The sequence below is a fragment of the Acartia tonsa genome, chromosome 13, assembly GCF_053477335.1.
Source record: "Acartia tonsa isolate MP-2025a chromosome 13, ASM5347733v1, whole genome shotgun sequence".
Taxonomy (NCBI): domain Eukaryota; kingdom Metazoa; phylum Arthropoda; class Copepoda; order Calanoida; family Acartiidae; genus Acartia; species Acartia tonsa.
The window spans coordinates 17,467,031-17,539,119 of NC_137272.1; the positions used below are offsets into that span (position 1 = coordinate 17,467,031).

Genomic DNA, 72,089 nt, shown 5'->3' on the forward strand with positions numbered 1-72,089 from the left:
TAAAAATTGTGTTAAAAAGATTAAAAATCAAGATATTTCAAATGGACGTACGGACTTTCTGATAGCGATTATAGAGTTGCTACGCTTATAAATCGAACATAACTGTTATAGGAATCAACATGCAAAGTTTGAAATTTCATGGACTATTCAAACATGTCTAAATTAACAAAAAGAGCTAACTATTTCGGACGGACGGACCGACCGATCCTATTTGTAGAAAACCTTTGCATTTAAAATTTGCTATCTGGATATTCTGATTATAGTGGTTATATTTAACCTTAATTTTTTTGTGTGAGGGATATGTGACACCAATTGTGAGAGAGAGGGGACAATGGGCTGTTTATTACACTAGTCCCCAAAGTTTTAAAATAAGATTTTCTTATTCGTTGGCTTAACAATTTTGGGGACTTGGTGAATGTAATTGGTTGATTCATTAAGTTGAGTGTACAAACGTTTCAACCCCTAATTTCAATATACTTAACAACTTCGGGGACTTGGTGAATTTAATTGATTCGTTCATTGAGTTGATTGTTTAAACGTTTCAACCAATAATTTAATCTAAATCATAACTTATCACTATAGATTTTTTTAGCATAACCAACATTCTGACGGACAAAGTAAGTTGTATACTTGACACTCTTTTCTAGGGGGTATCTGCACAGAAATGAAATCAGTATTCTAAATTAAATAGCGACTAATGGACGAACATACGGGCAGACAAAGCGAATTATATAGAAGCTTTGAATTGATATTAGAATGTCCACTTCAGGACATTGAAATCAACTCAAATTCAATAAAAATCAATTGTTATCTGACTGAATGTCTTCATATATTTTATGGGAAAAAAATAAAAATATTATTTGATAAGCAACGCCTTTCTACAATTATCTAACTAATTTTAAACCGTTTCACTTCCTCCCCTTAAACCCTCTATAAGCTTTGCCTGTCACTTTAACTGAGTAAATATTACGAGGAGGGAGGTTGTAGGAAAACGTCTAAAGCCTCCCCCCCACCCCAATTTTCAATATTTGTTGTAATTCCCCGTCATGGATGTTGCCATACTTGTTTATTACATAATCTATATGGAATAAGTTCACATAACGTCTACATTCTTCAAAATTTGAAATACAGTTTTAGGAGGCGAAGCTTTTTTAATTAAAATTATTTACTTCGTTCTGTTGGTTTGAATTTAATTATCATTAAATAGCTAGTTGCAAATTTAGGTTAAACAATGAATTTAAACTTAAATGCAGGAAATATTGAAAATTGTCCTATTATATAAAGTAGTATTTTTTTTGTCTGAAGCGAAAGATCTGAGAAAAGGCTGATTTGAATGGGTTGTTATGAGAAGCTTAATAACTGTGTTACGGTTTTAGGCCTTTTTTCTGAACATTCCAACCCTCCACTAAAACTAGTGGCAAAGCAACGAGTATTGCATAAAATCGTACTTTTGTAGGTCTGCTATTTCACTAGGTCACGACATGGTTTTAGGCTGTTTTGCCTCCGCTAAATGCTAAAGGCACAACCAATAATTTGAAAAAAGAAACAATAAATGAAAAAAAACTTTATTTTTATAAACCATATTAATCAAAAATATCCCTCCCCCTAAAACTTTTTTTCAACAAAATTTTTAAAACGTGCTCCTAGAGGCCTCCAGAGACGCTATTAAACAGATATGATATTTACCCGACAGACCACTCCTTGGTTATAAAGCTAATGGATCTCGCGTGGTACGACGTCCAACAAGTTCTAAAAATGTAGCACACAAACACACATACACACACGCACACAGAATACGGAGTATCGCAATTCACAGAGCAGGTCCGTGCGAGAGTAAAAAGTGTTTTAACAATTTAACAGATTTTTACAGTTTTTATTAAAATAAAATAGAATTCATAGAATTATGGGTTATTCAAGATTTTTTACAACTCAAAGAACCAACATTATTAACCCTATGGGACATCTTACTACCCTACAAAACATAATCCTTGTTATAAAATAAGTACGTTTGCTTTGGGTTAGAATAGTTTTAAATCGCATCTCATTGTAGACAGCTTTCCGCGGATAATAAAAAGAAAAATTTTAAGAGCCACTCGAGAATAAAAAAAAACTGGTAATACAATTTTTATTTGATTATAAATAGAAATATTCTTTAAAACGATACGATACATAGTTTTTCAATGCGTCTTAGTACTTAGTACCGGTTCTAATCCAGTGGATTTTAATCGGTTCGATGCCATACTCATAATGCTTTTAGCCCTGTTATTGTGGGTATACTTCATATCCATTCTATACAATATATACTTTTGTTAATTTGGCGGATTTATGTTTTCAAATTTTGGCGGTTTTTTGTAAACACTGACCCGGAATATATTCTTAGACCCTTACTTCTCCTCTGTATAGCGATATCCTTGCAATTTTAAATCAGTCGCTTCACAACCATCAAGCCGTCCACACGTCCAATGAACTAATATAGAAATATAGTTAATGTGAAATAGTATATTTGGTAACGCAGCTACTCTATAATTCTTATGGAATATATGTCTCGTATTAATATTAAAATAAACTCGTATTAGAGTAACAGGAAGAAGGTCTGTCTATAACCGATATACCCATATGGTTCTCATTTACGGTAGGTCGAGGGAAGGTTTGTAACTATTTTGTAGTAGGAGAAAAATGACCCCTTGAAAAAAGATATAGAGATATCCTTGCAATTTTAAATCAGTCAATACACAACCATCAACCTGTTAACAAAGCCGATTATTTACCCTTACAGATCGGGGGGGGGGGGGGGGGGGGGATGCTCCAAGAGCCCCCCCCCCCTCTAGTTTTTTCAATCTCATTTTTTTTGTAGGTAAGATGGAGTGCTTTAACTTCGTGACTTTTTAAGTTTAGTAATTATACGTCGGCAAGAGTTGATTTTATTAGGATATCTGGTCTGTGTCGGTCGTGGTGTCCGGTCAAAGTCGGTTGGGTAGCACCAAATTTAGAAAAAAATTCCAAGTAAATCTTAATTTCTACATTATGACTTTTGTGTATAAGGTAGAAACCTAAAATTTTTTTGGTGAATACTTAGATATCAATGACCTTCTGAGAAAAGTGGTGTTATGACCGTTTGACCACTCCCTGGCCGACTTTGTGACCAATTTTTGTCCGGCTTTTACTACAGACATATATCATGAATATCGTGGCTTCTATTACAGCTAGAGACCTATAATTTTTTTTTGGTAAATCCTTGAGCAACAACAAACAGCTAAAAATATTAATTAGCGCCGCCAACCGCCGTTTTACCGCCGTAACCGCCGAAAATGGCGGTTTCCGTTTTTTGCCGTTTTTCGGCGATGACCAGAAAAAGTAATTTTTTGTTATGAAAAATAAAAGTTCGTCCTAAAATTTGGTCATCCTAGCTGCAAAATTGGCCGCTCTACAGCTGTTTTAAAATTTAGCGGCTGGCCGCTAAAAAGCGGCTAAGGAGCGGCCTGGCCGCTATGACTAGAAAAAGTAATTTTCTCTAAAAATACACATGAACCACCAGAAAAAAATTTTACGTCTTTATCTGTAACAGGAGCCGAGATAGAGGGGGGGCTCTTGGAGCCCTCCCCCCCCCCCCCCCCCCCCCCCCCGATCTATTAAGGTGAGAATTGGGGCCCGAGCTGTAAGGGTTAAGGAAGAAATATAGTTAATGTGAAAAAGTATCGTAGATACTCTATACCTTGAGAATTTGTCCATTCGTACGTTACTATCTTATACTTATAAAATAGTAACAGTATGTCTGTTTATAGTTTAGGATCTGGTTAACCGCTGAACCGTTATGGTTCTCCTTTACAAGGTAGCCTCTCATAGGTACCTGAAAGGTTTATTTTTCTTTTGGAGAAGGGTACCAACACGCTTCAAAGAAAAATCCCCTTCCAAAAAAAAAATTTCTTTCCATACCATTGGTCAAATAAATGTATACAGGGCTGTACAATATATTGGTCATTTGTATTGTATTACGTCATTTTTATAGGCACTATAAAGAACTTCATTTTTAATTGATTATTGTATTAGAAAACTCGAATTAGCTATTATTTTGTTACATTATAATTTACGCCTCTAGGGGCCCTTGAGTCAGGCGGGAATTCGATCCCATATTTTCAATTGTAGTAAATAAAAGAAAAGATAAAATATTTTTTCCTAGAGGTTAATTCTCTTGTGAGGGTGGTAGTACCCTCTCCCAAAATAGTAATAAACCTTTCTAGGACATATGAAAAGCTACTCTGTAAAGGAGAATCATATTGGTTCTGTGATTAGCAATTACATGCAATCCTGATATATTAGCAGAAATTGTGTTTTACTGATTTATATATCATCAGTTATGATGTGGTTTTTTTATAGAGTAAATGTTAATAAAATACAGGGATCTAAATGGATAAGACAATTGACGATTAATTAATAATGAAAGTATCCAATGTTTTTTAAGGAAATGCGATTATTTAACTTTGGGTACTAAAAAAGAAAAAGATGTAATATTTTGAGCCAGTGACCGTAAAATTCTAGGATTTAAAATTGTTAAGCTGTCCTTCGGTATTTCATCAAAGATCAAGCATGTCTTTAGGTATAATATGTTTTTTTTTTGCAGCGAAGCTAGTATAAAGTTTACTAACAGCTTCAACCTGTACATTCTTTTTTTCTTGGGACGATTTTTCTTAGGATAATGTTAGTACCCTTCAACAAAATATTTCTAAAAAACCTTTCCAAGACCTAGGATAAGCTAAACTGCAGTGTAAATGAGAACCATATCCTTCGATACAAATCCTGTGACTGTTATTATTATTGCAGCGCTAATTATTTGCATAATTTTTATTTTTTCAGTAATTAATATTTTTATTTCAGAATAAAACTATAGATAAAACAAAATGTACATGAGACTTGCAGTCGCTTTGGTTATGCTCAACAGGAATATTTTGATGTTTTTAAACTTTGCCATTCAAAAATGATCATTTTTATAACAAATTTAATAAATAGTCAATCTTGAGTGCATAAATTACTTTAAGCATGGTTGAATGTTTTTTAAGGATCTTAAGAGGGATAAGATATTGAACGAAAAAGCTATGCAAACCCCCAATTATTTTAAAATAATTACCGCTTCGTAGTTGTAGAAAATTCGGCTTCTCAATTAAAATCTAAAAAAAAGTTACCAAAGTTCTTGAGCCAACGAATAAGATAAAACTTTGGGAACCAGTATGATTTACAGTCCAATGTCCCCTCCCTCCCTGGTTTGTCTGATTTTATTGAAGTAGAGACCAACTTTGACTTACAAAACGTCCGTTTGACCGACTGACAGACAACAAGCATACAGTTACAGAGTAGTTACGCTCCTGGCAATATAATAAATCCACTAAAAACAAGGCTATTTGGTTTTTACTACTTCCCTCACGGCTAGTCAACTTTTTCGTTTTAAACGTTTTCTTGAAAGATGTAAAAATTAAATGCTCTTTTTATTCAGTAGCGCAGCTACTCTAAAATAATATTGTTTGTCTGTCCGTACGTACGTATTTAAATTAATAAAATATGAATTATAATTTCTTGTTTATTGACGATTTGAAAACTTTTAAAAACAAATTGAGAACTTTCGAAAAGTCTGGTGAAAAAGTGAATGTTTTATTGATAAAAAAGAACATTTAAAACTAACTTTTTATGAACCCTTGTATTACATTTTGATGAGTTTAAACCACGGATAAATTTATTAACGATATAAAACAAATTACCCTTCCTTTAGATTAAAATTATTAGTTGAAAAATTTTCGACACTAGTAGTCTGAAGCCAACCAATCACAGTTCAATATAAGTACATGTTGTATTATTTCCTGGTGGTGTTGTGTTTACTCTCCGCACGCCCCTAGTAAAAGCTTTTTCCTAATAGACAATAAATCCTAATATAATACAGTGTGTTTTTTTATGAGAACTTTTTTGAAAGCAATTTTACCCCACTTATGGTTATCAGAATTTAATGATTAATGGCTTATTTTCTTCGTTTTTTAAGGCAATTAATAGAACACCAAAAAAATGTTTCAGTTTTTATTTAAAAAGTACAGTAAAATCTAAAATTCAAAACTTAGGTGTCAACATCTAAAAATGGTTTAGCACATTTTTCTTATGCTCAAATATTCTACCTTTTGTAAGAATTGCTGCTTAACGCTTCAAAGTTGAGATATAGAGCTAAAAATGTATACAGATACTATTGGGGACATGTACTAGAACATATCAAAGTTTGAAGGTCATATCTCAACCAGGGTGGAAGTACTGGCCCCCCAAAGTCGACTACAGAAAATCCAATTTTTTTCTTGCAAAGGGTAGAATTTTTGAGCATAAGAAAAATGCGCTTAAACCATTTTTAGATGTTGAAACCTAAGTTTTGAATTTTAGATTTTACTGTACTTTTTAAATAAAAACTGAAACATTTTTTTGGTGTTCTATTAATTGCCTTAAAAAACGAAGAAAATAAGCCATTAATCATTTAATTCTGATAACTATAAGTGGGGTAAAATTGCTTTCAAAACAGTTCTCATAAAAAAAACACACTGTATTTACATAATTTAAGCACGCGAGGAATTTATTTTACAAAAAAAATACTTCATTTTTAAGAAAACTTTTATGAACCCAATAAAGACATGTTAAAGTAAGAATGTGCTTAAGAACAGTATTAAGCGACCAAACTATGAAACCAATAATTTTAATCTACAGTAGGGATGATTTTGTTTATCATCATTTGCAATTTATCGCCCATTGTCTTACTCATTAAGGTCCTTGTCTTTATATATCCGTAAAAAAGGGAGGTGGGTTAATGATGTTTTAATTGCAGAAAAGGGATAGTATCAAATTTGAGGTGTGTGTTCATATTCGTAAATTTATCACATTACCAGAATTACAACAACAGCACAATAACTGTCTCTTAGTCTCTTTACCTTTACGTAACTTTACAAAGCGTTTAAAAAAATCAGTCATGTAACGTCATAAAAATAAGGGATTATCCATCTCTTTTTTAGGGGTTTTCTTTCCCACTTCTCCTCTCATTGCCCTCATTTTTAATACGTCACATGGCTGATTTTTTAGACACTTTGTAAAGTTATTAAATCTATCATTACTCGCATTAAAAAATGATTTATAAGGGGCATTTTTCTAAGGGAGAGAACCTTATAAATTTAGCCTTTAGCTAGATTCTTCGGTACAAACACACAAACATCCTGTTACTTTATTATAAGGATTACTACGTAAAAATATGCGGAAGTAAATGCACACTCAATTTTACACCTCTAAGCGCAAGTCTCAATAAAAAGTATTTTTGCTTCGAGCTTTTGAAATGTACATTAATGACAGGCAAATTGGGGGCTCTACAGGGAGGCAGGGAGAGGATAATGACGGGGAAATAAATTTACAAACCTCCCCCCCCCCCCCTCCACCATCTTTATCAGCTATAAAAGGCAGAAAAGTACCACATAGAAACGATTTAAAAAAAGTCAAACCCATTTGATGAATTTACACATAAAATCAGACTTCTATCTTTAACAACAACGGAAACATCCGTTTAATATCTGTTGGTTTAAAATCGGTAATGCTGAATTATACTAAAATTAAAGTATAGTATCGTAATATAGACAATTTTCCACGAAGAATAAAGAAAAATTATAGAATAATAATTTTTTTTGGTATGACCAAAAACTTACATTTATCTTTTAATATTTTTTTTACTATTCCCGGAAAGCTGTCTATAATACGATGAGGTAAATAACTAATAATAACAGACATATGAACCTACATAAAAACAAACAAACAACGAATAGACAGACGGACATCCTACATAATTTGAAATTGGTTTACATAACTAATATGTCTATCTATGTGGTCTTAAAAAAGGTTTCATTTCACAAAAAAAATCATGCAATTTAAATTTCAAGGCTTTTTGGCAGTGCCTTCATAAACCAAGGAGCATATACTTAAAAGGATGACAGCTATATAAATGACGCCATACGGATGACGGATCATAGACATAGACTAAGTTACCAATGGCAGTTCAGAGATGGGTTTTTAATAAATGCCGCGTTTTTTCGACAATTTTTTAGACATTGACTGATTGAACGAAGACGATGGGAGAGTATACAACATAAGAATTTAAAATTTTAAAATTATTATTTTAGCCATACAACTTAAATCCATTTTCGCTGCATATTTATTAATGCGTCTTTTTAGAGCTGTGTTAGACATTATACAAATGGCTAAAATAACAATTTAAAATTTTGAATTCTAAAGTTGTATACTCTATTAAAATCGTACGGGGCATTGATCTTCAAGATGGAATAAGGTTTTTAGCAGAGTATACAACTTAAGTATTCAAAATTTTAAATTGTTATTTTAGCCATTTGTATTACAGATCTAAAAAGATGCATTGATAAATGTGCAGCGAAAATGGATTTAAGTTGTATGGCTAAAATAATAATTTTAAAATTTTAAATTCTTATGTTGTATACTCTCCCATCGTCTTCGTTCAATCAATCAATGTCTAAAAAATTGTCGAAAAAACGCGGCATTTATTAAAAACCCATCTCAGAATACATTTTAATTGACCAATGATGGTAGTCCAACACGACGTTATTTTTATAGGCACTGTAAAAGCTTCAAGCCCAAATAAAAACGAACAAATATAGACTGTCAGCGCATTTGATATTGAAGAAAGAGAATTATTTAGAAATTTATATAATAATTGCCAGATGATGTCTTATATTATAAACCTTGCAGTACAAAAACCTTGTTTGAAATTTTAAATAAAAATTTTTGACACTCTGTAATATGATGGAATGCAATTTTGATATTTGTAGATTTTTGGTATCTCATCCATGTTTTGATACTGCTCGTTAATTCGTAATGTCCATCCGTCTGTCTGTAAGAAATTGTAATCGTCGTGTAATAATAACATCAAAATAAAAATGATGACATTTTAGCATCAACTGCTTCCAAATTCAAAATCAGGTAAAAACTTTAATAATTTCATTCAAAACTTTACATTATAATAAAAACTTTAAAAGGGTTCGGGTTGGATAAAACAAACCCTAAAACTCTTGGGGGACAATTTTTTTATGTGGAAGATGGTGGGGTGGTAAATCCAGGGATCTAAAGGGATAAGAAAAGGGCCGATAAATTGATGTTTATCCCCAATGATAATACATAAATTACCTCTTCGTAGATTACAATTATTGGTTGAAACGTTAGGACACTCAACTTAATAAACCATCCAATGAAAATTCGATAAAAATCCCCAAAGTCTAGCAAACAATAAAGTAAACCACGATTTTTTTTGTATTTTGTCATATGTGACAAAATACAAAATATAAAAATTATTGCAATAATGTGGTCTGATTGTTCCTACGCTGTATTCCTATTGGTTCAATTCAGTGATAGGGCATCTAGGATTTCTATATTTATTCTCAAAATAATCAATATTTCCATTTTTATTAATTGAAATACAATAAAAAGATATTGAAAACAAGATTTAGTCAAAGAGCATCGTAATTGTTCAATTTGAAAGACGAGAAGGGAGAGGGTGGTTGTCGAATACCCCCGCCCAATAGCCTAAAATCTTTCTTTGACAAATGTTACATTCATTTAGACATCCTGTTACTTTAGTACATATAATACCATTAGAACGCCTAATAAACACTTAAATGTTTTTCTACTGTTTGTTTTTTCAAAATACTTTCTTCTGTTCTTAATAATTTAAATATCATGACATAGGTCGATAAAAACTTTAAAAGTGGGACTATTCAACAAATTGAGTCTGCTTGTCCGATGATCTTTAATAGAACCAAGGTAGAATGATAGTATCGAATGCAGCTCATGTAGAATGATTCATAAGGAGTTCAGGAATTCACAAATAACATTTAATCGTAGTATCTATATATTGGGGACTAAAAAGAATGTACGCCTTAATTAAATGAAAGTAACTTTATTATTATTGAATTTTTAGTATTTTTTCGCGCTATTTTTATGAATGTTGTCATCTTTGTTATATTCAGATTAATGTACATGATAAAAAGATATTAAATCTTGGTGGGATGCCAATTTTGAGATATTTCTTACTTTCGCTCTTATTCAAAGATAAGAGGTTTTATATCAAGGAAGGGATGGAACATTTGACTGTAAATTACACTGGTACACAAAGTCTTATCTTATTTGCTGGCTTAATAACCTTGGGAAGTTTTGTTGAATTTTAATTGGATGGTTTAAAACTTTTATTAAAAAGACATTCTGTTTCTTTTATAAGGATTTAAGAAGCAGGGCTCTAAAGGAATAAGACAATAGACGATAAATTTATGTAAATCCCCAATGATGATACACAAAATCAACCCTTCTGTAGATTAATATTAATGGTTGAAACTGTCGAACACTCAAGTTAAAAAACAAACCAACCAAGTCCCCAAAGTTGTTAAGCCAACGAAAAAGAAAATGATATTATAAAACTTTGGGGACTATTGTAATTTCCCATTGTCCCCTCTCTCTCTGTTTTAGTAGATATTTAACCATAAATATTGCGAAACAGTATATATCTGGGAGGAAGGGACTTAGAAAATTAAATTATTCTGGCATCCAAAGTCTCGTGTATTTGTTCTCTCATTCATTGGGTTAAAAACTTTGATTACTTTTAACGTATTTTGTAGGGTTGGGCCGGATACTTTTTTGGCCGGATACCGGATATCCGGCTGATTTCTAATGCCGGATACCCGGTTCCGGCCGGATATCTGGCCAATGTTCGATATCCGGCAAATTACCGGATATCCGGCCGGATAACCGGATATCCGGTGTCAAAAATCAGCCAGATATCCTGTAACCGGATAGTTTTAATATCCGGTATCAGGCCGGATATTGAAAATGGCCGGATAACCGGCCAAACCGGATATCCGGCCCAACCCTAATATTTTGATTGTGATGTACAAACTACCGGGTTTCCAAAATAATAATCAACAGAATGGGTTTCTCATAATCTATTGTGCACATTAATTTATCGTCCATTGTCTTATCCCTTAAGATCCCTGGAATAAACATAATTATTGTCATTGTATTATAGTCTGCTCTATAGTATTGTATAATTTTGCTAAATTATAACAAGAATGACAACATCCATAAAAAGGATACTCAACAAGTGGAAGAAATAAACACAATAAAGCTAAAATCCGCTGTTTTACTATTGCTTGAAATATAAGATCTTCTATATGGCCGCTTTTAAATAGCAATAGTTACTTTGTTGCTTTGTATCTTTGTATTTGTATTATACTTGATTGTATCAGTAATCATTAGGGCAATATTGGAAATATATATGCCTATTCTAAGATGTCTCAACTAACAATCAGAGCTATAACAATGGATTTAGAATATTGTGGATATTGTGAAAGATTTTCGCATACCCTGATAAAATGTTTCTTCTAGCTGACAAATACCCAACCCCAACCCTCCTTAAAATGTATTGACTAATATCTGAGAACTATATTTGCACCTCAAATTGACAACAAAATTCCTCTGACACAATATCTAATCCACGTATTCTATATTCATTGCTATACATATACATATGTTACGGGCGGATATAAACGAAATGAAGAATAGCTTTGCTAGATATTATATAGGTCTAGTTCTAGACATCTGAAGAAATTAAAACATAATTACCGGATACCCTAAACAAGAGACATTCAGTAGAACGAAATTATATGCAATTTTTAAAAGTACAAGTCCAAATAACGTCTGATTGTACTTTACATTCAAGTTTAGGAATGTCTTTACCAGCCAGTATGCAGCTGTAGATAGACATGATAGCAGAGTTGTTTATATATATTATTATTACAGGGATATGCTCCCAGCCAGTATGCAGCTGTGGCCAGACATGATAGCACAGCTGTTCATAGATATTATTATTATAGGGATATGCACCCAGCCAGTATGCAGCTGTAGCCAGACATGGTAGCACAGCTGTTCATAGATATTATTATTATAGGGATATGCTCCCAGCCAGTATGCAGCTGTGGCCAGACATGATAGCACAGCTGTTCATAGATATTATTATTATAGGGATATGCTCCCAGCCAGTATGCAGCTGTAGCCAGACATGGTAGCACAGCTGTTCATAGATATTATTATTATAGGGATATGCTCCCAGCCAGTATGCAGCTGTAGCCAGACAGGATAGCACATCTGTTCAAAGATATTATTATTATTATAGGGATATGCTCCCAGCCAGTAAGCAGCTGTGGATAGACATGATAGCACAGCTGTTCATAGATATTATTATTATAGGGATATGCTCCTAGCCAGTATGCAGCTGTGGCCAGACATGACAGCACAGCTGTTCATAGATATTATTATTATTATAGGGATATGCTCCCAGCAGCCAGTATGAAGCTGTGGCCAGACATGATAGCACAGCTGTTCATAGATATTATTATTATAGGGATATGCACCTAGCCAGTATGCAGCTGTAACCAGACATGATAGCACAGCTGTTCATAGATTTTTTTATCATAGGGATATGCTCCCAGCCAGTATGCAGCTGTAGCCAGACAGGATAGCGTAGCCGCTCCTCAATTCAACTTTCCCATCAACGAACAGCCAGCTAAGGTAAGAGACAATTTTATTTTTGTAAGACGGATTAAAACCTTCCTTGCTTGTTTGTGTTTGTGATTTAGGAAGGTGTTTGAGCCTCAGGGGATGTATTCACCCTCTAATTTTTACATAATAGGGGGTGGGGGTAGAGTATAAACAACCCGTTGCATAATTTATAAGTTTATATATATATATAATTTTTGCCCTTGGTTAATCATAATTTTTTCTATACTTCTTTATTTTGAACTAAGAAGTAATTTTACTAATAATCACCTATGTCCTATCTCTTTTAAAACAAATTAGAAAAAGTCACCAAAAAAAATTACAATTTGTGCTTTTTTACAGACCAAAGATTATTTCATGACTGAATTTTTTTCCAATAGTTCTTTTTATAACCATACTGGCGGCTGCGCCCCTAGCAACTAGGAGCTATATATATTCGTAGGAAAATGGAAGGGCAGAAAAACGTCCCTAAACCATTCCTTTTTTATTGACCTTTTTTATTTTGATCAATTATTTGTTGTCTTTGGAAGATTTTTAAAACCACATAATAAGTCATATGGTTGCATTTCTATTCAGTGGAGATAATCTTTAACTCAATAATATTTTGAATAGAACTGGAATTAATTCTATAATTTTCATTTTACCATCCGCAGAAATCTGTCTATAATACGATGCACTTATAAACTATTCTCCGTATCTTTTATAAATTTGCTCTATTTTCAATGTCTGTCCGTCAGTCAGTGTGTAATACTATAAGGGAAATGTGATTTTTCTCGGCAGTTAATGAAGATAGTGGGCTGAAATTTTCAGTGACATTTGCGCATCTAATTTTGTTCGTTTGTCGGTCGGTAATGCTTCAAAACACCATTGTAAAGGTTTCTTTAGTTTTAGCATATTATCCATTTGTCCATTCCATGATTTTTTATCCTTGTTTTTTAATGTTTATCCTTATTTTATGTTATTGGCAAACTATTATAATAATTACAAGACAATTGCTAATTACAAAACAAACATATACTAATAAGCAGTTTAAATATTTAATCTACTACTTCCTTTAATTTAAACAAGAACAATTATGTCCATTATAAGTAGGGCACCAATAACAGACTAACAACAAATTGGTAAATCTTATATAGATGTCAGTAAATCGCAAAGTGTCACTTCTGTTAATTGCTTCAAAATAGATTAATATCTTATTTTAACATCCGCTATTAAAAAAGAAGTGTACAGTACATACCATAAAGCTCTACAACTTACAGACATAAATGTTCTAGTTATAGAGTAGCTGCGCTACAAAAAAAAAGCAAAACTATAATAATATCATTAAAGATCTTAATCAATAATTGATTGTTGGCAAATAAGCTTTTTTTCTCACAATTTTATATTGAATTTAATATTTTTTCTGTAAAGTAACAGCTGGGTGTATGTCTGTTTGTTTGTTTGTGTAAATTTATAATCTTTCAAAACCATGGAAGGTTTATTCTCTTTATTTTTAAAGTCGTTTAAGATAATCGAAATAATATTAAAGTATTATCTACTTAATCTATTAACTTTTAATTTTAGTTTTAAAAATAAAAAAAAATAATGGGATTGTGGTCGTAACCTTATCCCAAATAATTTTAAAAATTTCTAGGACATATAAGAAGCTTCGCTGTAAAGGAGAACCATATCGGTCCAGCGAAAAGTAAAATAATTCTTTATAAAATTGATAACAGATAAACTTTTAGATATCCTGTTAGTTTTATATGTTAAGAAAATAGATTTATTGTATAGATGTATATACAGACAACTACCTCCCTTCATTTTTCAAAAACCTCTTTCGTCTGCTTCTAAATTATTTTCTGCTACTTGTCTGTGTTAAAATAACCGACAACATTGGTAGATTTTTGATGACCCAATAGAAGGGTTGCACAAGGTGGTTCGATGGGGAGATACAGTTATTTAACCCTTTCTCCCTCTAGTGTTTTAAAATAAGAATAAACTTACAGTTTTTATAACATACTTAGCCTTAATCCAATTTCTAAAATAAACATTAATATTTAATTTGTCGGAAAATTGGCCAAATTTTCTCATGACATTACATTTGTGGAAAAATTAGTTTGTTATTACACACACACACATACACACACACACACACACACACACACACACATACACAGACACACATACACACACATAATAGATTATGTCAGTTTCAAAGGACTCTATAGACTTTTTTCTAAATCTCTGTTTGATGATTAAAGTTATCCTATTATATAAAGAATTAAATTTTTTTTGTCTGTAGCTTAAGATATCAGTAATTATAAAACTAATTGATTTCACCTTTTCAGGAAAGCTTTACCGGTCTGGAATTGTTTTAGGCTGTTTTATTTTAGATTTAAAGATTTAAACCTTTGGATGGTTTTGGGCTTTTTATTTGCCTCCTTCTTTCCCCTTGATACTTGTTTTTAAGTACGAATATTTTGAGTTGGTTTTAGGCTATTTCAAGTTGAATTTACGCCGCTAGATAAACAAAAAACGACGAATTTCTCTTTATTTTCATAGTGAGAATTTTTTTGTAAAACTGTATAATTTCAATGTAGGTTTATGAATATAATTATGCAATAATGTGGACACTTAGGTTAGACAAGGATACAGGGATAGAACATTGGACATTAAATTAATTTTACACCCTTAATATCCTTCTTTCTTTTAATTATTAATCAGGCAGGGAGTGAGGGGATATTGTGCTGTTTATTTCATTACTTTACACTAGTCCCCAAAGTTTTGTAATCAGGTTTTCTTTTCCGATGACTTAACAATTTCGGGACTCTTATTGTACTTTGATTGGTTGGTTCATTAAGTTGAGTGTCCAAACGTTTTAACAACTATTTGTAATTTACAAAAGGGGTAATTTTGAGTATCATCATTTGGGATGTTCATCAATTTATTGGCAATTGTCTTATACCTTTACACCCATGAAGAAAAGGTATTTTTGAATAGTTATATTCAAATTAATACTATCCCATTACACCTTGAAAGATAATATATTCTTATATATTAATTATTTTAACACTTTTTTAATGGATTTTTTGTAGTTAAACTATTCTACAGCTACGTATGTTTGTCTGTTTATTTGTATTTTTAACAATTTAATGGGCAATAAGCAATTAAGCTATCTAAAGAAATCTCATATTTTGGGATTTATTAACAAATTAATAAAAAAATAGGATTTTCCATCTTATGATAATAAAATCTTAACAAATAGCCGTATTGTATTATGATTTTTTACTGTCTAACTCTTACCTATTTCCTTTTTAACTTTAAGATTTTCAACATAAATATCCTTCTTTTCAGTTTTTATTGTCATTTTTATCTCCTATTTTTTTTCTATATCTAAATTATCTTTGATAGTAAACAATAAATATTTTTTCTTCCTTATAATGATTAAAAAGGCCTTTTATCTCATCTTAATTATCTTATTTTTATTGTTTTGTAATCTATTTATTGTTTAAAATTGCGTTGCTTTTCTACAATAGGAACATACATTGTTTTAGCTTTATGTTAGATTTTAATTTTATATTTATTATTGTATTTTTATACTTTTCTTATTATCACTATATATAGTTCATTTTTCTTTTTAATATAACTAGCGGCTTCGCCTCTAGCATCTAGGGGCTTTGCCCCATGAGGTAGTTACAATTTTTTTTTTTAAATTTCAAAAAATTAAGCACCAGATTTTTTTTGCAGGGGGTTGGGGGAGTCCCACCACCCAAGAAAATAGCTTAAAACCACCACAGGACCAATAGGTATATACCCTGAAGAGTAGAATCCGATCGGTTCAGTGGTTACCGAGACTTTAAGGGACGGACGGACGGATAGACAGACAGACGAACAGACAGACGAACAGACAGACAGACATCAATCTACTTTGTATTATTAGATGATTTTCTAAATAATGCTATATTAGACTACACAGGTTTCATTTAGTTATATTGATATTGCTGCGCTACTTATGATCATAGTAAACTTTGTTAAACTATTCTTATTACAGGGAGGGAGGGGACATTGGACTGTTTATTGCGCTGGCACCCAAAGTTTTATAACTACGTTATCTTATTCATTAATTTAGAAATCTTGAATTTTTCTGAAACAGTTGTGTCCAAATTTTAAACAAATAATTTTAATGATCTGAAGGGACAATTTTGTTCTGTATCATTGGGGATGTTTATTAATATATCTTTCATTGTCTTATCCCTTCAGATCTTTATTGGCAAACAATAACAATATTTTTTCAACTGGTTACTGGCTTGTTTTCACACAGCCTTGGATTTTATTTTAATTTATATTGTGCGTGCTAATTACACTATTTAGTAGCGAAGCTACTTAATATAATTATTGTCTGTACGTTAATTAAATGTTGGCTTCTAACTTGTTATTGACACTTAGAAATAAAATGCATTGTTCGGCTCTTTATTGACTAACGGCTAACTGCGTAATGCGTGATTTCATAAAGAAATTTATGATTTAACTTTGAAGATTGGGTTCGATCCACGTACCTTTAATTTTAGTTTGAAAAAGAAAAAGTATAAAATAATTTTGGTAGGCGACTTCTCTTGGTTGTTTGGTGGTACCCTCCTCAAAAATAGCATGATTATTTAGCACACACAGACTGACAAAGATCCTATTACTTTTGCATAATGATCATTATCTGTCTTTATGTCCTAACTGAAAGGAAAAAAGTTGTCTTCGACATTTTGTATGCCTTTTTTTTGATTTTACGATGTTGCTCTAGTGGTAGTTAAAGTCACCTACATATCACCCTAGACTAAAGGGATATGACAATACATGATAATTCAATTTAAATCCCCAAAAAATGTGAACAGCGACTTAAAGTTTATATCCAACAAATGAGAAAACGTTGTGATAAAACTTTGGGTACCTGTTATATTCCCTTACCTGCCTTATTGCCAAAGGGTAGAGGGACATGACAATGACACATAAAATATTTCACCCCTTTTTTATAAGCTATTGTTCCATTGTCCACCCAATTTTGTTTATATTTACTGAGTGAAAAGTTTATTTAAAGATTAATTTGTTATCATAGAATTGATAAAACATCTTTAATGATTATAGAGTTGCTACGCTTTCCAAATCTTGAACCTTTTTGTTACAAAAAAAAAGATCTGCAAATTTTAAAATCGATTAGATAATTATAACATGCCAAAGATGCAGATATATCTTTTACAGACGGACGGACGAATTCACCCCAATCATAGAAAAATTTGCTTTAAAATACTAATGTTTTGCTATCACGATTTGGAGCTGTTAAAATAATTTGGTTAATTTGCAATATTATTTTTGCAGAAGAAATTGAACACCACAAAATAGCCTTGATGTCTAATCTATTTCAATTAAGTTTCTAGAATAATACCCAACTTTTTATTGTTTCAAATTTAATAAGAACTCGTTTGATCGATCTTATTCTAATTTTAACAATTGAAGTTCAATTTCAAATAAACTACATAAATCATTATGGAAAAGGGGTGTTTAAAAGAGTAAAGCTTTTCAACAGTCAAGGTCCGCAATTGATCGTCAGTCTAGGAATTATAGAATTGTCCTATCAATTTCAATTATTTATTTTTACAAGGAATTTTATACTTAACCGGGTCAATTGTTCGTTCATATCAAAGTCATTGAATAATCAGTCATTTATAAACGTAAGAAAATTGGGCTGTTTATTAAACTAGTCCCCAAATTAATACATAAATATTCTTATTCCTCCAACGTGTTCAAACGTTTCAACCACTAATTGTAATCTACAGAATAGGTAATATTGTGTATCATTATTGGGGATATACATCAATTTATCGGCCATTGTCTTATCCCTTTAGATCCCTGAGGAAAGTATTAATTTTGTTTGACATACTAATTTATATAATTGCTACGCGCTGCAAAGTTCAAGTAGTAAGATTTAAATCTTTTTGCATAAACTTTCTCTGTAATTTTTTTTATACATATTGATAGATGTAGAGAAAATCGTGTATTTTAAAGTTAGTATGTTTTTCAACCTATTTTAAAAAAATTACACTATTCTAAGACATGAAGATATATTTCGATTTTAGCAATCATTTTCAATTCATTTTGTCTAAAAAAATATAGGCATGAGACATTAGATAACAGCAAATATGATCAAAGATATTAAACATACATTTATATAGAACAATGTAACAAATTATTTTGAATCTTAGGTATCACCATAGAATACAGATGACTACTGAAAAAGTTTGAAATACAAGATTAAAACATTAGTTTTTTAAAAAGGAGGAGTAGGGAATAATTCTTGGCCTTGTTTGAGTTATGGGGAGGGGCATAGTTTTAATTAAAGGAATTTTTTTGATGGTTAGGAAATAGGCGGAGTTTTGGATGGTGAGTTTGGTTGAAGGCGGAGACAGAAAAAAAAAAACTGGGAGGAGACAAAAAAGTGGGAGGAGTGGGGGGGTTATGAAAAGGTTATGAATTTATCTTTGTCCTTGGTTGTTTATGGGCGGAGATTTGGATTTTGAAATCTGTTAAAAAAATGGGTGGAGTTGTTCCTGAGATGGGAAAAATTTTTAATCTTTATGATATCCTGCTTTGTTTAGGTTTTAGGATGGAGGAAGAATTGGTGTTCTTTTGAATTAACCAAAAAAGTGAAAAAATGTGTACATTTTTTTGATGAAACATGAAATGAAAACTACATGGTATAAAATGTTGACTTATTTGAGAATTTTGGAAGTATAATTTGATGATGCAAACAATTGATTTGAGTTAAAAGATAACCTGAATATCAAAGAAGCTTAATCCTTTGAAATGTTAACTGTGTTTTAAAAGTTTTTTTTAAAAATTTGCAAATGCACACAGTTAATTTGAGTTTAAAGAAATGTTCAGAAATAAAATATTTTTACAAACTAAATGATGAGGGTTTTTTTAGTAGATCTCTGAAAATGCAAACAAATGTTATGTGTTGAAAAAGAAATTTGTTGGAAAGATGGGTCTTGTTTGAGAAAGGATTTTTTTGTTTAATTGATGATTAAATGTTTGTTGGGTGAAGCAAATTACACAATTTTATTGAGAGCAGAATCAAAAGACCTAATCAAAAGTTTTTCCCTAGCTAGGCGTATCCAGGGGTCTGTGCTTCGTATTTTCTCTATTGGGACAATTTCCAAGTCCTGTAGATTGTGTCCTTGGGCCTTGAAATGACTTCCAACTGTAGTTGATCCAGTGCTGATTGAGTGGCTGTGCTCGTTAAAACGGCTGGAGATCATTCTACTTGTTTGGCCCACATACTGAGGTCTCCTAACTGCACAGGATCCACTGTTTTTCCTACAAGTAATAAGATATATAACGTTTTTACTAGTACAGTCTAGAGTGCTTAAAATAGGGAAGATTTCATTGGTTTTAGTGTTTATGACACTTTTACAAAACCGGGGGGAATTGTGACACATTTTACAATTTCTACCACAGTGGGAAAATCCATTTTTAACCCTGCTTGACCTTCTCTCTGTAATTACTGGTGGGAGTTGTGCCTTAATTAAAAAATCCCGTAGATTTTTTGGTCTGGACCAGCAAATCATTGGAGGATCTGGAAAGGTTCTTTTGAGGTGTGGATTCTGTATCATGACTTTCCAAAACCTAAACAAGATATTAGAAATATTGGGTAGTCTGGGATCAAATTGAAGTGAGAGTACAACTCTCTTTACTGGATTTTTTTCGGTTTTTATCAATGCTGTTGCTCTGGGTAGATTACTGACCTTTTCAAAAGCTTTAACTATGAAGTTTTGTTTGTAACCTCTTCCTAACAGTTTTTCTTGTAATATGTCCAGGTGTGCTAAAAAGTCTAAATTGTCAGAGCAGATTCGTTTGAGTCTTAGAGCTAAAGAGTAGGGAATGTTTTGGGTGATGTGACCAGGGTGACAGCTTGATGGCAAGAGATATGTACATTTCTTGCCAGGTTTTGTAAAAAGGGATGTCCTAATAAATCCTTGTTCAGTTATGGAAATTACAGTATCCAAAAATTCAACTTTTTTACTCTGAAAATCATAAGAGGCTTTAAATTTAATCAGGGGATGTATGTTGTTTATATGTTCTAAAAAATTTAAAAGTTCTACTTCAGATCCAGTCCACAGCATAATGCAGTCATCTATGAACCGTCTGTACCATGCTGGGGCTTGGCCTCTCCAAGTTCTAAGCATTCTACCTTCTATAACAGACATAAAAATATTAGCAAATGTGGGGGCAACCCTGGTTCCCATTGCCACTCCTACTTCCTGCCAATAAAATTTGTTGTCAAAAGTTAGGATATTACAACTGAGCACCATACCTAAGAGAGTTATTAAAAATGCAGTTGGAACTGTTTTATCTTCTCTCTTATCTAAAAACTCCTGAAAATAATGCATTCCCTCATCTATGGGTATGTTTGTGTATAGAGCTGTAACATCCAGAGTGACTGGCACACAACCTGCAGGTTGTGGACCTTTCTGGTTTTCAGATTCTATGAATCTGAGAAGATCTGGTGTGTCTTCAATGAAGCTGGGTATATCCTTAACTAAATGGTTACTATGATAATCAACAAAATGACTTGAATTTTCAAAGGTTGTACCTGATGCTGATTCAACAGGGCGTAGGGGGGGGATTTTTCCTCCAGCTGGCCATTTAGCTGGGTCCACGTGGTCTTTTACAAGTCCATATAGCCTCCCTGGGCTGAAATGGTCGGGGACTAGCCACTTTGCTTCGTCCTCTCCTATCCAGCCTCTTTGCCTACCTTTCCTGACAATGTCCTTAAGCTCCTCTAAATGGTTGAATTGCAGCTGATCTGCTTCAACGGCCTCTAAAGTCCTAAAGTAAAGATGATTAGTACCATTTTCGTCCTTGAATTCTGCTTTTAAAAGCTGTTCCATTCCTGAAATGTATTCTGGGGTGTTAAGAATTGCTACCCCACCCATTTTGTCCATCGGTTTGATGGTAATTACTCTGGATTTTTGTAGACTAACCAGCTTGTCCATGGCTGCTCTTTCATTTACAGGTAGATTCCTGTGTGTTTTTTTCAAGTCTGAGCCTAAAACGCAAGATAAACTACCATTTAAAAAGGTTGTCAGGTCAGCTGTTGGGGTACCTTGCGGTTGTCTAATGTTGGTTGGTTTCCATGGAACCTTAATAAAATTGTCAGTCAAAGATAGGTCAAGTTCCCTCTTTTCATTTGACTCTTTTTCTTTATTGATTTTGTCCATCCAGTTCATTGTGCGTCCCATTCTCTCAAAACCTGCAATAATCTGAGTTGTATTAATGGTTTTAGGGACAATGGCATAATTTAAACCTTTGTTTAATAAACTTTCCATGTCTTTGGTTACCTCAATATCACTAAAATTGGTTACTAAAGGTAGTTGCATTTTGCGATCAATTTTCTTTTTAAGCTTCCTATAACGATTTCTTTTGATGAATTTCCTATTTTTCTTTTTTTGTTTTGTTTCTTCATTTGTTGAGCTGGTTTTTAAATGCGGAGGGAGGGGCCTATTTTCTTTTTTAAAAAGGAAAATCAATTTTTGTTTGTGCTTGTTTACAGCCTGTTTACTTAGAACAAGTTTGTCCTGTGCTAACCTGGTATTAAAAAAAACGTGCAAATTTGGTTCTAAGATAAGGCTGTGTAAATGTATTTTTGATTTTTTAAGTTCAAGTTTACATTTTTTTAAATACAGTCTTTCTTCCCTTAAACCAATCTTTAAATTTTCAAAGCTGATAAATTCAAGATTTTCTGTGAATATTTTTGAAGCTTCTTGTGAGAATCGTGGATTGTGGTTACATTTTATTTTGGAATTGGGAGGGAGGATCTTGAAATTTATACAGCTTTGAAGAAAGTTTATTCTGGACGAACTATTGATTAAATTGGCCAGCTTTTTGTGAACCTTAAAGTATTCTGACTTGTAAGACCTATTTTTAAAAAAAGATACCTCATCTATATTTTCTTGTTGAATAGTGTCACCTGATGGTTGTGGTATGGGTATCTGAGAACCTGGAGGGGGAGATCCTGCTGGTGGTGGGTCCCCATCCTCTCTGTTCTGCCCTGGAATACCTGCTAACATCATACTTACAAAAGGTTGTACATAGGTATTCAAAGATAACCCTTATTTGAGTTTAAAAAATAGGGATTCTGTGGAGAATGCATGGGAAAAACATGGAGGATAGAATATTTTAAAGTTAGTATGTTTTTCAACCTATTTTAAAAAAATTACACTATTCTAAGACATGAAGATATATTTCGATTTTAGCAATCATTTTCAATTCATTTTGTCTAAAAAAATATAGGCATGAGACATTAGATAACAGCAAATATGATCAAAGATATTAAACATACATTTATATAGAACAATGTCACAAATTATTTTGAATCTTAGGTATCACCATAGAATACAGATGACTACTGAAAAAGTTTGAAATACAAGATTAAAACATTAGTTTTTTAAAAAGGAGGAGTAGGGAATAATTCTTGGCCTTGTTTGAGTTATGGGGCGGGGCATAGTTTTAATTAAAGGAATTTTTTTGATGGTTAGGAAATAGGCGGAGTTTTGGATGGTGAGTTTGGTTGAAGGCGGAGACAGAAAAAAAAAAACTGGGAGGAGACAAAAAAGTGGGAGGAGTGGGGGGGTTATGAAAAGGTTATGAATTTATCTTTGTCCTTGGTTGTTTATGGGCGGAGATTTGGATTTTGAAATCTGTTAAAAAAATGGGTGGAGTTGTTCCTGAGATGGGAAAAATTTTTAATCTTTATGATATCCTGCTTTGTTTAGGTTTTAGGATGGAGGAAGAATTGGTGTTCTTTTGAATTAACCAAAAAAGTGAAAAAATGTGTACATTTTTTTGATGAAACATGAAATGAAAACTACATGGTATAAAATGTTGACTTATTTGAGAATTTTGGAAGTATAATTTGATGATGCAAACAATTGATTTGAGTTAAAAGATAACCTGAATATCAAAGAAGCTTAATCCTTTGAAATATTAACTGTGTTTTAAAAATTTTAATTTTAAAAATTATTCCATGGTAGCTAGGGCGCCCAGGGGAGGGGGAGGGGTTATGGTGGTGTATAACACCCCTACCCCCATAGTTGTTTTTTTCACTAGTTAGGTTCTCCTAGACGTTTTGGGAAGGCTATTACCATTATACCCCATTCATTCCTACTCTCCCTCATTTTATTGACGTCACGTGGCTGATTTTTGAGTCACAAAGTAGGGGAACAAAATGACTCAAAAATCACCCACGTGACGTCAATACAACGTGGGATTATCTAACTCTTTTTTAGGGCTTTTCTTTTCTACTTCTCCTCCATTATCCCTAATTTTATGACGTCCCGTGGCTGTTTTTTGAGTCATTTTGTTCCCCTACCTAAAACAAACACCGTAATATTAAGATTTTGCCATACTTGTTTTAAATTTAACTTTGCATGCATTGATTAATCTGACATAAACCAGTCTTCTATGCATTTAAACAATGCAGTCATATTTACTAAAGCAGGAACATGTATGTGTCTGTGAGTCCTTTAAGATCTCGGTAACCTCTATTGATTGATCTTGACGTGAACCAGTCTTCTATGCATTTAAACAATGCAGTCATAGTAAATTTTAAATGTGGGTTCTTTCCCTCAAATTACCATTAGAGCACTGGAACTCCCCTCTGTGTTTTTACAAATTGAAAATTAGAGGGCCCTAAACCTGGCATTAATCCTTATGGGCTACAACCAGTACCCAATATAACCTAACCTAACTTAACCTAAAGTAATAAACAAACAAACAAACAAAATCCACACACCTTATTTTTATCAAAATATGGGGAGGGGGGGTGCTCGACTTGACACTTTGATGGAAACTGCCATAATTATTATGTGTGTCCTTTAATATCTTGGTAACCTCTATTGATTGATTGATCTTGACATAAACAAGTCTTGCATGTGCATTTAAACAATAAAATAGTAGAACCATGTATAAAGATTTTTGCATTTATATGTAGTACAGAAATTTTTAGTAAATTAATTACAGGCTAGCAGCTACGGCCCTAGAGGCCTAAGTTGTTTTTATTAGGAAGTGGTTTTTCCTTTGGGAGGGTGGAGGTACTCTCCCCTCAATAGTTATAAACCTATCCTGGGTCAAGTGGTTAGAGAGATATTATGCTACAGAGAGACTTACATACGGACAGACATCCTGTTACTTCTATATAAGGATATATCATGATTATAAAGTAGCTGCGCTGCTTAAAAAAATTGCAAATATATTCACTTTGTCCCATGAAATAGTATTTAATCCAGCATAAGGAAAACAATTAATTAAAAATGATTCTGCATTAAGATAAGGGGTTAGTGCTTCCTTGTCCTTTAGAGCAACGTAGCTCCCACCCCCGTTTTTTTTTAAAGATTTATAAGAGAGGATAAGTGTGCTCACAAAAGGTACTTTGAATAAAATGGAATTAAGTGTATGAATCTAAAATAATATATTGGGCGGGGGGGGGGGGGGGCAGATGTCGAGTTCGTCAATTCTACTATGTGTGGACTCCCAACGGCAGCTAAAATCACGTATAGGTTTTGTGATTTTTTTTCGAATTAAAAAGCTGGTGTGAAAACGGCATCATTGCAAAAAAAATAAAGTTATGGGGGAAAGTGTTAAATTGTTTAAATTGCACATGTCCATTGTCCATTAATTTTGGCATTTTAAAATGCTTTTTTGCACGTATGTATATGCAGTTGCAAAAATTCCAGAGCTTGATCTTTAAATCGTTTTTATGGTGCGCTGAATCGGGGCGATTCAGAGGTGAACCGTAGGTGCGCTGGTGGTAAGCCACAGCGCACCTGATTTTTAAAAGATTTTCGGCGCGGTGTTGTTAAATCGCTTGCGCACTCACTAAAATATCGATCCGCGCCAGTACAACTTTATTACTTAAGCAGTGTCAGTAAGGTATTTTATATAAAATGCCGTGTCAGTATGGTATTTTATATAAAACATTAATATATAATTTATTTTAAAAATAACTAGAAAAATGTTTTCACGACAGTTTTGCAATAAAATATTAAAGTAATTAAAAAAAAATATTTATTTATTAAATAAATCACCCCGATTTGGTCCGGCAATGCCACTCTGTGAGTGGCATTGCCGCGCCGGTCCCGCACCACTGGGCGCGCCAAATCGCCCATGCAAATTCGATTTAAAGATTGGTATTTAATAATTTGATGGTGCGCTGAATGAATCGCCCCGGTTTAAATCACCTATAAACGATTTAAAGATCAAGCCCAGATGTTTTTACACATGCATAATGATTCAATAATCCCGCTTAATTAACAATAAACCTGTTCTGTTCATAAGGTAAAAGGATTGGAAGTAAAAAAGAGACATTAAAAATAAAGATAAGAGGGGGGGGGGGGCAATAGTTTTTTTCCTGCAGGGCTATCCTGTTCTCAATATAACCCCACCTAACCTGTCATATAATAATAAACAAACAATAGGAAAAACACCAAACAAAATTTTTGGATTTTATTTTTCTTGATAAAAATAAAGTTTTCCCCACTATTTAAATGTTACAGCCTGTAGTATGTGAATGATTTGCAAGAAATGTTCTATCAAATTTGCATTTTATTAAAAGCTGTTCAAAATTTTAGGATCATTGCTACTCCAAACATTTTAACCAATAATTTTAATCTACAGAATGGGTAATTTTGTTTATCATCATTGGGGATGCATATTTATTTACCGTTCTTTAAAAGTACCCAAAGTTAATAGATAAGATAAAATGGTTATAAAACTTTGGGTACCCATCAGTAATCTCAAGAGACCCCTCCCTCTCTCCCAAGGAAATCAAAATCTGGTAATGACGTTCTATCATATGAGAATGTTAATTTTAAATTATCGGCTATTGTACTATCCCTGTACAGACTGGTCACATGCAGACATTTTTTATCAGTTTCCTCATTTTGTCCAACCAGTATTTTTTGCAAAAGTGTTTTAAAATTCCTAACAAAAAATTGATCTAAAATTGATATTTTGGAAGCTATAAAAGTCGTCATCCAATTAATGGATTATGTTGTAGTAACAAAAAAGTAATATAATCTGTGTCTGTGCGTGTCTATTGCTAAGCGTTGAAAAAAAAGTGTTCTCCTTTACAGTTGAGCTTATCATAGGTTTAGGGAAGGTTTCAGTACGATATCACCACCCTCCGAAGGGACCTCCTCACGAAATTAAATCACCTTCGACACAATTAAATTTTCTATCTATGACATTTCCACCATTTTCTTAAGTTGATCATATAATATCTTATAAATTGACAGTATCATTGCTGCTGTGCTGCTCATGATAAAGTTAGCCCTATAAATATATACTTAAATTGTTAACTTAAACCAAATTTGTGTCTTTATTTTGATAAAAAAAAAGAGATGCTGTGGGTATTGGTGCAAAAAATATGACGTAACAAAAAAATTAGCCAATGAGAGGCCGTTATTGACCAATGGTAAAATTTATAGTGGCCTCTCATTGGCTATTTTTTTTGTTACGTCATATTTTTTGCACCAATACTCACAGCATCAAAAAAAGACTTCTATTTTATATGAACACCAACGCATACCCATTCCTCCCTCTTCCCGTTTTTTCTTGACCCCTTAAATAAATTTTGGATAGCAGCAGATCCGTATCATAACTATTCTAGGATGTCTTCAAACCTGTTCCCCTCGCCCTCTTTTTTCTTTCCCTAAAAATGCGTAATTCGTGACAACACATGGGTGTTTATACAAATGCGCCAATTTGTTTTATAAAGTTTTTTTTAAAAATGACATCTGTTTGGTTTTCCTTTGCAATTAAGCCTATTTTTTAGGTACAGGGAAGATTTTTAACTACTTTGGTAGAGCGTATCTCCACCCTCCCAATTTAAATACCCCCCCCCCCCATTTTTAAAAAAAATATTTCTTATTAAAACTCAAATTAAAAAGTAGAAGGGCGATTGACTTATCCCCCTCCCACCTTAGGCTCTTAGGGGTCGTTCGTTGCCCCTAGTCTTTCTTAAAATAAAAGCTATGTCTTGCATTTTTTTTCAATTAGGTGTTTGATCACAAATTGCATATGGTAAAAATAGTTTTCTTATTTAATTGTTATCCTAATAAGACAAAAGTTACGCTTGAAAATTGTTTTAATAGCTATTATTATATGTTGCATTTTTAGATAAACATGAGAATTGTGATCAAAATTGGCGTATCATTTGTACTTACTTGCGTCATTTTTATTTTCAGATTTCTATTACCCTTCATCAAATTTTGTCTTCTTGGCTGTAGTTTTACAATACTGCAAAGAATAATAATTAGCAAATATTTTTTGTCAATAAATCACAAATTACGCCAGTGGATTAGGTGTTTTAAGCTGTAAATAACAATTGTATTCAACAAAAGAACGGTGTTGGGACAAATCTTATAATATTTCTTAGGACAGCCTTATAGCAATTTACTTTTATATACACAAATTTACAATCCTATCAAATAAAGTAGTAAGGTTTTTTATCTGCAATTTAAGATTTCGATAACTACTTAACCAATTAGGTTCTTATAGGTCCCTGGATGGGTTGAGGCTATTAAATTCTTATATCTAAGTTTGGTTTTAGGCTATTTTTATTACTCCTTCGAATACAAAACTCCTGAATGCCAGGAGCGCAGCCGCTAGTTTATTTATATAGTAGCTGAATTACTGAAAACATGAAAAACTCAAACTTGGTTTTGCGGATTTTCAAACTTTTAATTCGCGGATTTCTAGAAACACCTTTGTTGATTTAGCTTCCAAGCCCAAAAATGTTAGCAATCTTTTCCTATTATCTTAGACCTGAGGTGGATACTTAAAAACATTAAAAACACTTGAAGACACGTTCGACGACTCAGTCTTCCGAGACTCGAGGTTAAATTTTTACCTCTTCTTAAAAACACTTCAAGACACTTTTGAAGAGACGTCAAGTTTTGTGTAGCTTTGCGTAATTTTGCGTTAAAAAATCCTACTGCTTTCCCACTAGTATCCTGTCATTAATAAGAGTTAACAACTTTTTTTCTTAAGTTTTTTTTACATTTTTTCAAAATGAAAATCACAAGCGATTTCGCACCTAGCATTTAGGAACTCTATATTTGAAGGGTAGAAAATAGCATAAAACCATTTATAATTGGATATTGTATTGTATAACAAACAATTTTCAATGAATAATAAAATAAAGCTTCGGTCCCTCGGAAAATAGCAAATGATAATAAACTTATGATATTTAATTTTACTATCCGTGGAAATATTAAATAAATATTTAAATAAAAAAAATTGTAAAAATACTTGTTTGTCACCCTATGACCTCCTACTGAAGGAAAGTGCCTATTTTACAGACTAACATACACACACTGTTCGATGTAAATTGAGAACACTTCGAAGACGTCTTCAACTACCTACTTGAAGACTTGTCTTCAAAGAGTAGCTCTTCAAGAAAAAGTTTTTAAGAATTACTTTTTGCCAAAATACTTGAAGACTACAAGACTTCAAGACGTCGACAATGTTTTAAGTATCCACCTCTGCAAATAAACTAGCCAGCTGTAATCTTGGACGCAGGGATAGGTTAGTGGATTTTAAATTTGTATAGTATATAAAATGGGCTAAGATGTGAAAAAGTCAGGAAGTTTAAGGGATAAGACAATGACAACTCACCCTATAACATTCCTATTTTTGGGATTGTAAAATAGAAGCAGTGGTTTCAAATCTATTAATGGGAAATATTTTGCATTTAAAAAGATATTTGCAAATATATGTATAAAATGTCCGATAAATGTATGTATACCTCAAATAGTAATTCACAAAATACTTCCTCTGTTAAATTAAAATAAGTGGTTGAAACGCTTTAACACTCAGCTTAATTTACCAACCAATCACAATTCATAAAGTCCCCAAAGTTGATATGACAATAAATAAGAAAACGTTATTTTAGGACTTTGGGGACAAGTGTAATAAAGAGCGCATTATCCCCCTCCCTCTGAATATACGCCAGCTTGATTGTACATTAAACATAATTGGGGAAATTAATTTATTGTACATTATCCTATGACTTTATCCCTGTTTGTTTTTTATGAATACTTTGTTTCAAGGATATTGTGAATTTGTCCTGTTTCAAAGCACCCCACCTTTTTTTTTCAAAAATACATTACACCTTTTATTTTTACTATCTTTAATAGCGGAGCTACTCTATAATTTACTTTGTTTGTTCGCCCTTAAAATTTAAGTGGAAACTTAAGGGGACATTGGGCTGTTTATTTAGCTATTCCCCAAAAGTTTATAAGAACGTTTCTTATTTGTTGGATAAACAACTTTGGGGATTGGTTGGTTCATTTAGTTGAGTGTCTAAACGTTTTAACCACTAATTTTTATCTACTAAAGGGATAATTTTGTGTATCATCATTGGGGATGTAAATCAGTATTGCTATTGTCTTATCACTGTAGATTCCCGGGAAATTCCGTCTATCTGTTGGTCAGGCTACAAAAGACAAAAACCTGTATTATCCTCTTTGGAGTTTTTTTCATTAACAAATAGAAGACGTGGTAAAATTATAAAATAATTAAACCAAATGTTTATTTTCTTTTTAATAACCCCTAATTGGAGAAAAAAAAGTTTTAACCAAATAATTAAATGGTTGAAAGTCAAAAAAGTTTTATTAGTGCGGTTTTTAATAATATCATGAACAGGCAGGTTCTATTCTGTTTCGATATAGGATAGACATTGGAGTAAACCACTAGAGGGAGAAAGGGTTAAACTTGTGCAACCTTTCTATTGGGTTATTGAAAATCAACCAATGCAATGGTGTCGCTTAACACAGTCAAGTAGCAGAAAATAGTTTATAAGCAGATGAAAAAGGTCATTGAAAAAGGTAGGGAGGTAGTTGTCTGTGTTTACATCTATACTATCATCAGTTGGATTGACCAACTTCTGCAAGAAATTTGGGTAGCGGGACGAAGTCTCTCAAAAATTAGCCATGTGACGTCATAAAAATGAGGAAGGTGAGAAGAAAAGTTGGAAAGAAAACCCCTAAAAAATGATGGATAATCCCTCATTTTTTGGACGTCACATGGCTGATTTTTTAAACACTTGGTCCCGTTACAATATAACCCTATAGAGGTACATCCGTAATTGAATTTGGACAAACAGACGAACAGAGAGACGGACGAACACGCTAATTGTAGAGAAGAGCCTGTTTTATTGTATGGACTTGATGCATTTCCTAGTGTCTGATATGCAATTTTATATTTAGCTCTTTTAGTGTTTCTTCACCTCCACATATTATTATATCCGCATAGTACCTTATATTCGCAAAGATTTTAAACCTTAATGAATTAGTCAATGTACAATAAATTTATATACATCCCCAATGATGATAAACATAATTTTCAGTTACATAGATAAAATTTCTGTTGTTAACCAATCTATCAAAATTCAATAAAAGTATCCAAAATTTTGGAGCCAACAATTACGAAAACGGGCGTCGTAGCTCAGTGGTAACGCACTGAGTTACGGTGATGAGAGTTCGAGTTCTAGTCCCCATGTGGCAACTCGAATTTCTCAGTTAAATACATTCACGCAACTTCCCCTGGTTGTGTAAGAAGGGGATAATTGAGTAAGTTTGGATACTCAATAGTCACGTACATAATATCAGTACTACCCTTATCCCAAGCTCCTCTGCGGAGAGCGTCATTCATTACGGTGACTTAATTTGGGACACCTGCCATACTCGGCGAGGGTGAGGTAATAATGAGTAGCTCTCACGAGATAGCGGGTCAAGTCATAATGTGCTTGAACGTGGAGCTTGATAGCCCTAGTGGCTATACAAAAGTGTCTCAGCCTACTCCATGACTACTTAGGTCCAAACCCTAAGAGACTATGGCTAATCAACATCAACAACAAAAACGGGGTTAAAAAACTTTGGGTATACGAAAGCAAGTGAATTAGAAGGGGGCCTAAAGTTTTATTTTTTTTTGATGTTTTTCTGATATTATAAATATGCGGAAGTTTATGTACATCGCATATATTTTAGCAATGACAATATAAGAATACCGGTTATAAAATAAGGAACTATTGTGGCAAAGCTACTCTTGATAATAAGCTAGTATGCAATGTTTCATTGACCTTTGACGTCATGGCGTTCAAGATTTTGTGCCATTTCATGGGTATACTTAATTTTTTAAATAATGTTTTTTTACGCATTTTAAAGATCATTGTTATGCTGTTAAAAAAGCTTAAAACCAGCACAAGATCAGTGGGTACATTCCCTGGAAGCGGTTAACGAGTACTAAACCTACAGACATATGGACTGACATCTTCTACTTTAATGTATAGACTAGTTGCTAGGCCACAAGTCTCTAGGGTAGAAAAAGTTAAGGGAAGTAGCCTAAAACTAATCAAAGATCTCATCAAAGCTCCAATCATTTCAGACCAACAGATTTTGCGATCGAGTATCAGACAAAAGGGAGAGGGTTACCATTCCTCAAAATAGTTAAAAAACTTTCCAGAACCTATGAGAAGCTAAATTGTAAAGGAGAACCGTATCTGTTCTGTGGTTAGTGAGATCCTTCGCTACATGTGATAGCACAAAGTGACAAAAGTAATCTTATGCTCGCTATTATTGTATGTTTTGATATTTGTTTTAAATTAACAATGGCAATACCGGTTAAAATAGGGAACTAGATATATCTATTTTTATAAAGATTAACATCTTAATGCCTCAACTTTTATTTTATCCTAGGACAATAGACGGTACCTCGATATACATCCCTAACGATGGTACACAATATTATCTCTTCTGTAGGTTATGATTAGTGGTTGAAACGTTTAGACACTAAACTTTTTGAACCAACCAATCAAAATTCATTAAAATTCCAAAACTTTTAGAAGCCAACTAATAAAAAAACGTTATTATAAAACTTTTGGGGCTTCTGTAATAAACTGTCAAATGTCCCCTTCCTACCTGATTGTATCTATATAAAATAGTGAGGTTTTAATCCAAATAAGGACAATTTGGTCCATATGTAGAATAGCAAAAAAGATTAAAGGAGAAATATCTTTTTTAGTAGCGCAGCTACTCTTCTATTAAGTTATGTCTGTACGTCAGTCCTTATGTCACAATGTTAACTTTATCTTACGTGTTGACATCGGGGAAAACAAAATTGGAATTTTACTATCCACGGGAAATTGTCTACAATATCATATAATAATAAAATAATTTCGTGATTGGAAGAAATATAAAATTTATCATCAATTATCCTATCCTTGAATCGATTAAAGGCTATTAAATTTTTAAAGAATTGTATCTATTGTTTGTCCATCAGAATAAAATTTTTATTTCTCAAAATTTTCTTTCAAGCTTCCGTAAATCATAAAATTTATTAGCGCAGTTACTCTTTTTAATATATCAGTTTGTATGTCTGTTTCGGGAACTAATTTTTTTAATGTTGTTATTATGTATTAAGAGAAGTCTTAATAATTACAATTTATGTAAAATTTTCCTGTAAAGTATAATATCAGTCCATCGATTTGAGAGATCTATATCTAGATCTCACTCTCTCTATATAACTTTTTCTCTTTTTCTCTTTCTTTTTCTATCCCTTTTACTCTTTCTCACCTTTCTCTTTCTCTCTCTCTATCTCTATCTATATATCTATATGTCTGTCTATCTATCTATACCTTTATATATTATTTATCTATATCTCTATCTATCTTGCTATCTTGCTATCTTTCTCTCTCTCTCTCTCTCTCCCTCTCTCTCTCTCTCTCTCTCTCTCTCTCTCTCTCTCTCTATCTCTCTCTTCTCTCTCTCTCTCTCTCTCTCTCTCTCTCTCTCTCTCTCTCTCTCTCTCTCTCTCTCTCTCACTCTCACTCTCTCTCTCTCTCTCTCTCTCTTTCTCTCTACCACTTTTGCGCTATTTGATTTTGTCATCCTTGTTTTAATATTCTTTTAATTGTTCTCGTTATGTATTGTAATACATTTGAAAATCCTTGCTTATTTGTTAATACGTATCAACCACATGTCTTAATTTTGAATGCATTTTGATAGAAATTTTAAAGTTTAGAAGTCCAGCTACTCTACAACTAGTGTTTGTCTGTCTGTCTGACTGTCTGGAAGTTATTTGAAAAGTGTCAGGGATATGAAGGGATAAGACAAATAGTCGATATTAGTAATGTACATTCCAATGAAGTATATACCTTCTGTAAATTACAATTAGTGGTTAAAACGTTTAGACACTCAACTAAATGAACCAACCAATCAAAATTTTATAAAGTCACCAAGGTTGTGATTTAGTTTGATTTTGCTGCGCTTCTTATGTCTATGATTTTCTTGGTAAATTTTGAATTGGAAGATTTATTTTGAAAATTGTCATAATGTGTGAAATTTTCATTTGATTAAGTAATCATAATTGTTTGTGTGCAATCAGAGAGAGAGAGAGAGAGAGAGAGAGAGAGAGAGAGATAGAGATAGAGATAGAGATAAAGATAGAGATAAAGATAGAGATAAAGATAGAGATAGATAGAGAGAGAGAGAGAGAGAGAGAGAGAGAGAGTGTGAGTGAGAGTGATTGAGTTAGAGAGAATGAGAATGAAGAGAGAAAGTATTTTTACGCAAGCTTACTTTATATCCAAGGAAGTTTTATTTTAACTATTTAAGTAGCCCATAGAATAGAATTAACCTATAAGAAAAACTTTTCCTATCACTAAAAGAGGTTATTATGAGCATAGAACGAATGAAGGGGCCCAGATGTTACTTAAAAACATACAAATTAAATGTTTTCTCATATCTTAATAAAATCATCTAACAGAAATATTATTGCAGTTGACTTTCAAAGATAATTTCCATAGTTAATAATGGTGTGCCTACATTTCTACAAGTATCTACATTCGCATTTTGCATTATAATCGCGAAATAACATTAAAAAAACAGGGAGGGAGCGGGTTTTTTATTGCAATTGTTCCCAAAGTTTTATGATGATATTTTCTTATTCGTTGGCTCAACGAATTGGAATTTAGATTAGTTAGTTCATTAAGTTGAATGTCAAAACGTTTCAACCACTAATTGCAATCTACATAAAGGGTAATTTTGTGTATCATCATTGGGGATGTATATTATGTTATCGGCCATTGTCTTATCTCTTTAGATCTTTGAGTTCTGATTATTTGATCATACGAAATATATGCGAAAATGAACATACTCCTTGATTTTACTGAGATTATATTATATTAGATTCTCATACGCTGTATATTCATTATCAAGGATAATTATAATACATAAGTAGCGCAGTAACTCTATTTTTAATATTTCAAATAAAACTTGTTTTAAAAACAAGTTGAACGAACAATTCCTTATATATGAAATTTACATCCAAAAAGATAAAAGCTAAAAATGTTTACAATGACTTATTGGCATCCAAATCTATCTTAATTCTTACAGAAATCCACATTTTAGTATATATTCGAAAACGAAAAATATCCGCTGGATTTAAAACAGTTATGAGCCATACTGAAAATAATGTATCGTATTTATAGACATTTTTCACAAATTTAAAAAAGAATCATAAAATTAATACTAGTTTTGTTGGCCCAAGCCTTTGCCTTTCATTTTATTATCCGCGGAGAGCTGCCTATAATAAGATGTGAAAATTACTATTGAATTTAAAATCACTGAGAGGATTATAAATTCCTAAATATACTTTCAGCAATTTTCATGAAGATCGTTTAGACACGCCCTAAATGTAGAGAAAAAGAACAGGGATCTTAAGGGATAAGACAATGGATGATTAATTGATATACATCCCTAATGATGATAAACAAGAATACTCCGTATATAGATCAGTTTATTGGTTGAAAAGTTTGAACACTACTGGTCTGAAACTATTCAATTAGAATCCAATTACCCGAAATATATCAGTCAAGGAATAAGACAACCTGGTTATAAAACTTTGGGTACCAGTGTAATAATTATATATTTTTTTCAGGGCATTGTTTCCTGGGTGACCGGACTTTTCAGAAGAGCCAGACAGACATTCGATAGCTTTGCTGAGAGGTAAATATATTTTAGCACTGGAAAGTGTCATGTGTGACGTCATACAAATACGTCTAAAAAGGAGGGATTAGAGGAGAAGTAGGAAAGGAATTTCCTGAAAAATAAATGGATAATTGACATAACTTTATGACGTCACAAATGACACTTTCCATTGCTTCTGTTTCTGTTATACTAATGGCTTCTCCCCTAGCCTCCTAGGGAGGACGAAGGTGGTCAGGAAAATAACATAAAACTACACTCATGCATAAGTAAAGCTTTTCTAAAAAGTACAATAAATTGAGATAAAAAACCTTACTACTTTATAAATTAAAACACTAGTTACTCCGCTTCTTGTTATTTCAGCAACAGATCAAGAAATATAATGTTAGGTTTTATTGAAAAATTACCATTTGACACTATTAGTTAAGTAATCAAATAAGACATTCATTTTTTCCCACAAAATTAAGAAGCGTATTTAAATAATCACATAATCGGTGCGCTATCACTTCCAAAAACTTTTACAAGTCACAATTTATAGATTTCAATCACCTCCCCCCTTATTTAAAAAAAAAATACTAGTTCCTTTGGGTGTACCAAAGAATCTTGCTAACTTTTGAACCAATGTGGTTCTCTTTTACAGTGAAGCTTCTCATAGGACACACAGAAAACTGTCCCGAATTTGTATTAATTTTGAGGAACAAGACTCCAGTGACGTCATATTTTTCTTTCCCGAAAAAGGGAAGGGGGGAAGAAAATCTCTTCAAAAGAGATGGGGAAAACCCCCTTTTCTCCCATCTCTTTTTTCTTCCCCCCTTCCCTTTTTTTTCTTTCCCCCTTCCCTTTTTCGGGAAAGAAAAATATGACGTAACTGGAGTCTTGTTCCTCAAAATTAATACAAATTCGGGACAGTTTTCTGTGTGTCTTCTCATAGGACCAGAGAGGGTTTATAACTATTTCGGGGAAGGATACCACCCCCCCCCCCCCAGGAGAAATCGCCCCTAGAACAAAAATATACCTCAAGGGGCGTAGCAGCTAGTAATAAAGTATAAAAGCTTAAAAATTGAGAAAATGATAAAGCACCATTTGAATTACAAATAATTATGTTTGAATTGCGACAATATGAAATAAAATTGTGCAATGTACATACAAAATCTTTTAAGTAGGAAAAATCCTCTTCACAAGGATAATTATTTGTGTTTAAATGAAATAAATTATTAAGAATCCTGTCCAACGACATCATAAACGCAGGAATCTAAAGGGATAAGACAATGATTGATAAATTGATATTCCTTCCCAATGATGATACACAAAATTACCAATTCTAAAGATTAAAATTAGTGTTTGAAACGTTTGAACACTCAAATTAATTACTAACCAATCAAAATTCACTAAAGTTGTAACGCCAACGAATAAGAAAACGCTATATTAAAACTTTGGGGACTAATGCCATAAACAGCCCATTGTCCCCTCTCTCTGACAAATACCCCAAGATTGTTTAGGTCAGTTAAAATATTTACAATATAGATCTTAAGGGACAATGAAGAATATGATTTTTGAAATGACCAATTCTGTAGATTAGTATTGTTGTTCGAACATTTGGACACTTTGATTTTAATAAATGTATCTAAAACATTTAACCCAGCGAATTAGAGAGCGTGTTTATAAACCTTACGGTACCAGTATAATTTTAGAGTCCAGTATCCATTTTCTCCATCGGTTGAAATGACTATAAAATTTATTTTGATGGCACTAAAAAAACGCCCCCCCCCCCCCCTTTAACATAGTGCCTTGTAGAACACTATATGGAGTCTATAAACCCCCCTACACCCCCCCCCCTCCGATTATATAAATGTTATAAAAAAAAATTTAAATTGAACCTATTTAAAATTTCTAATTTTCGTTATGTTTCACATTAACCTTGCCATATATCATGTCGTTATGTGGTTAAATTATTTTAACAGCGCGCGCAGGGAGCCAATGGGAAGGACAATGGACATTAAGCTTTATTTTGACCTGTATGGTATTGTCCAATAAGATATCGTAAAAGGCTAGATTATCGTTCTATAATTTTCAGGAAAGTATTGTACTTGTACATGTCAGGTTAATTTTTGGCTGGGTGGTACATTATCCCTCCCCTATAAATTTTCTCCATGAAATTTCCCCTTCCAAAAATATTTTTTCTTTTCATTAACAAAACTTTAAATGTGGGCGTTACCACGGATCTAAAGGGATAAGACAATAATTGATAAATCAATGTACATCCGCAATTATGATACATGAAATTGCCCCTACTGTAGATCAAAAGTAATGGTTAAACACTCGACTTATTGAATCAGCCAATCAAAATTTATTAAAGTCCGCAAAATTGTTAAGCCAACGAATAAGAAAGCGTTATTATAAAACTTTGGGGACTAGCGTTATAAACAGCCCATCGTCCCCTCTCTCTGACCATAAGTGCTAATTTCAAATAGAGCTATAAATCAATATTTTTTCTTTTGTAAAAAAATCATGTCCTTAGAATAACCATGTTCATGTTTAATGTTGCGTAAAAATATCTAAAAGTGAAATGAAACAAGGATGACAACATCCATAAAAGCGAAGATAAAAATTTAACTAGGACAAACGAACATCAACTCTTGTACATGATTCAGTTTACGGACATGCTTACATGTCTAGCACGATACCACAGAGATAATACGCTTATAATAGTATACTTTTTTTGTCCTAGGAATCGTTATAATTAAAACAGATTTGAATAGGATAATTATAATATACAAAAAAATGTTGTCAAAAACATTAAAAATCAGCATGCTTCAAATGGACGTACGGTCTTTCAAGCATTTATTATATAGTATCTTCGCCTTATAGATCGTACCTTATTGTTAGAGAATCCTCATTCAAAGTTTAAAACGATAAAACAATTCCAACATGCCTAAATCAACGAAAAGATCATTCCGTTATGAACGGACGGACAAACCCTAATAATAGAAAAGCTTCGCTTAAAATAATAATATATTCTTCTTGGCGAAAAGTTTCTTAGCGTGTTAGAAGGTTATTTAATTTTTGCCATGGTAAAAGGGATTCCCACACTTAAATATTAATTACAATACTATAAGTAAAACGATTTGTATGTTCAGCAAAATCTATAAATCTGCTGGAGCTAATATTATGCAAATTCCTAAAAATAATTGTTAAGAAAGGTTTTAAGCTATTTGTAGAATATGGCCTACTTAAGACTATGGTAAAAAGAAAACTGCCAATTTCCACTTGATTCTGGCAGTAGACTTCACTTTGGCGGCTGCTGACTTAGCTGCTGCAGCGGTTTGGAAAAAGGCTGCTCAATAAGCCACTACAGTTTTTGGATATTGTGGTCCTTGTTAAATTTTACGATATATTTGCAATCTTCTTAGCACGCAACAAATAATCAGGAATCTAAAGGGATAAGACAATGGCCAATAAATTGTTATATATCCCAATTGATGATACACAAAATTACCCTTTCTGTAGATTACAATTAGTGGTTGAAACGTTTGGACACTGAACTTAGTGGACCAACTAATCAAAATTCATAAAAAGTCCCCTAAGTTGATAAGCCAATAATTAAGAAAACGTTATTATGAAACTTTGGAGAATAGTTTAATAACAGCCCAATGTCCCCTTCTTCCCTGACAAATAATTGTGGTCAGATTTTCCATTGACACATGTCGTCAAAATTAATAATTTTATTTTGGCAATGTCCTAAGGAAAAGAGACATTTTTGCGCAATCCACAGTTGGGCGCTTATTAAACTGCAATGTCAGCCAGCTGCCAGCACGGCAGCAACTAAGATAGACTTATCACTGAAAATGCAAATCTACTATTTCTACAAGCTATTAAATTGTCCTTTCCTAGCGGATATGCCCCTAGGATCTAGTGGCTATGTATACAAAGGGGAGATAATAATAGCTTAAAACCATCTCAAGACCTAAAATAAAAAAAGCCTAAAACCACCACAGGACCTTTGTGCTGATTACTTACAATCGAGAACCAAATCGGTTCAGTAGTTATAGAGATCTTAAGCTTCATACAAAAAACCTTGAATATTTTATTTAATAGGATGGCCCCGGAGGAAAGAATATTTTGGGTTGTTTAGTCTTTTGTTGATTTAAATATGCTTTAAATATTGTGCCTAATTACATAATTATAAGTTTAAATACATTATTTAACATGTGCCTTGTAATTAAATGAGGGGTGTGCAATTATCTCCGCTAAAACACAATAGCAAATATGATAAGTTGTATTTTTAATAAGGGATCTTAAGGGATAAGACAACGGACAATGAATTGTTTTACATCCTTATGATTCTAAGCAAAATTCCCTCTTCTGTTGATCATTTCTTCAAAATTTTTGACACTACAAGTTTGGAAACAACATATTCAATAAAAGTACCCAAAATTTTGTTGTTCAGTGAATAATAAAATGTGATTATAAAACTTTGGGTACCAGTATAATTTACAGTCCAATGTTCCCTTCCTCTCTGATTTATAATAAGGATATTGAAATGTAAGGAAGTCAGACATTTCTATAAATTTTCTAATCTTTATTTTATCATTGTATGCCTGACCCCTGCAGGAAGTCCTAACCTTGCAGTGCTAGCCAGTACCCAATAAAACCTAACCTAACCTGACTTAAAATAATAATATACATAAATAAAACTACCTTCCCCTTTTTGTCAATTTATTTCAAAATTAGTAAGGTGGGTATCGCTCCTAAATACTTAAAAAAAATATTTTGTGGAAGAGATAGAAAACTTAATAAGTGGGTAAAGAGAAATCTTAAAAATGAGCTTTTAATACCTTAATTTAAAATAAGATAAAATCTTTTAAAGTTAAAAACAATGATTTTATCTTAATAAGTATGTCTATCATATTATATAAAATATATTACATAAACAAGCTATAGAGAAGATACGCTACTAACAATACTACTGAATAATATTTCAGAGTAAGGACCAACAGGCGTCTTGATGCTGGCATCCAGATCATCTCCAACCTTGTTGACACCATCATACCTCCCACTCCTGAACGTCTAGCTAGAAGGTACAGACGTACGGATAAACTCATAGAGTAGTTTCCTTTCGATAAATTCAAAATTTTTATTATCATGTGTTCAATTCTAAGGTTGCGTGATTTTATATCAAAAATGTAAATTTTAAGTGAGACTCGATTATTGAGATGCTTCGCTTAAGATATTGAACCAAATTATGGGAAAAGTTTCGCTTTTAACAATTTTACCGTAATTGATTTATTTTTGTTTTATTTCAGTGACGACTTTGTGATCGACAACAACGCCATAGTGAAGGCCCTGGCCGTTTCAACCTTTGCAATTACTGGTATCCTGGCTTTGTAACATACATGTTCTTGTTAGTAACCAAGCTACTCTATAATTCACTTTGTCTGTTCGGAACGCAATACGGGGAAATGTGATTTTCTCTGTGGCTATTTCAGATAGACTGCTGATTTTTTGTGTGAAGATACTCCAGTCTATAACTTACTTGGCCCGTCAGTCAGCCAGTCCTTCATGCTACTTAGGGTACATCGTATTTTTTTTCTTATTTTTACATCTGCATTATAACTCGATGTGTACGTTTTTTCGATGATATTTTTGTATTTCGCTACTAACTTGTTATTTATTTATTTATTGTTATGTAAATATTAATATTGTATTTCATAAATTGACAGAAATAAAGCCATGTTTTTTTCTTATTTTTTGTTTTAAGTCTAAAATTATATATTTTACAATAATGTAATGTTTTTTGGTTTGGTTGTTAATTAATTTACAGAGAGGGAGGGACATTGGACTGTAAATTACACTTTTATAACCAAGTTTTCCTATTAGATGAGTCAAACACTTTTAGTACTTGAATTTTTATTGGTTAGTTCCAAATTTAGTAGTTTCCAATTTTTCAACCAGTAATTTTAATATACAAAAGAGGTAATTTAGTTTGCCATCATTTGGGATGTGTATTAATTTATCGTTCATTGCCATATACCTCGAGATCTATTATTTAAGGGTCGAACTATCATTTAAAAAAAATAAATGTTAAGCTTCCATGAAAAGCAAAACCCCGTTTGTCCATGAGTAAGCTAGGTAATAGAAAATCAAAAAGTTAAAATTATTCAAACATTAGAGTAAAACAATAGAAGGGGAAGGGGTTAAATAACTCTGTGTCACCTTCCCGAGGACCCTGTGCCGACTTTCAATTGGGCCCTTGAAAATCAACCAATACCGTCGTGAATATTAACCCAGCCAAGTCGCTACAAAAGAATAGAAAGCAATTTGCAAGCAGACGAAAAAGGTCCCAAAAATTGGTATCCAGGTAGTTGTTTGGTTATACATCAAAATCTATACATTTATTATTCAAGCTTTATTGATTTACATATTTTATATATTATCTTTGGAAAACGACATTCAGCTGCTAAACTTATCCAAGAAATTTCTTTGTAATATATTTTTTTTCTTTGCAGTCACTTCTACTAGATACAAACTGAATCTTTACCGTAATGAAACGTCATGTATAGCAGCCATTATATTTATCTACCTTTGAAACATACCAAAAAGTTAGAATAAATAGTTTTTGTCATACCTAATATTTAAACGTATGTGTTGTACATTCATATTTACCAGCGACTTTGCCCCTAGAAGCATCTATTGTAGAGGAGAACCATATCAGTCAAGTGGTTAACCGATATTATAAGACGCACAGCTAGATATAATGTTACTTCTATAAAAGAATTGGTGATTTTTATTAGTTCTATGGCAACATACAACTTATTTTTAGAAGCAACGCTACTCTACAGTTTAAAATGTCCGTCTGAAACATTTTTGCGGAAACGTGATTTTCTCGGCTTCTTATTAAGATAGACGGCTGAAATTTTCAGGGATTAGATAAGTTAAAATTCTACATATTTCCACCAAGTTTCATAAAGATTTGCTTATTAGTTGGTGTGCTAGATCGATTCCTATAATTTTAAATTTTATAAATTTATGAAAGGTTTAGTGATTCATTTTAATCAAGTTTCGTTTTCATTTTTTATGACACTGCTTTATAGTGAATTTTTTTACGATTGTCCATCCATAGTTTTGATATTCGCTACTTATGGATGTTGTCATCCTTGTCTACTTTTTAAGAAAGTTAGAATTTACTGTGTACTTTGTAAAATATTGATATTTTCAAATGCAAAGCTTTTCTTTAAAACTGGTCGATCCGTCCGTAACGGCCAGCTTTTTTCGTATAACGGTTAGCTCTTTTCGTTAATTTAGATATGTTAGAATTGCTCTATCAATTTTAAATTTGCATGGAGATACCTGTAGTAGTCATGTACGATTTAGAAAGCGTAGAAACTCTATAATCGTTACCAGAATGTCCGTACGTAATTTTAAACATTTTGATATTTTAACTTTTTAGTACCTTTAATTTGATATAAATACAGATGCCTATGCCAACAAAGTACAATGTTATACATACAAAGTTAATGTTCGTTTAAACAACCGTTTCAGACCATTGCTTTTATGGATGTTGTCATCCTTGTTCAATATACCAATTCTCTCCAGAATTTTGTCTTAAGGACCATTGACAAAATTGAAATATACGGAACACAAGAAAATAATTTTAAACAAGCATGTTAACATCCATGAAGGTAAGGCTAAACATATTTGACAGTGGAAAAATTCTTAATGCTGACCTATTCATTTATTTCTATCCTTTTGTAAAAGTAACAAAAAGATGTCTGTCTGTTTGTTTGTACCAAAGGATCTTGTCAACCGCTGAACCGATCGGGTTCTCCTAAACAGGGTAGCTTCTCATAGGTCCCGGGAAGGTTTTTAACTATTTGGGGTGGGTACCACCACCTTCCCAAGATAAATCGCCCCTAGAAAAAAAATCCCCCCCCCAAAAAAAAAAGTTAAATTAAAAAAAAAATGAAAATAACATTTTTTCTTTCTTTAAATATCTTATAAAATGTGTTTTAGTAACCAACTTCTCACTTCTTTAGTGGCCCTAGATGACTCCAGGGGCGTAACCAGTAGTGCGAAAATAAAGAAACACAAACTCCTATGCTATCATTGGAAATTTGATAATAACAATTTGATCTTTTTCAAGAGATCCTTTACAATTCAAGGTATATTTACTATTAAATCGTAAATATGTAGTTATATTACTTAAAGACAATTTTGTTTTCCCAAAAATCAATTAATTATGTATTTTTTACAGTGTAAAATTTAAAAGTTTGGAATAAACTGTAATTATATATAGTTTTAACCAGGGTTATTAAAGGATAATTCAATGGATGAAAAAATAATATACATCTCCAATGATGACTTACAAAATTACCCATTCTTTAGCAATTATTGTTTTATACATTTGGATACAACTAGTTTGAAACCAACCAATCAAAATTCTTAAAGATTTTACGCTAACGAGTAAAATATCGTTGTAATACAACTTTGGGCACAATTGTTATTTGCAGTTTAATATCCCCTCCCTTCCTGAGTTTAACTTTATTTTAACAGGGTCATGTATAACAACTGTTACAACAACTATCCTATAACTTTCAGTCGGTTCTGAGGACAAATAAGACATATTACATATAACAGTATAGAAATAATATAGCTGAAGCTATAACTTTTTTGTGATATAATGGTGAGGAAAGTTAGTTGACAACCAAGTTTTAACAGAATTACTGGAAAGTTGATACTGAATTATTCAACTTATGGTAGGGTTACAACTTCACCATAAAAATTGTTATTTCTTATACTACGGAAATGATAAATGTGTAGATATTATAAGTATATTCCAGACAACAAACTTCCCCAAATAACAAGGACCCTTTAGTAGCAGGCAAAAATGAATACTTATTAAACTTTGCTTTCTCAATTAAGCTGTTACATGCCTTTGAGTGCAATTTTCATTGTTTTTCACTAACTTGAAATTTTACTTTCAAAGACCAAATACAAAATCAGACAAAGTCCTTGTCTTAAAGGAGAAAGTTACACATAGCTCTTACTCTATTATTTTACTAAAATCAGGCATAAAATATTTCTTTATGTCGGTTTTTGTTAACCATTGTCATTTAGTTTATATAAATTGTTAAAATTACACAAATACTACCAGTTTTGGAAGAGACACTTTTTGTAAAGGGTAAAAAATTTGCAAGCTTCCTTGAATGTGGTCGTTGGATGAGGACCCTTACCCCATATTCAACATTAAGACATTTTTTTTGCAGGGTTGATGTATTTTTTCTTAGGGGGGGGGGGGTGGCTTAATTTTCAGAAGAAAGAGCCCAAAACCGTTGTATGACCAGCGGGCCTATTTCAGCAAAAGTAGAGCCCAATTTGACCAGCGGTTAACAAAATTTTTAGCTTCATCCTTTAAGACTAAAATTGAATATCATTAAGTATCCTATCCCTACCAAAAGTTTATATGTCCAAAATTGAATGGTGTCAACTACAAAGTTTATCTTCAGGCAGGGAGGGAGGAGACAATTGGTTGTTGATTACACTAGTCCCCAAAGTTTTATAATAGCGTATTCTTATTCGTTGGCTTGAACAACTTTGAGGGCTTTATTGAATTTTAATTTTGTTTAATTAGGTTTAAATGTAATCTACAGATGGGGTTATTATGAATTATCAAGGACACACATCAATTTATCGGCTAGTGTCTTATCCCTTTAGATCCCTGATCTTCAGGTCTAACATGGGGTTGGGAATTATTTGAAACATTAATATTACAGTAATCTGTACCCTGTTAGGGAATATTCACTACTCTGGGGAGAGGGGGGCGAATAGGGCCCATCACTTCAACCCCATTGCTATCTTGGACACCATAAGAGATATCAAAACAAACCAAAAAGCAGAGTTCCTCAAAATATAAAATATCAGAAAGATTTACTTCAATTTACCGCCCTGGAACATACTTTACTGTTAAAACGAAGATAGCGCTAGTAAATATGAAAAATAAAAAAAAACTGGATAATTTGATAATAATTCCAAGAGTTTTTGGTGCTGTTTATTACACTATTCCCCAAAGATATATAACAATGTTTCCTTATTCGTTGGCTTAGAAAGTTTGGGGACTTCTACTGAATTTTGATTGTTTGTTACATTGAGCTAAGTGTCTAAACATTTTACTTTTTAACTGTAATCTAAAGAAGGGATAATTTTGTGTACGTATCATGATTAAATACATCAATTTATAGGTTAATAAGACTTATCACTTTAAATCACTGGTGTGACATAAATGAAAGAGCGACTTTAGAAACATCTTCATGTCTTTGGCCATTACTTATGTTTATGACAAGGACGCTATAATATATCAGTAGCGTAGCAGAAATATGTCAAGGACAATTTATTCCATAAGTAGTCATAGCATTTTTTTTATGTAAAAGAGAATATTACACTAATAGTCAAACATGCACTAGTAATACAAGGAATCTTTGGGATATGACTATGGACGATAAATTGATATACATCCCAAATTAAGATAAATAAAATAATTCAAGTTAATAGTTGAAAAATTTTTGCACTTCTCGTTTCAATCAAGATTTAGTTCCCGAAGATATGAAGCCAAACTATTTTAGATACCATTGTAATTAATAGTCCAATGTCCCTTCCCTAACTGACTGTTACTTTTATAATACTTAAACCTTAATATGTATCAAATGCTTTGCCTTATTCAAAGTAGCAGTTATTTACAATATAAAAACTTTTCTCGTATTCATTCGAATCCGGTGGATAGGAACCGGTTCTCATCCATACGAAAAAACTATGTCTAGCATCGTATTATATCCAGCTTTCTACGAATATAGAAATGTACAATCATAAGATTAAAACTAGTTTTTTTAGCCGGTGACTTCGTCACCTCGGGGCTAAAAAAACTAGTTTTAATCTCATAATTGTACATTCTATATCCGCGGAAAGCCGTTTATAATACGATGCGAGAAATAACTATTTTCATATTGGCAATATACCCTTAAGTGGTTTGTTGAGCATAAAACCTAACCAACCTCCAATTATTTTTTCAATGAAATGATGAAAATTGGACGGTAGTTTTTTGTTTGTTTATTTATTATACAGATCTGTTAAGATTATATTAGGTAATATTGTAAAGGGCCACCCCTTATTTTCAATTCATTTGAAAAAACTAGGAGAAAGTTTTGTGCTCTATATGCATTTGTAGGGAGAAGGCTTGGGCCAGATATCCGACCGAATATCCGGTCATTTTCAATATCCAGCCGGATAACGGATATTAAAACTATCCGGATACTGGATATCCGGCTGATTTATAATGCCAGATATCCTGTTATCAGGCTGGATATCTGGTATCCGGCAAAAAAGTATCTGGCCCAACCCTAATTTAGATGGAAAGCACCTTTTAATCAATCAAACAACAAAGTACATCATAAGAAAAGTTAGATACTTGACCATTTAACAATTATTATTACGCCGTACTTATAATTTGTGGCCCAAGGTTACCATAATGACCTCTATAAATCATCAATAATACACTTTTTTCTATCATTGTATGTTTCGATGTGTATCAAGGTTGTATATAGAGGTGTGTAGCAAGAAACTATTTATATAAAAGCCAAAATTAGCAATGCACAAAATTGGATGTAAATTTGATAAAGTAAGTTTTTGTAGAACTACGCCAATTTATACCTTTCTTTCTCACTTAGGAACACGAGAGCTTTTGATTTGAGGGATTAAGGACAGGTACAAGCTTCTAGGGTTCTGAGCAGGGATCTAAAGGGATAAGATAATGGCCGATAAATTGATGTACATCCCCTATGATGATACAAAATGATTACTCCCTCCGTAAATTAGATTTGGTGATTGATTGAAACGTTTAGACACTTAAAATCAATTTAAAGTCCGAAAATTTGTTAAGCCAAAAAATCAGAAAACGTTATGATAAATCTTTGGGAACTAGTGTATAAGGAACAGGCCAATGTCCCCTCCCTTGGTCCAGGCCAACCTGTATTGATGGCCTTGGTATTGCGTGGTAATGAAATGTAATGTCCATATTCGTTGGCAAGGGGTTAGTGTCAGACAGAATAAATATTCCGGGCCTTGGCGACATAGTAGTCCACTCGTCAAGGTGTCCTCACAAACAGACAGCTTTAAAAAAAGAATTAGCATGACTAATTTTAAAATAGGGTTGTCTAATCAAAACAATATTTTTCATGTTTATTCTATTTTCAATTTTTTACTTTATATGAAACTAGGGGATTTGGGAAATTCATTTTTGAATATTTCAGTAATATATATCAACGCTGGATAATATTTTTACTTATATTTATTACATCTACACATATGTATTTAATGTATTTTTCTGTAGTTTGATTATATTTGCCCAACTGCTAACAATTTAATTGCATTCATAATTATTTTTAGCTGTAATGAAAGTTAACCACTCATCACCAATTGTGTCACAAACACACACACACACACACACATTCACACATATACACACACAAACTTACATGTTACACACATAAACTTTAACACATACACACAAACATACACAAGCACACTTACACAAACAGATACTAATACCTAATGGAGTTAATAGACATAGGACTGTTTATTATACTAGTCCCTAAAGTTTTATTTGTTGGATTAACAACTTTGGGGACTTAATTGAATTTGATCGGTTGGTCCATTAAGTTGAATTCCAAATGAATGAATTCTTATTTTAATCTACATAGGGATGCTTTGTGTATTATCATTTAAGATGTACATAAATTTATCGGCCATTGTCACATTAAAAAAATACTACAAATGTAATGCACAAATTTGGGTCATCTTGCATGAACTATATGGTTAAAAAATATCTATAATTTAGTGGCTTCTAAAAAAAGTTACATTTCTTGTAACAATAATTGTAATTCAATCTAAACCTTTCCTAGACCTATGAAAATCTTCGCTGTAAAGAAGAACTATCATAACAGTTCAGAAGTTAGCGAGATCCTTGGTTACAGTGCGCACCAACCTACCATCATCCATACACGCGCCTGTTCAAAAGAATGGCCATGAGCTTTGAAAGTCACACTTTTGGCAAAAGTTACAGAATTTTGTGTTTGATTATTGTTTCAAGAGGTGTCGTTATTACTATACCATGAGTGTGTAGTCACTACCGTATATTATCACATCTACATAATATCTTATAATCGCAAAAGATACAGTAGCAAATATATTTTAAGTGGTGTTTACTGATGACAGATTGTCTAAGGGTCAAATGGGCGAGGATGCTGTCCATGACATTCTAACGCCAGGTCCAACAACCCATGATAACTAAGGGGAGCCAAATGTCTTCTTTTCTGTCCAAACACCAGAGGTATTAGGTTAAGTAACACCCTTATTGATTGCACAATCTTTGTCTGAGAAGTCCTAACTATTAGACTAATCGTTGCGCTGATAACCCTAGCTAAATCTTCATGCAATTTCTAAAAATGTTTAGATCGTTGTTCTAGCTTAACTGTGGTTCAAATGAGAGCCGCCGTGTCGAAGGTTAGCTTGATAGATGGGTGAATATGGATCCTGCGGTTACTCACGTCTGTGGCCTCCCAGCAACCCCTATCTTATTCTAATGGGCCTGTGGCTAATTTAAAGCATGCACCAATAGACGTGCCCATTTCACAAAGACCTCCCTCACTGCCATTATTAAGGAAAACTTCGCCATCTTGGACAGGGACATGGTGGTCAGAGCCTGCGGGCTGTTCAGGGGGCGGGGTAGAGGCGGTGATTGGGGCTGGTGGCGATTTTATTGAATAATCTGCACTTCTTAAGGATTCAATGATGCTGGTTTAAAGAATAAAAAGAGAATAAATAACCCATTCCATTTCAATTTGATTCTTATACTTTCATGGAAAATTTTACTTGATTTTAGCTCTTATAGCTGCTCTACTTATGGTTATTATGATGCTTGTTTAAGAATAGAAAGATACTGAATAACCCCCTTATTTTTTTATTTGATTACATAATCTGTACTTGTTTTTTAAGCTCTTACAGCTGTGCTATTTAGGGACAAAATAATGATATATAAAAGAGACCTAATAACCCCTCTCATTTCCTCTGCTTTTATGGATCTATTTTTACTTGTTTTTAATCTTATATTATATATGCGCTTTTTTGTAATTTATGTTACTTGTTTTAGAAGAAATCATAATTTAGCCCCTAATTTTAATTAGATTCCTTTTTTTTTATGGATCTATTTATCTACTTATGGATAAAATGATGCTTGTTTAGTTACAGAAAGAGACTTATTAAGCCCTCTAATTTCAATTTGATTTCTCGACTTTTATGGATCTGTTTGTACTCGTTTTTAGATTATAAAGCTGCGCTACTTATGGATGAAATGAAGCTTGTTTAAGTATAAAAAGAGACTTAGTAAGCCCTCTCATTTTGTCAGAAGTTTTGCATTGTGATCTTTCATGGATAACGGAAGAAACTAAATAAAATCAATAAATGATTTTTTATAATAAATTATTATTATTTATTTTAAACTAGAGAGTAAATAAACTCTTCTACTTAAATGTTTGTATTTAAACCTTGAAATTTAAACATAAATATTTTTTTAATTTAAAGAAATTTTTTCAAAGGTACATTTAACTTGTGAGGCTTGAGTGCCCTGTTAAAAACATTCCCAGGGCCGATGAGAAGCTTCGAAGGAGAACCATATCGGTTCAAAGGTTATCAAAACATCCTGTTACTTTTATATGGACTGTTATCAATTACCTGTTCCTTTATCACTGGACACTTTCGATCCTTTTTTTCAGGGATCTAAAGGGATAAGACAATGACCATTAAATATTTATACACCCCTAATGATTATACATAAAATTCACTCTTCTCTAGATTACATATAGTGGTTGAAACGTTTGGACACTCAAATTGATGAATCAACCAATCAAAATTAATTATAAGTCCCTTAAGTTGTTATGCCAAAGAATGAGAAAATGATATCAAACTTTGGGGACTAGTGTATTCAAGAGCCCACTGTTCCCGTCCTTCCTGCCTTTTCTTACAAAATTTTTTTTTGCAATATAAATGTTGGAATCTAATAGCAAAAATAATATTTTTCTTACTTTAACTACATTAGAGGAAATTAATGGGATAAAAAATCTAAAACTGTTATTAAATGATTATTATGATTTTTATTACAGACATTAAACTAATTTTTTTGCCCTTTTAGTAAAGGGGCTTTTCAATAATTAGGGTATGTCAGTGTGTTCCTCTACCTTTCCATAAATTGAATCGTGCTTGGTTTGTATAAACTTACAGTTTCTAAACATACCACAATCTTCTATAATCTTCATAGGGGACATTTTGTTAATTATAATTGGGGGTGTCTTGATCCCTTTGACAATTTTTTTTTAAAAACAGTTTTTGATATAAAATAGCTAATGTTAAAAATGAATTGACCAAAAAAGTTGAAATATTAAATTTTAAGCAATTTTGTATGAACAGCTGTGGTTAAACTTCCCTTTTTTTTCTTGTTCTCTGTCCCCTTCATCATCTTAAATTCGCGAAAGAAAAGTTTTTTTGATGATGTGAGTAAGTTTCTTTACTTACCCCTTGCCAGGGATATAGGGATGGGACAATGGATCTAAAATAAATTTTCTCACCTGTCTTTGATTTTGAGGGCTAGAACTAATGCAACTTTTATTGTTTTGCCTAATTCTTAAGACTTTAGGTACTAGCGCACAGAATGCCGCTAATTGGGAAAGAGAATATTTCTTAAAAATTTTGTTCTGGGCAGATATAAGTTAGTTTTCTAGCCGGGCTTGAGCAAAAATAAGATGCATGGCTCCAGATCCTATTTATGGTTGAAAAGTTAAAACAAAACTAGTTAAGAACTAACTGATCAAAATTCATTAAATGTATCAGAAGTATTGGAGCCAACAAATGATATAACAGGGTTGAAAACTTTGAGTACTAGTGTAATTTACATTCCAATGTCTCCTTCCTTATTGAGATTCAGCACCAGAAAAAAAGACGGTCCCAGCTTTAGGTACAGCTGCACCTGAAACTGTAGGCCTAAATCATAATTGGTTGTCCAACATCCTTATCTATGGTTTTACTCCATTCTCCATTCCTTTCTCTCCCCAACCCTTCATTATTCTAAAAGTCAAAGGATGTTTGAGAAAGTAAAATGGTTAATATTTTTGAAATCACGAGGATAGAAAAATATTGTAGTTAACAGAACAAAAAAACGTTGTTCTTCTTTATAGTCAAGACTTACTATGTATTAAAGATAAAAGAAGCTTGACTATATTCGGTTTTTCTTATCTTATGCAAAACTTTGAGGACTTTTAAGAAATCTTCCTTGATAACATTCAGTCTATCTGTCTATAGTGCACTAACAAAATGGGGATAGATGTCACTGCTTTTTGCCCATCTATTTTAATGACGTCAGGAAATACCCTATACCCCTTCTCTTTTCTAGGGGCTTCTTTCCCCCTTCCCGATCTCTTTCCCTCTATAATGGCGTCAATAGAATAGGTAGGCCAAAAGCTGGGACATCTATCCCCATTTTCCTAGGGTACTAAACGCAGCTACCAACTTTCCATTTACTCACTTTGAATTATATTTAGTATGGAAAGAGCGGCACCAACGAATAGAGAACTCAAAGAATTTTTTTACAAGCACAACTTAAATATACCATACGTTGTCTGTCTGTTGGTATGGCCTATATTGTTTTGGTGTCAGTCATTTTCACACAAAAAAAACCTTAAGTTACTTCGATTAAAGTAAAATAGATTTAAAAGCTAACTAAAAACTAACTAATAAATAAAGCTGTAACGGTCATAACACGCAAAATATAATAAAAAGTAAGTTTTATAACTGTGTAATTTTAATGTGTAATTTTATTTTATACATTAATCAAAATCTATCAGACGAATAAACAATCCATAAAAGCAAAGCACACAACTTATTATTTACTAAACTGTAAGCTGGTAAAAAGTAACATTAAATGGACGAGTAAAGAGTAATAACTAAATCATGCAGTTAATCTACAAAGGAAGATATATGAAGAGTTATATTACTATTAAATATACTAGCGGCTTCGCCCCTAGCCTCTAGGGGCTTTGCCCCATGAGGTGATCAAAAAAAAATATCAAGGTGAAATTCGTAAAAAAAGAACCAAGGAAATCTTCTACAAAAAAAATGGGGGGGATTTTTTGTTTTTTGGGGGGTTGGGGGTGTCCCACCCCTCAAGAAAATAGCCTAAAACCACCACAGGAGCAGTAGGTATATTCCCTAAAGTGTAGAATCCGATCGGTTCAGTGGTTACCGAGATCTTAAGCTTCAGACGGACAGACATCAAGCTACTTTGTATTATAGATAGAATGTATACATATAAACTAAGAAAAATGATAAAAACAGACATGAAATTATTCATTTTACATGAATTCGAACCTTTACCTTAAGATTACACTACACTGCACTGTGAAAATCTAAATATTCCATTATTAACCAACAAAATATTTTTTTAAAAAGGAAGGGTTACACGTGATGAATTACAGGACGGACACACGGACAGACAGACGAACAGTATTACAGAACAAAATTTAAAAAGGGAGGTGGCGCTTAACATACAAAATATTTACTAATCAGACAATGCAGAAATTCACGCAACCTCCAAACTAATTAATCTTCATTATTTTTCTCATATTAATCTGTTCAGGCTACTATATAACTTACTTTGTCCGTCTTTATGGTCGTCTGTCCGCCTTTCAGCAATGACATTAGAGCCATTAAATTATAATCAAGAAAAACTAGGCTTGCATCAAATAAATTTAATTTTTTCTTGACCGTTTCTATGACCTATGCACTGCACTTCCATTGTTTTGTCAGTAATAGGGGTGTGCAATGTCCGAACATTTCCACCAATAATTTTAATTCACATCCTATCCCTCATTTTCCCTGATGATACAAGACATTTATGCGTTGGTCTCTGTGTTTATTGAAATGATTTATTCTACCCATGTTGCTGTGAATCAAATGCTGTACTGTTTACTTTTAGTAGTGAAGCTACTCTATAATACACTTTATATGTCTATCAGTCAGTCAGTCTGTAACGAAATAATTGAAATATGGTTTTCTCGACTGCTATTAAAGGTAGACAGCTTGAATTTTCAGTGATTATTTTAAAAGTTTCGTGATTTTTTTTGTGTTTTTGTATATTATCTCTCCTTTCTTCTTTGTTATGACAACTGAACATCTGCTCTATAAGTCTCTTTGTCCTTTTATCCATTCTATATTTTTTTGTGGTTCGCTAATGATGGATGTTGTCATTCTCGTTCTGTATCCAATGCCATAAAAGTAACACAAGGATGACAACATCCATAGATAGTGAAACTAATAAACATAAAGCTACTAAAATTTAAAAAAAAACCAACGGATGGAGACATAAAATGAGTTGATAAGTTCAAAAAGATTATACGCATCTTGTAAATAATTATCCTTACAATAAAGTTACATGATGTCTCTCTGTCTGTTTATCTGTTTGTTTGTTTGTATGTTTCTACCGAAAGATCTTGCTAACCTCTAAACTGATTTATTTCTCCTTTACAGGATCTGTTAAAAGTTAAGGTCTTAAGCTTTCAGTAAAGCTTTATATTGGCCAAGGAATGGTTTCGGTCCACAAATGAATAAAGATAATTTCGTCATACAAAACAAATGACCATTGATTTGCCAGTATACAATTTACCATTTGCCAATACAAATGTTTAATGTATACTTGCCTATAATTGGTCATTTGTATTGTATGACGTCATTTTTAATAGGCCCAATAAGCTGCTTCATGATTGTGATCAAGTCACGGACAATGAAATTAAATAAAGATGATTTGAATGGAGTGTTAAACAATTATTTGTGTGAAAGTTGGAAGTGTTCTAGAAATATATCCGCGTGCAAAAAGATAGATGAACTTTTTAGAAAGCTTAGCTACTCTGTTGTTTACTGGTATTTACATTTTAAATTGTAATGTAATCTAAAGATTCCTGTTTTGATTAGATAAAATTATAAGGAACTCTATAATAAAGTCATGAAATTTAATTCTTTTCAATGTAAATGATTTTCTCGTATTCATTCGAATCCGGTGGATAGGAACCGGTTCTCATCCATACGAAAAAACTATGTCTAGCATCGTATTATATCCAGTTTTCTACGAACATAAAAATGTACAATCATAAGATTAAAACCAATTTTTTTAGCCCGTGCCTTCTATATTATATATCCGCGGAAAGCTGTTTATAATACAATGCGTGAAATATATATTAGGACTTTCATATAGTTTTTAATATTAAATGTGTTGTGTCATTATATTTCGTATAGCTATTTGTCTGATCATCTGATTTAGTGATCTTTGATTTAGAGGTGTTGTCATACTTGTTTTTCTTATAACATACGAAGTACGCCCCTAGGGGCCTCTGGAGCACTAGAGGGAATATGGATGGGTAGATCATTAATTTTTACATTTATATTTTAAAACGAAAATCTAAAAGAAAATGGGGATGGTTTTTCTTTCGAGAAGCGATTTCTTTGGGTTTGATGAGTAATCCTCTCACCAAATAGTAATATAGAATCCCTGTAAAAGAAAACCTTATAGGTTCAGCAGTTAGCGAGATATTTAAGTAAAAACACACAGACAGATGGGCATCATTCTACTTATTGGGATGTTGTCGTTCTTGCTTTTAGGAACTTGGTCTATGTTAAACACAAACCATAAATCCTAATTTGGAAAAGAAACGTTGGAACATTTTTTGTTTCTCATGTACAAACAAAAGCATATAATAAAGTAAAAGGATGTTTGTTTGTACCGAATGATCTCGCTAACCGATGAACCGATCAGGTTCTCCTTTACAAGGTAGCTTCTCATAACTATTTTGGGGAAGGGTATCATCAACCTCCAAAGAGAACTCCCCCCCCCCCCAATTCTTTATTTAATTAAATTTTTTAACTGAAATAAAAAATGGTGGGGAGTCAACAGGCCTCTAGGGGCGTATCCGCTAGTAATAAATATAGAATGGGTATAACATTATCAAAATTGTGTAAAGCTTTTAGATAATTAGATATTATGAATTTAAGTGTATTAAGATAAAGTATAAAGCACGAAGATTTAGGCGTTTCAATTCTATTTTTGCAAGACATACATTTTCGGTCAAATATTTAAACATTTTACCTAAGATTGGTTTAGACTCATTCACATTTTATGTCTCGTCATCTTTTTTAATAGCTAGGCTACTCTTTAATTCGAAATGTTAATCCCTCTCTTTGTGATTCAAGAAACGTACATATATCGGTTGCTATTGTAGATAGGCGAAGACGAAGAAAAGAAAAGAATTCGTTCCAAAAATACGTTCCCCAAAAATTACTTTGTTCGTTTGTCTGGTTAAATGATACCATCAATGTCCGAAGATAAATCGCCCCTAAAAAATGCAACCCCCCCCCCCTTTTTTTTTCTTTTTATAAGAAGTAATAATTTTTCTGTGAAGCTTAAGATTTTGGTGAACAATAAACCGATTAAGTTCTCCATTTCAAAGAAGCTTCAAAAAGGCCACGGGATGTTTTTAGTCTATATTTTGTTTTGTTGAGAATATTTAGACTATTAAATAAACAAGTTTTGATTATGTCTTATTTATTTTATTTAGCAGAGAAATTTGTGGTTCCCCTTAGACAGTATCTAACGGGCAAACAGCCGGACTGACATTTCGAAATAAGGAGTTACTTTGCTACTAAAAATTCATGCTTTGATGCTGTGAGTATTGGTGCAAAAAATGGGGACAAATTTTAAATTGATTTGACGGGGCTGATTATTTACGTCACAAGTGAGGGGAAAGAAAAGGGAAGGAGGAAAGAAACCCCCTAGAAAAGAGATGGGGATATGACGTCACACGCCAAAACAATTTGAAATTTGTCCCCATTTTTTGCACCAATACTCACAGCATCATCAAATAGAACTTGATTATTCACAAAATCATGAAATTGAATTTAAGAGTGGCTACTATGACTAAGAATACCTAAAGAAGTTAAGTTATAGTTGAGGGGATAAATACATAGATCTGAAATTTAAGGGCACTATTTAAGCTGATTGCGGTTGCATCCGTAGCCTCTAGTGGTTTACAGTGTGGGCCTTGAATAGCCTAAAACCACCATGATAAGATATTTATGTAACTCATAAAAAATATAATTAAAGTAATTTTTTTAAGTGGGGAGGGGAATTTTTTTATAGGAGTCGATTTTTAATTGGAGGATTGAGATTCCCTATCCCAAAAAAAATTATTTACCTTCCCTAGAAATATGAAAAGCTTCACAGTAAAGGAGAACCATATCTGTCGAAAGGCACATGATAGACACACAGATAGACACTCAGACAGACACACAGATAGACACTCAGACAGACACTCAGATAGACACTCAGATAGACACACAGATAGACACTCAGATAGACACACAGATAGACACTCAGATAGACACTCAGATAGACACTCAGATAGACACACAGAAAAACTTCCTGTTACTTTTCCATAAATGATAGACTTCATTTATTTATCCCTCCACCCCGTCGTGGAAAAGATAATCCTTCTGTAATTAGATTTCTTCATGGGCTTAAAATGCCTTCGGTTTTTCTCTTTCTATATACGTATTTTTCTTCGGCGTGCAGCTACTATTCAAGTCAGATGTGTTTGTGTCAACAGTCAAAGAATTACATACACTGAATACGTCATACGTGTTATATGTTTTGTTTTATACGTCATACTCACAATATTACACTTTATATAAAAAAAACTTGCGTCTAAACCACTAAAGCCCCTGCGGGAATTAGGGGAATAAGGGGGTGGGGAAGTTCTTGTCTTTTAGTTTTTATTCCAATGTTTTTTTTTCTGGGGAAGATTTATCTAAAGATAATAGTTGTACCGACCCCTCAAAATTTATAAACCTTTCCTGGATCTATAAAAATCTTCACTATAAAGGAAAATGGATCATGGAAAGAAAACGAAGCAGCGTGTTTCTTCGTATTTTTACAGTAGCTATTCTCCTATTTCTGGCCCCTGTGGGGCAATCATGAAAATTTACCTAACCTAACCTAAAATAACCTATCAAAAGCTACTGCGATAATACGACGAAATGATCCAGGAGAATAATATCAGTTCAACGGTAAGCGACAGATAAACCGATATACATCCTGTTACTTTTTTAGATTTACCTCTCTCATTTTTTTGTCTATTAAAACTTTAAGTTAATCAAGGCTTTAAACAAATACACCACTTGAATATAAAATATAAAGAATAAATTTTGTTTAAATGCATATTAAGAATTAATTCTGAATTTTGAAGCGTATTTAGTCAATATTAATATATTAACTTTCAATTGTATAATTTTCAAACAAACTTTGCTATGCAGCTTAATGTAATTTTCAGTGAAAATACGTCTAAGAGTATTAGGGAAAGTGGAAATATCTGGGAAAGGGGGAGGGGGCGTTGAACGTTAATAGAAAATTAAGTTTTCACAATATCTAAGCTAACATAATCAGATTTGATTATAATTGCTAAAAACAACACCCTTTTCTTATAAGCAAATTTACAACATTTAAAAAAAATCAAAGCAACTTTTTTTCTCTCTCTTTACTAACTTATTCTCCGTCGTTGCTCTAAGAGGAACCATCGGAGTAATAGACCGAGAGTAAGAGCAGAGGAGAGAGTGATAGAGAGAGAGAGAGAGAGAGAGAGAGAGAGAGAGAGAGAGAGAGAGAGAGAGAGAGAGAGAGAGAGAGAGAGAGAGAGAGAGAGAGAGAAAGATATCGGAGAAGTAAAAAAGTTTGAACATCTTATATTCAGTAATTCTTACGTGCTCACGCCGTTTACACTCTCCAAAGAGAAATAAACAAATTTTCTCCTCTTAATACATTACAACGTTTAGGTGCTTTGATATTTTAAAAATTGTTTTTATCAATTCGATTTTATATCTAAGTTAGATACATTGATGGTCTATAGTGTAATGGTAAAGTAACTTAAGTAACTATCTATTTTTATTGATTTTAGTTTTGATGTTTTAATTTTTTCAAGTCAAGGATTTTTAAATATAGGCGACTAGCAGCCAAACGACTAATTTCGCACGATGTAATAGTCAGTATATCAAGATAAAAAGATCCCACAGCAAACGTAAATGCGCGAATTTTAAGTTAGGGAAGTTTTTTTTGTCATATGTTATTAAAACTTTATTAAGTTAAGGCCTTTTTTGCCGGATATGTGCTACCCTTATTTGTGAGTCCAGCTGTTTGGCCGTAGGCAGCCGTTATAGAAAAAATTTCTTCACATTTCATATTTGATCTCCAATTTCCGAAGCTCTCTAGCTTTAAGTGTTTATTTATGCATGTTAGAATTGTCCTGTCAATTTTAAACAGTCAAAAAACAGAAAGCAAACGTAGGAACTCAATAGTTTTTTTTCATATTAAACATTATTTTTATTTAGTTTTGTTTACCTAAGTATCCTTTTTTGTAAATAATGAACTCCTGAGACAATTTGGTACACTGTCAAACGTAAATCAATTTAACAAACAAATCTTAAAATGTAATTACCTCAACATCAACTTCCTGAAATTATTCAATTTTGTAGAAGATTTAAATAAAATAATGGGGTAAGTACATAAATTTATCGGCCATTGTCTAAGTCTTAACCCTTTAGATGCCGGCAAACATTAAAGTTGTAGGTTAGATCTTTTCATGAAAATACCCTTTCTCGAATTTCATTCTTCTGCTAACCTAAAAAGTTACTTTAGGGGCCTAGAAATACATGTACAAAATTTCAGCTCTCTATCTCTACTGGCGACCTAGCGCCAGGCATGTAAAAAATCAACAGATAACGGCAGCACGGCGGTTTTAATAATATCTCAGTAATGTGCAGGTTTTAAGCTCTTCTGCATATTTCAATTTAAACACATAAGGCCAAAGATATTATATCCAAAAAATCTTTTGTCAAAGTCTACTCTACACCTAGCGCCAGTCAGTTTTCTAAAATCATGCATTTTATACCTGTGAAAAATGAAATCGCCAGCGCTAGGTGTAGAGTAGACTTTGACAAAAGATTTTTGGGATATCATATCTTAGGCCTTATGTGTTTAAGTTGAAATATGCAGAACACCTAAATTCACCTTCCAAGCCATTCTCTAAGCATTTTATTTTTTTTATGAAATAACGGGATTTCAAAACTTCCTCTTGAAAAGGCCTAAAAAATATCTTTTTTGTTCCTTTTTTCACTGTTTATAGTTACAACTTATTAAGATATTATTCTCAGTTAAAAAAAAATTAGCGCTTCCAGCACCAAAACCGGCAAAAACAGGCAGTTAAACTTCTGTACCCCTACTTAACCCCCTAACAGACCCCCCTCTATCTCAGCTCCTGTTACAGATAGAGACGTAAAACTTTTTTCTGGTGGTTCATATAATTAGAGAAAATTACTTTTTCTAGTCATAGCAGTCAGACCGCTCCTTATCCGCTTTTTTTCGGCCAGCCGCTAAATATTAAAACTGGTGTAGAACAGCCAATTTTAAAGATAAGAAAACCAAATTTTATGACGAAGTATTATTTTTTATAACAAAAAAATACCTTTTCTGACCATCGCCGAAAAATGAAAAATAACGGAAACCGCCAATTTTGGCGGTAAAATGGCGGTTGGCGGCGCTAAATAATATTTTTATCTGTTTATAGTTACAACTTATTAAGATATTATTCTCAGTTTTAAAAAATTGGTGCTTCAAGCACCAAAACCGGCAAAAACAGGCAGTTAAACTTCTGTACCCCTACTTAACCCCCTAACAGACCCCCCCTCTATCTGGGCTCCTGTTACAGATAGAGACGTAAAACTTATTTCTGGTGGTTCATGTGTATTTTTAATGAAAATTACTTTTTCTAGTCATAGAAGTCAGACCGCTCCTTATCCGCTTTTTAGCAGCCAGCCGCTAAATATTTAAACAGCTGTAGAGCGGCCAATTTTAAAGCTAAGAAAACCAAATTTTATGACGAACTATTATTTTTTATAACAAAAAATACCTTTTCTGACCATCGCCAAAAACGACAAATAACAGAAACCGCCAAAATTGGCCATAAAACGGTGGTTGGCGCTAAATAATATTTTTATCTGTTTATAGTTACAACTTTTAAAGATATTATTCTCAATTAAAAAAAAATTGGCGCCTCCAGCACCGAAACCGGCAAAAACAGGCAGTTAAACTTCTGTACCCCTACTTAACCCCCTAACAGACCTCCCTCTATCTCAGACCTCCTGTTACAGATAGACGTAAAACTTTTTTTCTGTTGGTTCATGTGTATTTTTAGAGAAAATTACTTTTTCTAGTCATAGCTGGTCAGACTGCTCCTTATCCGCTTTTTAGCAGCCAGCCACTAAATATTAAAAAAGCTGTAGAGCGGCCAATTTTCAAGCTAGGAAAACCAAATTTTATGACGAGCTATTATTTTTCATAACAAAAAAATACTTTTTCTGACCATCGCCAAAAAACGACAAATAACGGAAACCGCCAATTTCGCCGGTAAAATGGTTGGCGGTGCTAAGAGAAGCTACCCTGTTATGGGGAACCATATCAGTTCAGCAGTTAGTGAGATCCTTCAGTTCAAACAGAGAGACATCCTGTTATCCCCCCTAAATGAAAATATCCTCCCCCCCCCTGCCTAATAAACACATTGGACGCCCTTGAAGAAGAGAATGGTAATATTACTACAATTATTTTTTACACTATATCAATATTAAAAATTTTACAAAAGTTTATATAAAGACAACCATAGACACAATTTTTCTCACTATCACTGATTATAAACTTTTTTTGTTAGATACTATAAAAATAGGTCCTTCACTTATTGTATCCACCTTTCAACAAAAATCAGAAGACATTTCTAAAGTCATTTTATGCATACTAGCACATAAGAATCACCGGCAAATTTGTTTTCTTTCCATGATCCAGAATCTTTCTATCAACAGCTAAATTTTTAAAATACATCTTGCATTTGAAAAGGAAAATAAGAAAGATAATATGTAATAGGATGGAAAAGATCATCTTGATGTTTTTAATAATTAGATTTTAGACAGAAGTTTAACTGCCTGTTTTTGATGGGTTTGGTGCTGGAAGTGCCAATTTTTTTTTAACTGAGAATAATATCTTAACAAGTTGTAACTATAAACATATAAAAATATTATTTAGCGCCGTCAACCCCCGTTTTACCGCCAAAATTGGCGGTTTCCGTTATTTTTCGTTTTTCAGCGATGGTCAGAAAAGGTATTTTTTTGGTTATAAAAAATAATAGTTCGTCATAAAATTTGGTTTTCTTAGCTTTAGAATTGGCCACTCTACAGCAGTTTTAATATTTAGCGGCTGGCTGCTAAAAAGCGGATAAGGAGCGGTCTGACTTCTATGACTAGAAAAAGTAATTTTCTCTAAAAATACACATGAACCACCAGAAATAAGTTTTACGTCTCTATCTGTAACAGGAGCCGAGAGGGGGGGTCTGTTAGAGGGTTAAGTAGGGGTACAGAAGTTTAACTGCCTGTTTTTGCCGGTTTTGGTGCTTGAAGCGCCAATTTTTTTTTAACTGAGAATAATATCTTAATAAGTTGTAACTATAAACAGTGAAAAATATTATTTAGTGCTGCCAACCGCCGTTTTACCGCCAAAATTGGCGGTTCCGTTATTTTTCGTTTTTCGGCGATGGTCAGAAAGGGTATTTTTTGGTTATAAAAATAATACTTCGTCATAAAATTTGATTTTCTTATCTTTAAAATTGGCTGCTCTACAGCAGTTTTAATATTTAGCGGCTGGCCGAAAAAAAGCAGATAAGGAGCGGTCTGACTGCTATGACTAGAAAAAGTAATTTTCTCTAATTATATGAACCACCAGAAAAAAGTTTTACGTCTCTATCTGTAACAGGAGCCGAGATAGAGGGGGGTCTGTTAGGGGGTTAAGTAGGGGTACAGAAGTTTAACTGCCTGTTTTTGCCGGTTTTGGTGCTGGAAGCGCCAATTTTTTTTAACTGAGAATAATGTCTTAATAAGTTGTAACTATAAACAGTGAAAAAAGGAACAAAAAAAGATATTTTTTAGGCCTTTTCAAAAGGCAGTTTTGAAATCCCGTTATTTCATAAAAAAATTAAAATGCTTAGAGAATGGCTTGGAAGGTGAATTTAGGTGTTCTGCATATTTCAACTTAAACACATAAGGCCTAAGATATGATATCCCAAAAATCTTTTGTCAAAGTCTACTCTACACCTAGCGCTGGCGATTTCATTTTTCACAGGTATAAAATGCATGATTTTAGAAAACTGACTGGCGCTAGGTGTAGAGTAGACTTTGACAAAAGATTTTTTGGATATAATATCTTTGGCCTTATGTGTTTAAATTGAAATATGCAGAAGAGCTTAAAACCTGCACATTACTGAGATATTATTAAAACCGCCGTGCTGCCGTTATCTGTTGATATTTTACATGCCTGGCGCTAGGTCGCCAGTAGAGATAGAGAGCTAAAATTTTGTACATGTATTTCTAGGCCCCTAAAGTAACTTTTTAGGTTAGCAGAAGAATGAAACTCGAGAAAGGGTATTTTCATGAAATGATCTATTGTAGGTATAAATTTCCTGTAAAAACTAACAATGACATATTTACCTACATATTTTGATTTTGGCAGTTGATGCACACCTCATTCCCCAATGATAAATAACAAAATTATCCTATCTAAAGATTACAATTAATGGTTGAAAGGTTAGAACATTTAATGAACCAACCAATAAGAAAGTCCCTAAGGTTGTTAAGCCAAATGAATAAAATAAATTTATCACAAAACTTTGGGGACTAGTATAGTAAACAGCTCAATGTTCCCTCCCTCCTCGCCAAGCATAAAGTTAAGTTAAGAATAAGATGCCTGTAATAGCTCATAATGAGATTTTTTTTTATGATTTTGGCATTTGTTATATATTTCTTATGACACTAAACAAAATTAACCCTTCTAAAGATTACAATTAATGGTTGAAACGTTTTGAACACTAAACCTAATGAACTAAACAATCAAAATTGTTAAGTCAACGAATAAGAAAACGTTATCATAGTACTTTTGGGTGTAATAATAAACAGCCCAATGTCCCCTCCCTCCCTGGAAAGCCTATAGTTGAGTTAAGTATAAATTGCCTGTAAGAGCTCATAATGAGAAATTTGGCTATTTAGATTTTGGCAGTTGATGTACATTCCCAATAATAATAAACAAAATTAACTCCATCTAAAGATTACAATTAGTGGTTGAACCGTTTTGAACACTAAACCTAATGAACTAAACAATCAAAATTGTTAAGCCAACGAATAAGAAAACTTTATCATAATACTTTTGGGACTAGTGTAAAAATAAACAGACCAATGTCCCCTCCCTCCCTGCAAGCATACAGTTGAGTTAAGTATAAATTGCCTGTAAGAGCTCATAATGAGAAATTGCATTAAAACTGATAAAATCCATTACTCACTCAACATACACACACACACACACACACAAACACTAAAACATACAATCACAAAATACTCTTTCTGTTATATATGATTAAGTATCTTAAGAAAAAATCGAAGCTTTTCTACAATTGGAGTCGATCTGCCTTGTATAGTTACAATTGTAAATGTTCTTTTTGTATTATTACAATTTTTTTACTATATAAATTATTTTATTTTTGAAAATAGTGCTTCCCAAGCCGATTAGACACACTATTTAAAGCCAATCATCTCCATAATCAAGTTGTAAATGTAAGTATGTCAAAAAGTTAGAATTCTTTATTTAATTAATTTTGGGATAGATAGATACGAATTTTTTTTGTTTAAGCTAAATAATTTGTAAATTAAACGCAATTTTGCTCTACATTTGTAAATGAATTTTCATTTGATGGAATTTATTAAAATAATAAAAAAACTAGACCTTTTTATATGAAATAATTTGATTTAAATTAAAGTTAAGAACAGGCTTTTTTCTAAAAATTTTCTATATTAATATATTAATTTTTGGTTAGGTTTAGTTATATGTTAGAAAGAAAATAAGAGAGAGAGGGGACAATGGGGTGTTTATTATACTAGTCCAAATAATTTTATAGTAACATTTTCTTATTCGTTGGGTTTACAACTTTGGGGACTTTAGTAAATTTTTATTTGTGAGTGTTTAAGCGTTTTACCACTCATTTTAATCTACAGAAGGGGTAATTTTGTGCTTAAGCATTTGGGATGTACATCAATTTATCGACAATTTTCTTATACCTTTTGATCCTTGGGGTATAACTTATATGTTGTATTGTCCTATGCCTGCTTCTTGTTATTCCTAGCACATACAATATGTTTGTAACAAAAATATTAGACTAAGCAAAAATATAGAAAAAATAGGGGATACTCTGCCGCCAAAATTATAGCGGCAAAATTTGTGTGCTATTTTAGTGGGATTTAAAAGAACAGTAAATTTGAATTCAGTTAGAATATAAAATTTTGAAGTTTAGGTATATAAATGTATAAGATATGACTTAAACACATTAGGCACTGTTATTCAAACTTGATTGGTGGGTTCAAACTACCAGTGAGCAATTTTAATGTACATAAACTGATATACATACATTTATTTTCCTTTGTCTTATCTGGTAGTGCTACTATAATCCTCATATGAAAGTAACAGGATAACTGTCTGTATGTCTGTCTGTACCGATGGATTTTGCTACCCCTTTTGCCGATTAGTGTAGCTTCTTTTAGGTCATACAAAGGTTTATAACAGTTTATAACACCCTCCCAACAAAAATTTACCCAAGAAAAAATTTCTCAAGAAAATATTTTATTTAAAAAAAAATAATATATAAAATTCTCCCCCCCCCCCCCTCATCACCTCTAGGGATACAACCGTTAGTAAAGCTAAACACAGCTATAATCAGCTGCAGTCTGCTATCCCCGTCAGCGGAAAAACTAGGTTTACAGGAAAGATTTGATGTTTATACAATAAAAGACAATTCAATTATTGGGGAAATATCGATATCATCCCACCTTGTTTATATGGTACTAGCGGCTACAACCCTAGAATCACTTTTAGAGTGAAGGGGGGTGAGTCAAACCTACACTTTTCATTTAAATTTTTTTTGTGGGGGGGAGGGAGGTTAGTATTGTTTGCAGGGGCATTTCTTTTGGGAGGGGAGGTCTCACATAGTAATTATCAACCTTCTTGGACCAATACAAAGGTTTTCTGTATCAACCTTGTCAGTCCATCGGTTAGAAAGATCTTAGTACGTAAGGCTCTGACCCTAGAATCAATCTTGTGGCACTTGAGGAAGGGGGGAGGGGGGAAAATCAACCCTCCTCTACTATTCATTTTAGTTTTTAAAAGTAAAATTTATCTGTTTTGGGCAGTGTTTTTTAACAAGGCGATTTTTTGGAAGGTTAGTGGGGATATCATTAAAGTAAAAGAATAGAGGGGACACGAACTTTATGTAACCTATACGCACGGGGTGGGATATCCTTCCACATTATAGTTATAAACCGTTCATGGACTTATACAAAGCTTCAATTTAAAGGAAAATCATTACGGTTCAGTGGTTAGATAAACCCTTACAAATAGACAAACATTAAATTTCTGTAAGACAAATTTATTTGGCTTCTATTATTCAAAGTCGGATGAGCATATTCTTATTAACTTTTTCATTAAATTTGTTCTTAATAATTCTATATTCAAGAGCTTTACTAAAATTTAGTGTATTTTTTTCAAATTTTTTACACCTTTTAAAGTGTTTATTCTATTCTATTATAAAAGTTTCTAGCTATAAATAATAAATATTGCTACAAACCAATGTCAATTTCGACTTTAAGGATGGTCCAAAAGAATACCAACGGAAATTATTGATAGAAAAAAATATGTATTGTATATATAGGTATTGTTCAGTTTTTTATCTTTTGTCTCAATACATTTTTTTTCCATTGTTTTCTATAGATTTGCAACTTTTTTTATTTTTAGTTAATTTCTCTCTTGATTTTTAATAAAAAAAAGATAGAAGAATCAAGTAACTGTTATCTTACATGTTGACTTGATACATTGATGTTTTTTTAAGTAGTAAGAAAAAAAAAGTTATTACAGACAAACGGACGTACAGAAATGGCTTCTGATTTTTTTTTGATTTTATAAAAATAAAAAATATAGGATTTTAAAGAAAAATCTGAAGATGGAATCATTTTTACACGAACCGAGTGCAGTAATTCAGGGATCTAAAGGGTAAGGCAATTGTTGAATAATTAATGTACATATCCAATGATAAAACTCAAAATAACCCCTTCTCTAGATTACAATCAGTGTTTGAAAAGTTTGGACACTCAACTTTGTATACCAACAAATTAAAAGTCCCAAACAACTAATAAGAAAACAAACATGATTGTTAAACTTTAGGGAGTAGTATAATAAACAGTCAAATGTCTCCTCCCTATCTTGCATTATTTGCAAAAACTGATTTTATTTAAGTCAAACGTTTTGCTAATGTCTAGGTGATATAAATTTATAAATTACTACGTTTCTTTTATTTTATTATTTATGCTTCGGCAGAAAAATAACTTAATTAACCCTAAGATAAGATAGCCTAAAACCATCCCGAGACCTATGTGAAGCTTCTATAAAATGGAGTACTCAATCAGTTCACTAGTTCAGTAGTTATTAAAACTAAAGCTTCAGACAAAAAAACTTCTACATTTTGTCGAGACTAGCGGCTGAGCCCCTAATGCCAGAGGCTTTTTTATTGAAAGCGATAAGAAGGGGCAAAAAAATAGCCTAAAACCTTATTCAGAATTATTCATAAAAATAAAATAGCCTTAAACAATATCTGGAACTATTAGGAACTTTACTGTGAAGGAGAACCAATTAGCGGTTAACTATAGCCTTAGCTACAGACAAAACAAGGATGACAACATCCATAAAAGCGAAGCACTGAAACGGTAGGACAAACGGACATTAATACTTAAATAGTGTCTGAACTGAATAATCAGAATATAAAAGTATAAGATTCGAAGCAAAATTGCAAGTAAATTTGTTGAAAAACTGCTTGATACAGGATAACGTTTATGGACATACTTACATCTTTAGGGCTTGATTATAGAGTTGCTTCGCTTAAAATATTGTTCTTTGTCGTCCCAGGAATCAATATACCAAATATCAGATCAAACGGATAATTAGATCATATAAAAATTCGTTGTTAAAAAAGTAGAAAAATCAACATGTTTAAAATGGACGTCCGGACATTCTGGTAATGATTATAGAGTTGCTACGCTTTCTAAATCGTACCTAACTATTACAGGAATTACCATGCAAAATTTGAAATCGATAGGACAATTCTAACATGCTTAGATTAACGAATAAAAGCTATTTAAAAAAGTAAAAAAATCAACATGTTTAAAATGGACGTACGGACATTTGGGTAATGATTATAGAGTTGCTACGCTTTCTAAATCGTACCTAACTACTACAGAAATCACCATGCAAAGTTTGAAATCGATAGGACAATTCTAACATGCTTAAATTAACGAATAAAAGCTAACTATCTCGGACGGACGGACGGACGGACGTACGGACGGACGGACGGACCGACCCTAATTATAGAAAAGCTTCGCTTTTAAAAAGCTTACTACTTTATATAATAAGATTGAACTAGAAGACAATACGTATATCGTATGTTTCTAAACCTTATAGTATAGTAATCTTTATTTTTTGGCTTACGTTCCAACATTTCCTATCTACAAAAAAGGGTTAAGAGAAACATGATCAAGAATAATATTCATAAAAAAAATATAAAAAAAATCAATGTTAAGTAGTAGGGCCCTAAAGAAAAGGCGGGAAGTGTCATGTGTGACGTCATAAACATACGTCTATTATCCATCTCTGTTTTAGGTGTTTTATTTTCCCCTTATTCTCTAATCTTTACTTTTTAGACGTATTTTTATGACGTCACACATAAAACTTTCTGCTGTCCTACCTCTAGACCCCTTGAACCCCCTTACTCACCAGAAATTTAGCTTAGAGGTAGATTCATAGCAAATTACATACATCAATAATAATTCTTAGGATTCTATTAATTTAAGAAAATAAATATAAAGATATTTAATGTCCCCCAAAGGCATTACAGACGGACTGACGGACCAAATGAGTTATAGACTAGTTGCTCAGCAAAACAAAGTAGAAACTAACTCTGAAATCAGCCAAGTTAACAAAATATTACATTTAAGAATTTTAAGGAGACAGGCAAACGGCCAACAGGGCATAAGACAAACAAATGGTGTAACATACAGACGGACAGATGAACAAACAATTATAACGGACAGACGGACTATATAGGGTTATAAAGACGTAATATAAATTAGATTTAAAACTTAAAAGTAATGTAACCAACCAATAGTTCCTATTAAGAATTGACGTCATACAATACAAATGGCCAATGATATGCCAGTAAACATTTTACCATTGGTCAATTACAATGAATACTGGTCTATCATTTGTCATTTATATTGCATGACGTCATTTTTTAGGCACTTTAAGCTGCTACGTACACATTTAAATAATTCTTCATTTGTTTAGCTTTATATTTATCTCACATCTACCAAGAAAAAAAAGAGGGTGTGCACTTAATTCCGTACATGTATGGTATTTTTAAATCATTACATATAAATATTTTAGCAAAAGCTAACCCCTTCCCCATATAGGACATTGGACTGTAAATCCTACTGGTACCCAAGGTTTTATAATCATATTATCTTTTTCGTTAGATACTTTTTATTGAAATAACATTTATTTTTTTGAAGAAGTAGTACAAACTTTTTTGACCAAAAGCTTTATTTTTTCAAAGGGGTAATTTTTTTAATCATCTATTGCCTTATCTCTATCTGCTACTCGGCAAAAGGGTTAATTTGCATATAATTATTGGGGATGTATATATCAATTATTTGTCCATTGTCTTATCCCTTGACATAGCTACTACTTTGGTCAGGTTTCTAAAGGGATAAGTCAAAGGCCGATAAATTTATGTTCATCTTAAATGATGATACAAAAATTTTCCTTTCTGTAGATTACAATTAGTGGTTGAAACATTTAAACACTCATCTTAAATAACCAATCAAATTCACTAAAGTCCTTAAAGTTTTAAAGTCAACGACTAAGAAAAGTGTAATAAACAGCTAATTATCCCCTCTGTATTTTAATAGTTGTATTGCGGACGTGTTTGGACACCCTAAGGCAAGGGCAAGCAAGCACAAGTGGCCAAAATATTGTCAATTAATAAATGTTTCGAGCCCAGGTCAAGATTGTCACATTCATAAAGCTTCTTTTACATAAAAGTAACAGGATATCTACATGTATTTGCTAACCGATGAACGGATCTGGTTCTCCTTACAGTAAAGCTTCTTATTAAAGGCAGGGATGTTAATTGATTGATAATTTAAGGGGAGATAAATTGATGTAAATCCCTATTTTTTATTAACAAAATTGTGCCTTTTGTTGCTTAATTTACTGGTTGAAAAGTTTGGACACAATTAGTTTGAACCAAGCAATACAGATTTAAGAAAGAAAAAAACAAAGCTTCTAGCCATATTAAAAGAATGTGTGTATGTGTGTGTTGCTCGAATCAGTTGAATCGATAAGGTTCTCCTTACAGTGAAGATTTGCATACGTTTAGGGAAAGTTTATTATTCTTATTTACTGAACAGTAAACAGTAATACAAAAAATGCTGTGTTTACTTTTATTTTTATACCTAAGGTTTTTATGCTAGCATATGCTTTTTAGTTTTTGCCTGCAAGCGCAAGTGTACGAACAGACTTACCCTAATTGTAGAGTAGCTGCTCTACTATAAATATCAGGAATATAAAGGTATAAGACAATGGCCGATAAATTAATGTACATCCCCTATGATGACACACAAATTATTCCTTCTGTAGATTAAAATTAGTGGTTGAAACGTTTGAAAACTCAACTTGATAAACCATCCAATCAAAAGTCATATAAAGTCCCCAAAGTTGTTACGCCAACGAATAAGGAAAAATTATTGTAAAACTTTAGGGACTATTGTAATAATCATCCCATTATCCACGCTCTCTCTGATCAATATGTATATTTGTTCAATGAATCTGACTTTCAAGGCAGACTTTGTCGCTTTTCTACCGTCTTCTTAAACTACGGACAAACTATCCTTAGTTGTAGAGTAGCTGCACTACTAAATAAATACATATGTTTAATGAATCAGACTCACAGCCAGCAGACTTTATCTTTTTTTCTACCGTCTTCTGCTTTATCTATGGCTGCTCTACCATAGATAAATTTACATATTTAATGAATCTGACCTACAGCCCGCAAACTTTTTTTTTCTACCGTCTTCTGTAAATACAGACAAACTATCCTTAGTTGTAGAGTAGCTGCACTACTAAATAAATACATATGTTTAATGAATCAGACTCACAGCCAGCAGACTTTATCTTTTTTTCTACCGTCTTCTGTATATACAGACAAAGTATCCTTAGTTGTAGAGTAGATGCTCTACTATAGATAAATTTACATGTTTAATGAATGTGACCTACAGCCCGCAGACTTTGTCGCTTTTCAACCGTCTTGTATGTTTCTCATTCCAGCTATACATGGATAGGTCAATTTACAATGAAGTAAAATTTGTGCTTTTTTAGCTTATGAATAATTAGATATATATTTTTGAAATATTAATATATCTATCTACCAATGTTCGATAGCTTTTTTTTCAGTGCAAAAATCCCTTAATCTGTTTGACTATATACCTAATTCTAGTAGCGAAGCTTCTTTGTATTCTGTACCAGTATATAAAAGTAACACGATGACGGTTTGTATGCCTTTCTATGCGTATTAAAAGATCTCACTAACCACTGGTCTTAACTGACTTAGAACCAAGGGAGGAATATTTATTATGTTTAAAGTAGAGGTTATTCCTCCTTACCCCTACCTCTATAAAGTCTTCCTGGAGCGTAGCCTCTAGTATTATGTGTATAATGGAACTAGAGGCTTCACCCTCTAGTCTCTAGCCTCTAGAGGCTTCGCCACCAGATGTGATGGGAAATCCAACCCTCCTATTTTTGTTTTGTGGGTTAAAATTTGCTTAGCATTTATCTAATACCTATATTTGCGACATCTTTTACTAGTTAAAAAAAATGTCAATTTTAACAATTACAAAATTCCCCCCACCCCAAAAAATTTCCTTTGGGGGGGGGATTTTTTTCATCAGGGCTTTACCCCAGGTAGGTTGGGGGTGAAGCACCCTCCAAGAAAAAAGCTTCAAGCCACCACAGGACCAGTAGGTACATTC

At 32.6% G+C, this 72,089-nt stretch overlaps 1 protein-coding gene across 2 annotated transcripts; it reads left to right on the forward strand.

The window, feature by feature from the left end:
• Nucleotides 1–4,870: 4,870 nt before the first annotated feature.
• On the forward strand, nt 4,871–41,440 carry LOC145335442 (uncharacterized). 2 transcript variants are annotated; one of them, XM_080181189.1, is made up of 7 exons: nt 4,871–4,934; nt 8,974–9,003; nt 11,869–11,898; nt 12,574–12,636; nt 35,650–35,717; nt 40,679–40,774; nt 41,000–41,440. In XM_080181189.1, exons 1-7 carry the CDS (start codon nt 4,896–4,898, stop codon nt 41,082–41,084), a joined length of 411 nt encoding a protein of 136 aa, XP_080037315.1. In that variant the 5' UTR covers nt 4,871–4,895; the 3' UTR covers nt 41,085–41,440. The 2 variants fall into 2 exon arrangements, with proteins under 2 accessions (XP_080037315.1, XP_080037314.1); XM_080181188.1 differs by lacking the exon at nt 11,869–11,898 and having other exon boundaries at nt 12,544–12,636.
• Nucleotides 41,441–72,089: the final 30,649 nt, after the last annotated feature.

Excerpts from the sequence above, each read along its gene's own strand:
- LOC145335442 (XM_080181189.1), top strand. The coding sequence starts at position 4,896 with ATGTACATGAGACTTGCAGTCGCTTTGGTTATGCTCAAC. Across the intron at positions 12,637-35,649 it reads TCAACGAACAGCCAGCTAAG|GGCATTGTTTCCTGGGTGAC; the intron begins GTAAGAGACAAT and ends TATTTTTTTCAG. Across the intron at positions 35,718-40,678 it reads TTCGATAGCTTTGCTGAGAG|AGTAAGGACCAACAGGCGTC; the intron begins GTAAATATATTT and ends ATAATATTTCAG.